Genomic DNA, 71,205 nt, shown 5'->3' with positions numbered 1-71,205 from the left:
GGCCCTCCTCTGGACCCCCCCCAACAGCTCCACATCCTTCCCAGGCCTGGACACAGTGCTGCAAATATGGCCTCACAAGAGCTGAGCAGGAGGGGACAATCACCTCCCTCTCCTGCTGGCCACCCCTTTTTCAGTGCAGCCCAGAACACACATGGATCTATCTTTTCCATACGGATATTCCCATCTGTGTACATATATATACCACACCTACACCCCCGCAATCTGCTACAACTCCATAGAATTTTCAAGGTTGGAAAAGACCTGGATGATCTTATGATCTTATGATCTCAGATCTTATGATCTGGATGATCTTATGATCATCCAGTCCAACCATCACCAATACTTCCCAGTTAAATCACATCCCTCAACACAACACCCAAACTTTTTGTCAACTTCCCAGGGTTGGTGACTCTACATGAGAGAAAAGGGCACTCAGATAAGGGATTCTGCATTTGCTATTAGCAGAGGTGGGATGAGACCGAGCACTGCCTCAGCTCCTGGGATAACGCAGAAGGGCTGAGACCTTCCAGCTGCTTCCACCCAGGGTCACACAGCAAAGCCGACCCTGCAGGAGTCTGCATCATTCTTTGCATGGCATTGCTAAGAGGAAGATCCCCCCCCTACCCTTGGCTCTACACTCCAGCTGCTGTCTGCCATCTGTAAAGCCACCACAGCTCTCCTACTGGAGTTCCCATCTGCACAGTGACAGCTTGGTTTCTTCTTACTGTCAAAGCAGCCACAGCCTCAGTGCTTCTCAAATCTCCCCTTTTCAGCTGATTTCCTCTTTCTAGTGGCTGGGCAATTCCTCCCTCTCACAGTCATCCCTCTGCCCCACTCTGTGCCCACAGACCCAGAGAGGGCACACAGAGCCAGCCCTGTCCCAGCTGCTGCTGCTGCTTCACATCTGACAGTCTCAGGAGCTGAGATCCAGGCCGAGACAGCAATGCCCAGACATGGTTTGTAGGACGTTTGTGATAGGAAATAGGGAGGTTTGTGATTAAACCTGCCCCCTAAGGAGGAAGGCAATGCTGCCTGCAGCCCCAGCAGGCATTACAAAACATCCCCATTTACAGGAGGGTTTTAAATAGCACAATTCAGGAACTACAACTGCACAAATTCCCGCATGCCCTGGAATAAGTTTGGGAATGGACAAGGTTCTACCACCTGTGCAGTGCCATAGAAATAACAACCATCCACCTGTAAACCTCCATCCTCTCCCCTGCTGCACAAAGGGAAGCTCAACAGCAGTGCACAAATGTCCCAGCAATGTCTGAGCACTGCTCTGTGCATCCCAACCTGCTCATCCCATCCACTCCTGGCTGGGCAGCAGGATTGGGGTGGCACACTGCAATGGGCACAGAGGAACATGGAAGCCCCACACATGTGAGGAAGGGGCTGGCTGTGCTCCACACTCACGTTATCAGACGTGATTTGCCCTTCTGTGGGGAGCCTCTGCTCTTTCCCAGCTCATCCTCCAGCGTCTGGGACTCCAGGATCTCATTCAGGCTGTTGTTGGCTGCGGGGCAGCTCCATGAAGAGCCGCCCCTCCACCGACCGGCACACAACAGCCGCTCCCGCGCACTGCGGCTCAGCCAATCGGAGCCGGCGGAGCTGCCGCTGCCCGATGGGACCCCCCCCCCCCACATATTGACCCCCCAGACGAGGAAGAGGAGGAGGAGAGCGACGAGGAGCTGCCGCAGGAGCTGACGTTGGGGCGGGGGGTCGGCAGTGGGGGGTGTTGGAGGGGGTGGGGCAGCATTACCCCCGGACCCCGTGGACCCCCCCCAGCCAAAGTGCTGCTCTCCGACCCCCGCAAGCTCTTTGTGCAGCCGCTGCCCTCCAGTTATAGGACCCCCCCCCCCTATATTGCGCTTTGCTCACCCCCACCCCCCAACTCCAGAACCCCCCCCCCCCACTCACCACATCGCCCCCTCCCCCCCTGGGTGGGGTTATGTGGGGTGAGGGTGGGGTCGACGATGTGCCGTAAGCCGCGCCGGGGTCATGTGACAAACCCCCCCCCCCCCATCAAGATGAATGGGGAGCTGTCGGGGGGGGGCTCAGCCGTAAGGATAAAGCGGGGGGGTTAATGACGGGGGGGGGGGGGCAGCGCTATAGGGAACGCAACTAATCTAAGCCCCCCCCCCCCACATTAACACCCCATTGTGTGTGGGGGTGGTGGGGGTGGGGCACACAATAACCCCCCCAAAGGCCAAACAGCCCCAACCCCCCCCCCTCAATGCCGCTGCCTTACGCTATGCCCCCCCTGCATGAAGGGCCCCCCCCCATCGATTGAGCCCCCCCCAATCCCATCTATAGTTGAGAGCTATGCTTTTTGTAACCCCCCCCTTTTAAAGCCCCCCCCCCAATGTTGTCCACGTTGTGCTGCCCCCCATGAGCCCCTGACCCCCCCCCTTAAAAGATGGGGTGTGGGGGGGTGGTCTCGGACCCCCCCTCCTTTAAACGATGGGGTGGGGGGGGGATTGTCACTGCCCCCCCCCCCCCCACCAAAATGGACACCCCCCTTTTAAAGGATGGGGTGGGGATGGGGGGGGGGTGAAGGTGGTCTCGCCCCCCCCCCCAATAAACGGAACCCCCCACCCCTTTAAAGAATGGGTGGGGGTCAGTTACGGGCCCCCCCGGCGCTGTGTGTGTATGTGGCCCCCTCCCCGTTTTGCCCCCCCCCCGTGTCGGAGTGTGCTGGGAAAGGATCTCTGTGTGGAGATTGCTTCTACTAGAGGTAGTTCTATAAGACTGTTATATAGAGCTGTGCAGGGGCTGTAAATCTGTCTGCAGAGGCTGATGATCAGTTCCAAGTGTCTGCAGTCAATGCGCATGGACAGAGCCCGTCTCTGGAATTCCCATGGAGCGTGCACCTTGGTAAGCACAAAAACCCCAATGGAAATGGGTCAGTGTGTGCTGAGCAGCTGTGTTAGTTCCCTTAAGATGTTTCCTTTGACTTTAAGGATAGTAGTGCATTAACACACCAAAGGCTTTCCTTTATTCCTAGTTCTCCTATCTCCTATCAACCTCCAGCTACCACTAAAGTGATACAAGTTCTGTTTCTGTGACAGAGACATGAATATCCTTATCTTTTGATATCTCACATGTGCAAGAGGCAGAACTTTCTGTAACAGATCTTAAGCATAGAAATGCTTTTTCCAGCACTCATGCAGAGGGAGAAGTAGAAATGTACCTATGATTTAATATTCCATTTCTAATTGAGTAGAATTAGAGTAGAATTGAGATACCAGACTTGCATCTCAAGAGCATTAAGACATCCATGTTGTTCTTCCTCAGACCCAGTCCTGGCTGTGAAATCCCCCTAAAACTGGTGAAGCTGTACCTAACTACTCACAGCCTAATCATAAAGAACGTCACCAAGAACAATGATGGAGCAGAAGTGAAATTTGTTGCCAAAAATGTTGATGTCAGCACCAAGATGAGAGTGAGAGGTATTTCCTCTTACAGTCAAGGCATAGTTGCTGTGATGTGATGATTAGAACTGGGGCTGCAGGCATTCACTGACTGTACCAAATACCTGAAATTGCATCCCATGGACTGACGTGAGTCCTGGTAATGACCTAAACATGATAGCACTGAGTGTAGGGTAAGCCAATCTACCCAGCTGCTTGGTATCTGAACCAGATTGCTTCATGCCAGCTGATGAATGTCTGCAGTTCACAGCTCTTGGCCAGTGCATTCAGTCACCAGGTTTACCACTGCATCACCATAGAGCAGAACTTTCAGCTCCAGGTTCAGACAGCCTTTCTGATTGCACTGGAATAGTTTAGAAGTAGGGGAGCAATAATTCCAATAATAACTCTTTCAATCAGATTTGTGTGACCAAATAGAACAATTAAACATTCATTATGGGAGGAGCTGTTTGTCATTGGGTGGAAACCTCTGCAGAAGCATGTTTAGAGCATTATTAATCAGTAGAAGGAGATGTTTGGTTGATTTTTACTTAGTAAATCGGGCAAGAAGACCAAATGAAATATCTTGAATTGCTCAGCACTGACACAATGATGAGTGCAGGAACAGAAGGTGATACTTTTTCAGAGATGTTGCAGCAAACATTGACCACGTTAGCCTGATATCAATTGAAATAACGAGGCCTTTGCTCCTGACAGGTGCTGCAGTGAGATTTACCAATAAGAGCAAAGATGTAGAAAAGATCTGCGCTCGGCTGCGTGAGGAAGCCAAACTGCAGGCTGAGCTTTCAGACACAGGCGCTACTGTGGAGTGGATGAAGGATGGGAAGGAGCTCAAGGCCAGTGAAAATTATGAACTGCAAATTGTGGGGAAGAAACACACCCTGAAAATTCACAACGTCTCAATGGATGATGCTGTAAGTTGTCAGTGCATCTGTGAGGGGGATAAAATGCTCTATCAGCTTTCAGTGAAAGGTATGTGACAGTCTGGGCTGTCCTCTTCCTGCCCAGGGCCAGCAGACTGCATTCACCTGACTCCCCGACAGTCCAGCTGTTGTCAGACAGCATCTGGGGTGTTTTCAGTGGCTGTTTTGACTTGAACTGGCCAATCTGCTTTGTAGAGCCATTTGATTTCTGTGTTCTGTCCTGTGATTCGTCCCTAAGATATAGAGGAAATCAAGGGAAAGATAGGAAAAAGAGCATCCCAGCCTTCCTGCTCTTCTGTCAGGGTGGCCACAAGAGATGATGTCAACAGCTCTTTTTGTAGAAGTGATCCAAAATGTAGAAAACACCTGTGAAGAGTCACAGGGACTAAATTGATGGAGAGCAGAACTTCCTGCCAAGGCTTGTCAGCTAGTCTTAATTTTGCTTTTCTTCTCTCTCTTTGTCATGTTAGCATAATATTTCATACTGGCAGGTCTGCCCACAGAATTAACTGGCACAGGCTGCCCAGGTAGGTGGTGGGATCCCTGGAGGTGTTCAGGAGCTGTCGAGATGTGGCCCTGATGGATGTTATCAGGGGGCATGGTGGGGTGGGTTGGGGTTGGAATCAAAGGAGGACCCCCATGTATTTCATCGGGAAGCACTACTGGTAATAAGACCTTTGGAGCAAATCCTGGTAGGGCCACGCTCAGCTGGTCCAGTCCGGAGGCTGTTTCTCCTTACTGCAGTATCTGCAGTGAAAACCAGCAGCTGCTTTTGTGTGGTTGGGCTCACATCCAGCAGTGGTGACGGGACTACAATGATAAGAGACAGTTCCTGAAAAAATGAATGAAATTTGACTGTATGATAGGACGGAGTTAAATGTATTGACAGGATCTCAGGCATCCCAGTGTCCATCAGCTGGCTCTCGAGCTCCTAAATACAGGCATTCTGTAGAACGTTGTTGAATTTGTATTATACATGCGTGTTCTTGGAACTGCAGAACAAATGCATGCATAATCCAGACTTTGATTTTAGCAGCTCTGACTGTGCTGTCTCAACAGACCCAACTCAGTTGTGTGTGCTGTTTTGAAATGATATGTTAACAAGAAGTTGGAAAACAAGCTCAATTACCCTCAGTAAAATAGGACCGTGGACTTAGGCTTAACCTTTTGGCTAAGACAGTGGTTAGATTTTGAATCTTTGAAGTCAATTATTCCACTGTGTGTTAATAGGGGCCAGTTTTATCATCTAACTTTTGCGCTCCAATTAATTTCCATAAAGGAATTCTGTTTTTCTTTTCAGTCCTAAGTGATATCTCTATCTTTTAGGCTCTATTTGTTTGCCAGGGGGTTACAGTGCAGTAATAGATACCCCCTCCATTGATTTCCTTCTAGTTTGCTTGTTCCAATTCTTTCCTCAGTTTTCCTATTTTAGACATTTTCTTGAAGCCTTGGGCTTCTTCCTTTGGCTCTGTCCCCTGTACAGTGTATGTCCTTAAACTTGTGGAGATAAGGTAATCTGGTACGTGGTTTATAAAAGCTGCCAATTTGCCAGCATCTGAATTAGAATCTAGCAATTAGAACTAGCAATAAACGTGTATGTTTGGTCTTATGATAAATGAATGCCTCATGGTCACCAATGTCCCTGCAGTTCTTTACCATCATACGTATTTTTTGTCTTCATATTTTGTTTCAGCACTGGCAAACTTCATAATCAAAGAGACAACTGGAGGAGTAATCAGGGCCGTTGCTGGAAAGCAAGCTGAATTTGTTTCTGAGACCTCTGAAGCCAGTGTCATGGTGAAGTGGTACAAAAATGGCAAAGAAATCACAACCAGTAAGAAATTCACAATGGAAGATAAAGGGAAACTGCATAAGCTTGTGGCTTCAGTTGTAACGAAAGAAGACGAGGGAACATCTGCAAAATTGGAGATGACACTCTGATTTTTGATTGGAAAGTCTCAGGTAAGTTTGTGAGGCAAACATAGGATCACAATCCATGTAAAGCACTTCAGACTTAATTCATTTTATTTGTCCAGCCCTGTGGGTTTCCAGTATTTAGGACAAAGATTGCATAGCTCTATTGAAGCAATTCTGATCTTACTGTTGTCCCTATGCAAATCCACAGCATGAGCAAATAATGTAACTGTGTTGTGATGAATTCAGGACAGCCTTAGCTCCAACTGACGCTGGAGTCACGACTTGAGCCCTCACATCTGGGCTTCATTCTTCTAGTTCATGAATTGCCTCAGCGCTTACATCATCTTTAAACCTCTGACTGAAATGGTCCTAAGTTATTAGCATTGGAATCCTGTCTCCTCTTTGGACAAAGTAAACTCCATATTTGGAGAGTTCAGTGTCTCCTGCTGTACCCGAAGGATGTTGTGATCTCTGAGGTGTCTCCCTGAGGTGCTGTAAGCACAGCCATTAGTTCATAGTACAAGTAAAGCACTGTCAGGTCAAGCCTGGAGGAGTAATGCTTGTCACTGACCTGTTCCTGTTCAGGGTGGAGCTGGAGGGTAAAATAACACAAGAAATTGTCATTGAAATTCAATATCTGTGAAATTCAGCTGGCTGCATTCACAGAACCTGGCGTTAAGATCTGTTTTCTGGTTTCTATCTTGAGCCTATTTTCCATAACCCAGTCCTCATTTATGAACTGAAGCTCTACTGAAAGCCTTTCGCTGTGTATGCTCATGCTGCAGTGCAGCCCTTGTGACCTTTAACAGCACATTCACGTTCCTCTGATCACAGGATCCTTAAGGTTGATTAAGACCCTCTAGTCCGACTGCTCACCCATCACCACCATGATGCTCACCATCAGCTAGCTACAAACTCAGCAGAGATGATAGATCAAGCACAACACTGGATTTGGGATGGCTAGAGATTCCTAAGATATTGAAGGATTGCTTGCAGGTGGTGTTGGCTCAGGTACTCACCCTGCATCCCACCTCCCGTTCTGTTTGGTTGAGAATCATGCATTCTGCAATTTCACTTTGTAATTCAAAGACCCTGGCTTTACCTGTTGACAAACTGATCTAAAACAAGCCAAGAAGACTCCGTTGGAACTGGTTGATGCAGAACAAAGGCATCCCCAAAGGACAAGTTGCACTGTTTGATGAACATTATTGGATGAGAGCTAAGCTAAGATTTAAAAGGTTCTGGGGCTGTCTCTGAGCATCAAATACAGAGGAAGCCTGCATGATTCCCTGAGAATGGATACCTCCTACTTTGGTGTAGGGTGAAGGGAACACTAGCAGTAACTCCTATCACAAAATGTCACATGGCTCAGACAAAAAAGCCATCAAGAGGGCTTAATTAGGAGCACCAAATGGTCACAAGATGGTCTTAGGGCAGGGAAGTAATCTATGTATGTGATATTGGTTGGTGCTATTAATTCTTAACAACTTGACTCTAGAGGGACTGTTCTTCTTTGGTCACCTAGTTTTAAAAGCATAGATGTCTCCTGTCTATTACAATTTTTAAGGCATTATTTGTTCACTGATGCCATAAATGTGCCTGGCATAGCAATTGGCCTTGGTATATTCAGTGACTGAAAGCGACAGTTGTTGCTCTAAGAAATGCAATACTAAGCTAGGTCTGCCTGTAGCTGACAGTCATCAGCTTGCTCCTCAGGCAGGTTCTGTGTGGATGGAATGAAGGGCATGAAATACTAATGTGCTCATCAAACGCTGCTTGTTAGCTTAGAGACAAGTTGTTAAATAGGTTTGTTCATGTATTGCAAACATGTTACTTATCTGCCTTCATTTTAGGTTCAGAAGAACATGTGCAGAATACAGAATTGATTAAAAGAAATAAGAACTGTCTGCATAGAACTTACTCTTTCCTTACACAGGAGAATCAAGCAGATGTTTGTATGTGAGTACCTCCAGAGGTGAAACTCGATCACCCAATTGTAATGAGCAGAGACATTACAATCAGTTCTAACTGTATCTTAATGCTGTGCTGAATAAGCCTGAGTCAGGATGTAAACCACTTTCTCTTTTTTTCTTCAGATGAAGCCATTAATTCTGTCAACAAGCCCAAAATGACTCCAGAAATATCAGTCAGTTCTTCTGAAGACCTGGAGCTGGTGTGTGAGGTGTCAGCTGCAAGCGGAGCTGTCGTATGGAAGAAAGATCAAACAGAGGTGAAGCAGGACCAGAGGACAACTATCATCTCCCAGGGGACTCACCGCAAGCTCATGGTCAAAAATGTGACCCTGAAAGACCAAGGGAGCTACAGCTGTGAAACAAAAGATGACAAAGCAACATTCCAAGTGAAAGTCAGAGGTGAGAAAATGCTTGAAATCCCAGAGATAAAGGAATGCTTCATTTTATGTTTCTTGCATTTGGAGGATCAACTGACAGCCTCTCTGGTGCAAAACACTTTGGCTATAGGACTTTCTTTGTCATCTAGTGTCATAACAACACTTTTCTACATGTGCTTTTCCATCCAGGAATGAATTACTGCAACAAACCATAGTCAAGGAGGGTAACTTGTGCAGCTCTTGTAGTCAGCTGGTGTCTGCAGGGTACAGTGCAAGAGCACACCAGGCATGCAAGGAGTGAGAAAAGGGGAGGTGTTTGAAGGGAACTGGTTACAAAATTTGAATGACACAATTAGGTGGAAAATGCCACTAAGCAGACTCATAAATGGCCTGGGTTGCAAAGGCCCACAGTGCTCATCCAGTTCCAACCCCCTTCTTCCTATGTGCAGGGTTGCCAAGCAGCAGCCCAGGCTGCCCAGAACCACATCCAGCCTGGCCTTGAATGCCTGCAGGGATGGAGCATTCACAGTCTCCTTGGGCAGCCTGTTCTAGAGGACCGTTCCCTTCTGATTTACTGGAAATGTAGAGAGACATCAGAAGAAAAAAAGATAAGGGAGGAGGTTCAGCAGTGCATGCAGGTGTTCTAAATCTCATGTCCAAATCTGCTATCAGACTGTGAAATGTTTAGCTTTGTGATATGATGTGATATGATATGATATGAAATGATATGCTTATCATTTCCCAAGGCAAAATAGAGGGGAAAGTATTTTCCTGTCTTAATGAGGCATCACGATGCTCCCTGTGAAGGGTAAGTATAGTGAAAACGGGGAACTGGAGTAATCTCTGCAGCAGACTACAGCAAAACGGTGTGACTGTTGTGATGTCCCTGCAGAGAAAGAAGATGTGTTTACAAACAAGGACAAGGTACAAAAAGAGGTGAAGGCTGTACTGACTCAAAATGCCACGCTGAGCTGCGAGGTGGCCCAGGAGAAGACGGAGGTGAAGTGGTACAAGGAGGGGAAACTGATTACCTCGAGCAAGAAGTTCAAGGTGGAGTCAGAGGGCAAACAGCGTCGGCTGGTGGTGAGCCAGGTGGAGAAGAAAGATGCAGGGGAGTACAGCTGCGAGGCTGCTGGCCAGAAACTCACCTTCAAGATTCATGTAACTGGTAGGAAACACATTTTGGTTGATATTCTTTGATTATTCCATAGTCTGGCTGTGGAAACGTCTGTGTGAACGTGTCCTCTTGATTCTTCCATGAAACTGTTTTGGGGAGGATGAAAAGAAATGCTTACAAACGTGCAGCTAAAATGATTATTTGTTTTTAACAGTGTTTCATCCAGCTCTTCCCCTACGACTACTTTTATCATCAGCTGTCCATGGATGTCCAACTGTGATTTGTACAATGTGCAACACTGCTCTAGCAGTTGATATTTCAACAGTAGTAGTTACAGATCTCTACTGTGGCTGCACTGAGAAGGTTTGGTTGTCGGTGTCCTAAGAACTTTTAGTCAGAGCCATTGCACTTGCCTTTGGCTTGTTGAATCCCATGTTGACGACCATTCGTTCCATGTTCTGTAAATGTAATGACCAGTCATGAATCCATTGATACCTTTCTAATTGTACATTTCTCATTAGTCTGAGGGTTTAGAACAGAGGCAGATCTCTCACTCCAGCTGCAGTAGAGATTGCTCTGGTGTCAGTATATTTTGCACAAGATCCGGTAAATTTTAACTTAGACTCCAGATAGCCATGGGCACATCAGCTGCATTCTGAGTGACCATTAGTGAGCTGGCTGATGACGAGGGTTTGTCTTCTGTTTTATTTGAAGCTGCACTCTGCTGGTTTTTGCTCGTAAGTCAGCTTGTTCTCTGTTAACTTTACAGTTCTTGTCTTGTATTCTGAGCTGATCAGGACAGGGAATCTGTTTTCTCCTCTTCTTTCTTATGCAAGTGAACACATTGGAGCTTAATCCTGGTCAAGGTTTGGCATTTGATCAGCTATGTGGAGGAGCAACTGTACTGGGAGTCTACTGCCTTTCTGCTCACACAGACCTGGTGTCCTTGCCGGGCATAGCTTGCGTTCTGTTCCCTTGTAAAGGTTGCAGTCTTTGCTCTCTCCATCTTGGGGCATTCTGCTCCTTCAGTCCCTGGTGTGCAATGTATCTCTGCTCCTGTAGTAGACAGTTTTGCTGCTGCCTGTGGTGTAGACTCTAAACCATCAGCTCTTACTATTCCCACACCACGTGGATGTGATTCTGGGGCCTTTGGATCTGTTCCGTGAGTTGTGTCGCTCATGCTTTTGGCTCAGGAAATTGGCAGTTTCAGCAAAGAGTGGATTACAGAAAGGGTAGATTTGGGAGATATCTGTCAGAGAAAATGAAATATGAACAATGACAGAAAGACTATGGCAACAGCTGGAATCTACCAAGTTAATCCTCAGCAGCCAAAGCCAGCCCACGTCTTATTGCAGAGGTGTAGGGAGAAAACCCAGAAATGTAGTGCTTTTACACTTGAATTTTGCTAGCTGAGGGCTATTATTAGCTGTTTGCCTCAGAAACCAAAGGTTTTCTGTTCTCTTTCAGACCGGATGAGCTCATGGCTGCACAGGGTAATGTAATACCTCCTCCTCTGCCATACGTGGGGAGTGCTTGCCTAGCTACCGTTGCTGTATTTCTCATGTGTACCACTGTAACATGACGTGCAAGTCCAGCCCTCACTGCAGAATGATGTGGTGTGAAAGTCAGGAGGGATTATGAGTACTCTTGGAGTGGTTGGCTCTTTCACTACAGAAATCCTCATCTTACTAGCTTCTCCCAAAGTGCAATGGCTTCCTGAGTCTTAATTTCTCCTCTTACCATTGCACTCAGAAAGATTTTCAGGGTTCCTCTACCCCAGGGTTCCACTGGTAGCACAGAACAATCCCATTTTAAGGACATGTTGAATGTTAGGTGCTGAGTGTTGAGCATTACGGGATGCAGATTAGACCTTCTTGCTTAAAAGAAACAAGTGCTGCACACCTTGGAAACCTATAGAAAACTAGAGTAAAAAGGGCTGATTCTGCCATCTCATTATCTCAGTATTTGTGGTGCACGCTGAAATCCTTATTTGAAGTGGGCCAAAGCTCCATTGCATTTGTGAGAAGTTTTGTATCACCTGGTTGGTCTAGGCCACGTTTGTTGTCTTGCTAATAAGCAAGCCTTCTGATCTTCATCAAATCATTGCGTTTGGAAAAGACCACAAAGATCCCCACATCCAGCCTCACCCCATCCCACCATGCACACTGCCCACGTCCCTCAGTGCCACATCTCCATGTTTATTGAACACTTCCAGGGATGGTGACCCCACCACCTCCCTGCAAAGCTGTGCCACCACATCACCATTCCTCTTCAGAAGAAGTTTTTCTTAACATCCAACTTGAACCTCCCCTGAAAATCATCAGTCAAAACAGGGGCTGTTGAAGATGGGCAGAGAGAATGATGCTTCTGCAGTCAATACAAGCAGGGAGATCAAATGTAGAGTGTATCAACTGCATTCTTGCATTGGCTTGCTGCCCTGCTCCCTCGCCTTCAGTGGACTGCAGTGCTGGTGGTAGAGCTGTGGTGTGAATCCTGGGATTGCACGTACTGCAACGGTCAGCAGCACAGGAACTTGAGCTGAACTTACCCTCCTGGGCAGCTGCTGCCACTCAGAATTCAGACAGCATGCAGAGGAGAAAGTCATGAAGGAAGGGAAAGGGATGGCAGCAGAAGGCTTCACAGAGTGACAGCGGGGAGGAAGGAGATAGGGGACAGGTCATGGAAGGGTTTGCCATGACTGCTGGGGAGCAGGAGCCTTCCCGGTCACCTGAGCTGTGTATGCCTGAAGATGCTTGCATGAATGATCTGAATGAGTGGTCTTCCATGTCTCCACTGCAAATAAAAGGCAATGTCAATCCCCCTCACACCTGCTAGTCCTGCATTCATGCATGGAGCCTCTGTCTTGGTATCAACATCAGGACCCTGGGATCTTTCCTGGGACCCAAACAAGCATAGGAAGCTTATTCAAAATTGCTCTGCTGTTAGAAGCTGGCTAGCACTAGAGAAGTCCATGATGTAAGTGCGTCAGAAATATTCTGCACTTCTACAGCCTTTTGTAGGGCAAACCATGGAATAGAAATGGAAGCCCATTTATTTAGGGTTTATCTGTTCTCCCACGCCTCAAATAGGAACTAGCATGAACACTCTCAGCAACCAGTTGTTGGTAAAAGGAGAACCAGATAAAACAGTCATTAAAGTAATCAATAAAAGATTCAATTGATCCCACTTAGCAAAGTGATTAACTGAATCCCCTTAACTGAAGTGTGTATGCCTAACTAATTACACTTGATATCTTTCTGATGCTAACTCCATTTGTTGACACAAAGGGTAAGGTGGGCTTTAAACACTTTCTTCTATATGTGTTAGGTATTAAGAGGAGATTACCTCAGCCAGTTCTCTGAAGAATCAGGGGTTGCTGAGAGTACAAAACCATGCTTTATGCATAAAACCGAGCTACAAAATCTAATGTAGGCCAAGTATTCACCATATTAAGGGCTATATAATTACCATAGGGTAGAGTCAAAAGATGGTTTTCTGCTCTTAAATTTCTATGGTTTCCTGATTTTGAGGTCTTCACTTCATAATTGAGCTGTATTTGGCTGATCTCCAGTGTAGAGTGGAGCAATATCAAAAAGACAGACAGATCTGTCATTGTCTTCATTAGAAGAAATCGGAAAATTAGGAGTCCAAGCTGATAGTAAAGACTACCCAGAGGGATGGGATGACCATAGGGACTGTGCTGAGGATGCATTATAATGTGTGATAAACACTGTGAAGCAGTGTTGCTCCAGGAAATGGTCCAATACAACATAGAAGCAACTTTTAATGTCTTCCAGTCACAAGTTGTTCATATCTAATGTATATTTTACCAATGTTTTCCAGTTCCAGAAGCAGAGGATGACTTTATCAACAAGCAGAAGGTGCAGAAGGAGATGAAGGATGCACCAACAGAAAATGCCACGCTGAGCTACAAGGTGGCCCAGGAGAAGACGGAGGTGAAGTGGTACAAGGAGGGGAAACTGATCACCTCGAGCAAGAAGTTCAGGGTGGAGTCAGAGGGCAAACAGTGTCGGCTGGTGGTGAGCCAGGTGGAGAAGAAAGATGCAGGGGAGTACAGCTGCGAGGCTGCTGGCCAGAAACTCACCTTCAAGATTGATGTCACAGGTGAGAGAAATTGTTTCGACTGTATTGAACCCCCCAACAAAGAAGGAGGGGAAATTTAAGTGGTTTGACACATTCAACCCCAGCATTCAGTGATGTAGACGGTGCTTAAATTCTGTTTAATTCATGTGCTTTTCTGTTTGCCTTCTGAAGCTATGAACACTTGGGTAGCCTCAGCTTAAGACAGGCTGGAAATAATTTGGGAATTTCCCTGGGGATCTCAAGTAGATGCAATGATAGCAAAATGTAAAGTCAATAATTACAGGGGAAATTAAAGGTTATTAAAGATATCTTCAGGGCACAAGCACACCCCTGCAAATGCTTCTTCCTAAATAGTCTCAGAGACAGCATTTGGTCACAATGCTAGAAGGTGGCATTGGTGGTTTCTATTAAATTAAAGAAACCTGCAACTAAAAAGGTTTTCCCGTATTTTCTTTTGTTTTCTTCTCTATAGCAGGTGCAAAAGAAATGCTTAAAAATAGAAAGGCTTCAAGCTGGTGCTTTTCTTTCCAGAAATGGAGGAAGACAGGCATTCTATTTATTAGGAGAGTCTGATAAGAAAGTGGAAAAAGGCTTTTTACCAGGGTCTATAGCAACATAAGAAGGGGCAATGGTTTCAAAAGTGAAGAGGGTAGACTCAGTTTGGACATGAGAAAAGTTCTTTATGATGAGGGTGGTGATACACTGGAACAGATTGTCCAGTGAAGGTTGTGGGTGACTCATCATTGGGAGTGTCCAAGGCCAGGCTGGATGGGGACCCCGGGCAGCCTCATTTAGTGAATGATGTCCCTGACCACGGCAAGAGGTTGGACTGGATGATCTTTAAAGCTTCCTTCTATACCCAAATCGTTCTATGATTCCATAGGGGAAACCATTTTATTACTGCAGCAAACAGCATCGGCTGGTGGTGAGCCAGGTGGAGAAGAAAGATGCAGGGGAGTACAGCCGCGAGGCTGCTGGCCAGAAACTCACTTTCAAAATTCATGTCACAGGTGAGAGAGAACACATTTCGGCCTTTCATTCTAGAATGTTTTAGAAAACGGTCATTAGTTTGTAAGTTTTCCCTGCTATGCTTAAAATTTTTGGAGCTGAACTTTGGGGTGGTTAATTTCTGATGAGGAAATTGAACAAATTATTCTAAATACAGTTGTGAGGCAGCTCCACCCTTTAAAATCTTCAGGAATTTCCTTTTCCTGTGGGAATGAGGCCATAGACAAGAAAGTTCTGATTGCACTTCTCCATTCCCACGTGCCTGTACCACTAGAACAACTCTGCAATGCAGCTGCGTCTCAGTAAGTTTCAGAACAGGGGCTTTGTGTCAAGCACTAGGGGGTGTGCTCTATGTAACATGTTTTTGTCTTGGAAGGGCTCATTTAGCATGAAAGAGAATACTACAGGAATGTTTTGTATAAGTTGATGTTTTGAAGACATAAGTAAATGGCAGCTAGGGGACGAAAGAGTCATGAGAGTCATACAAGAAGCCTCACAGAATGCCTTTTGTTGGAAGGGACCTTGAGGATCATCCAGTTCCAATCTCTGTCCTGGAGAGGAACACATTCCTTGAGACTAGGTTGCTCTAACACCCATCCAGCCTGGACTTGAACATTTTCAGGGATGGGGCATCCATAAATTGCACAACTTCTCTCCACATCATTCTCTTGGGGCATCAGACTGGGAGAACTGATTCATTTTTCTGACTCCTTCCCCAAAACCTGCTCTTCTTTCAAGAGGCCAAACTAATGTATCTCTCTCTTTTCAGAGCCAGAATTTGTATTTACAAACAAGGAGAAGGTACAGAAGGTGGTGAAGGCTGCAACAACAGAAAATGCCACGCTGAGCTGCGAGGTGGCCCAGGAGAAGATGGAGGTCAAGTGATAAAAGGAGGGGAAACTGATCACCTCGAGCAAGAAGTTCAAGGCTGAGTCAGAGGGCAAACAGCGTCGGCTGGTGGTGAGCCAGGTGGAGAAGAAAGATGCAGGGGAGTACAGCTGTGAGGCTGCTGGCCAGAAACTCACCTTCAAGATTCATGTCACAGGTAAGACAGGTGTTGTCTGAAATACAGCAGAGAACAGTAAAGTAAAATCTAGTTTCTATTATACAGTGATCCAGGTGCAGTAGTCTGTGCTGAGGTTTTTCCCCTATACTTGATTGCCTGGGTTTGTAGCAAGTATTTGGTTTTAGTATGGCACAAAGACCTGTTTCAGTCTGTCTGTAGAACAATAATTAGTAATATATGTACAGTGGAAGCAATATTCAAGATATTATTCAAATCTCTCCTGTGCCTGAGATCTCAAACTGTAATTCTTGTTCACCGAAACATTTGACTAAGAGAAGTATGTGCAGTGAGGCTGGAGTGCATGTTCTACGTGCAGCCTTTCGTGGCAGGAGAAGCAGGAACTTCTCCTAGTAGTACACTGCCTTTTTACTATGCCTTTATGTTGGAGGCTGCATCTGGATAGGTGAGTCTGCTACTCACAGTAAGAGACCTGGTAGAGCTGACTATTCCCAGAGCTCAAAGTAAGATAGATATCTGCAAATCACACACAAAGAATAAAGGACTGCGTTGGTGAGCATATTTCCTTTGTGCCTTTGACAGTCACAGTTGTGGCAATGGTAGAGGCCATGAGGAGTCTGTTCAGGAAGCCAGGAGTACTGTTCTGGGTCATGAAAAGGCAGCCAGTGGTTTGACTATCACACGTTTATGTGTTTTGATGTTTCACAGTGGGTCTTAAGTAAAAGGAACTCAGGTTTTGGTTGCCTGCAGGACAGATGTTCTTTTGGGTTCAATATGTTTGCATAGTGACTTGCAACCATGGGACTGGTGTTCAAGGACCCTCTTGGTTCCTTCAGTTCCTAGGTTCTTTCTTGCCTAGATTTGACACTTTGTTTCAACAGAAGAGCTGATATTCTCTAGTGAAGGCTATTAGTTTGGGCACAAGTGGTAACCTAAACCTGTTCCAACCTGTACATACAAACCTGCAAGATGGTCTCATTTCAGTCCTTCTGTTTTTCTTTTCTTCCCTCAGAGCCAAAACCTGTGTTTATAAACCAGGAGCAGGTGCAGAAAGAGGTGAGTGCTGCCCTTGCAGCAAGTGCCGCCCTCAGCTGTGAAGTAGCACAGGATACAACCGAAGTAAAATGGTACAAGGATGGAAGACTGCTTGCCTCCTCCAGAAAGTTCAGAATGGAATCTGTGGGCAAAACACGGCGTCTGGTTGTGGAGCAGCTGGAGAAGAAAGATGCTGGAGAATACATCTGCGAGGCTGCTGGCCAGAAGATGACCTTCGAGCTGGAAACAACTGGTGAGCATTCAGAAATTCTCAGCCAGGATTTTGTAGCCTTGTTGTGAACTGGGTTTTAGGGTGAAATCTCAGTTTTCTTTGCACCTGACAGTGTGAGAATTTGCTCTGGCCCTTTGTGTACCTCCCCGGTGCTCAGCTGTTCCTTCCCTTACTTGGGGATAACGTCATTTATTCAAGGTGATGTCCAAACAGGCTTGTTAACAGTCCTCTGCAGTGCTTTAAGCTGTCATATGTCAGCCAGAATTTATGCATGTTCTATAGCCATTCCTACATGTTGAAAACACTGCACTGTGCTTAAGCTTCAGCATATGTTCCAGTAAGTACAGTTCCATTAATTCTAGGGAATTGGGTGAATTAAGCATAGATCTGAAGGCTGCCTTTGCCCAGTGCAGAGATGGAAGGACTAATGTAGATTTGACTTGATATTTTCCCTTCTAGGATGGGAAGGAGCTCCGTCAAAGTAAAAAAGTGGGCATTACTTCCCAGGGAAATAAGAGAAGTCTCATTATTCACAGGTGGTGAACTCTCATTTTCTCTCTCAGTCTGCAACCAGGCTGGGTTGCTGTTTCAGTACAGGCTGTTTTATGCAGGAACTCTGCTCCTGAGGTTAATCCAAGTTGTATCCAGGCCCTTCAGAAGGAAAGGGAAATAGCAGCACAGAAATATGGTCTGATTCTGACATAAAGAAGTGCAGACCTGGAGAGTTAAAAGGGATTGTGTGATGTTCAAGGGATTTTGAAGCAAAGATGTCCCCTAGGTAAGATTTGTGGCTGACATTCCCCATACACTGTGGGCACACAAGCTAAGGAGAGACTAGTGATGAGCATGCAGAGAAGCCAATGATTCAGACAGGTTTGTAGTGACACGACATTGTAGAGTTCTGTCTATTTCTCCTTGGCATAGTTTGGAAAATAAAGATGAGGTGATGGTGGTAACCAATATGGCTTCCTCAAATTCAAGCCATGCCTGACAAACTTGGTGGCCTTTCATGATGGAGTAACAGCATCAGTGGATAATGGGAGAGCAACTGACATCATCTACATGGACCTGTGCAGAGCATTTGATCCCATCCTGCATGACATCCTGGTCACCAAACTGGAGAAAAATGGTTTTGATGGATGGACCAGTTGCAGGATAGGGAACTGTCTGGATGGTCACACTCAGAGAGCTGCAGTCAATAGCTCAGTGTCCAGGTGGAGGGTGGTGTTGGGACTGGTGTTATTTAACATTTTTGTAGGCAACATGGACAGTGGAATCAAATGCAGCCTCAGCAAGTTTGCAGATGACACCAAGCTGAGCGGTGCTGTTGATGTGCTAGAGGGAAGGGATGCTACCCAGAGGGACCTGGACAGGCTGGAGAGGTGGGCCCTTGGCAGCCTCATGAACTTGAGTGTGGCCAAGTACAAGGCCCTGCACCTGGGTCAGGGCAATCCCAAGCACAGGCACAGGCTTAGAGGAGAATGATATGAGAGAAGCCTTGACCCTGAGGAGAAGAGTTGGTCTGGAGGGAGGTGTCCCTGCCTATAGCAGGGGGACTTGAACTAAATGACCTTAAAGATTCATTCAGTTCTATTGTTTTTCTACCCTTAATTTTGCTTGAAATGTTTTAGAATAAATGAGATTCTGGTTTCCATGAAAACTGTTTGCAGGTAGCTCCATTGTAGCTAGTAAGTCTATCTTTAAATTCAAGGGCAATAATGCATTGAGTGTGTTGAAAAGGGAAATGACTCAGGAATGGATGATGGTTTAGAATAAAACATAATCCTACTTATTTTCTATGCAAATATGTGTAAGGAAAAGATGCTGCACTCAGTTCTGGAAATATCCTGACAAATATATCTCTACTGTTTCACAGCTGGAGATATCAAGATTGTTAAACCACTGGAAGATGTGGAAGTGAATGAATATGGGAGTGCATCTTTTGTCTGAGATTTCACACGATGAGGTTCAGAGCCAGTGGTACAAAGATGACAACAAGCTGAAGGCTGATGATAACATCAGAATGCGGCAAGATGGTAGGGTGTAAGAGGGGGATCTTTCTCCTGAGTGGGAGGTGGGTTGGAGATCAAGCATATAAGACATCTGAAATGAAGTGAAGAGGGTTCAGAAGGGAGTTCCCCTTTTGTTTTGGGACTGAGGTTAGGGTGGAACAAGTGACATGGTGGGATGCTTAGTGTGGGAAGTGTGATGCTATCCCACCATCCCACACTGCCAGGAGCAGGTAGGAAATAAGTGCAGTTATTTCCAAAGTGGGGGTGAACAGGGCAGTCAGTTCACCTCTCCAAAGAGGTTTTGTCTGACAGTGAGTGTGATCCTTCTGTATCAGGTACTTTGAAGGTGACGACGGCCACATTTGGTCAGTCCTTTTAGAAGCCATGTTTAGATTCTGCTTTGGTGGGGATGTGGACGTGGGGGAATGGGTGGTTTCATTGACATGAGAGAACAGGCAGTGATGCTGTGAAACCAGATGGATGATGCTCAGCCTGGCCATGTGCCTCAGAGCTCTTTGCTCAAGGAAGCCAAGTGTAGTTGTGGGTTTGCTCTCAAGAGCACAGTTTGGTAGGGATGAGCTGGCGGTTGGACTAGATGACTTTAGTGGTCTTTTCCAGCCTTAGTGACTCTGTGGTTCTCTGCTTCAGGAAAGAGCTACTCGCTGACTTACACACGTGTCCAAGTCAAGGATGCAGCAGAAATCAAATCTTTAGCAGAAAAGGCAGAATCTCGTGCCCATCTTACAGTTAAAGGTAATTATGCTTCTGATGACGATTTTGATTAAATTATCTTATGTTATAAACGAGCTAACATCCTTTGCTTTAATGTCAAGGAAGTTAAACACCACCAGGACCTTTCACAGAAATAAACAACTCCTACCTACCTACCTTTCTGCCCACAAAATATCCAGCTTCTCTTTTGGAATTTACTTTTGCTAAGTAAAACAGATTATTTTCTTAGGAGGTTGATTTTCTACGTTTAGACTTCAGATTTGTGTTTGAACGTTGAGGGATAAAAAACATAGCTTGACTTTTTCTTCATTTTCTCTTGCTGTTTGAAAAGAACACAGGGTTTTGTTTTTTTTTTTAATATATACAGTGTTAGAATATATATATGATGTTAAGTGTGATAAAGAAAAGGGAGACATTTGAGTTAGCACACTACTCCAGAGTTCAGTCCCCAGCTTTGCCACTGTTACCATTATAAGGGCAAGAACTTCCTGGAAAATGAATTTCTCCTAAGTAGAGTCATTACATTTGAGCTACAGAGACCTTTAATAGGTGAAAACTTGTTGTTCAGAGCTAAGTTGCTGTATTTAACCAAAGTAATTATCAATGTCCGTGTTTCATTGAACCTCTATTCCATTTCGTAATGCGAGGAGTTTGATATTGGGATGGGAAGGTCATGGTTTGATTTAGATGTTGGACTGGGAATCAGAAGATCTGGGCTCTCTTCAGATTGTCAATCTTATTGTCTGACTTCTTAAAAACATTCCTTTCTTTATATTATTTTTTAATGATGTTTCAAGGCATTTTGAGCTGATAGGTGTAGTGTTCATGTGCAGTAATGCTGATGTGAGTAAGTGGGGTGATAATGTAAGGGTTTTTTACATTCCTTCTAAATCTCTGCTTTCTCTTGTTCCATCCTTCTTAAAGAGCAATCCATTAGTCTAGTAAAGGAGCTGTGTGATGAGGATGTGACTGAGCCTGAAAAAGCCAAGTTTGAATGCGAGATATCCATTCCTTCTGTGAAACCTCCCAAGTGGTATCTACGTGGGGAAGTCTTACAGGCTGGCAGAAACTTGATTATGCAGCAAGAAGGCACCATCCACCAGCTTGCCATAGCGAAAACCACCACTGATATGACAAGCACCATTCAGTTCTCAATTGGCAAATCAAAATCCACAGCCAATCTGCTTGTCAGAGGTAACATATCCAGGCTTGGTTTACATCATGAAGATGAAGAATAAATTAACGTACAGTCTTCCTTCACTGGGGTCTTTGAAATATTGTGTGTGTGTCTGGAGGGTCTGCTCCATTTCCAGATCAAAGTCGTTGGACACTAAATGAGACAGCTGCATCTCAGTAAAAGATCTGTTTGAATAGCTGTGATGTGCTTACTATTCAGATCTACAGAGCTGAGGTTTTGTCCTTGGCTATACCAAAGAAGTCAAATCAGGTGAAATTAATTGTATTTCTGAACTAGACAAGTTTAAGTTTGGTAGCACCTAAATTTGATGCAGTTTGTCATTGATTTCATCTGAAAGAAACTTGCAGGCTTTTTATCTGCTGTTGTCCCCAGCATAAGAGTCTCCATTCACATCCTAAAGTACTTGTTATACTTTCAACTCACTCTTATTTGAATAAAAGCCTCAACAATTGGGAGCAATTTAATTAGCACAGAACAAGAGCTGGACCTTGCATTTGGTAGATAATATACAGTATTACTTTATAGAAATGTAGTCAATGGCATTCCCTATAGACAATCGTTTGTTTTATCTTTAGAGTCGTTCAAAGAACCATTGTGAACTTGACATTAATTGAAATGGAATACACACAAGAGACTTTCCTCTTCTTCCAATTGTCCTCATCCTTTCTTCTCTTCCACCCCTGCTTTGCAGATTACCATATAGAAATCACCAGGAAGTTGGAGGACAAGACAGCTTTGGAACATCATTCTGTCATCCTGTCCTGTGACTTCAGGCCTTCTCCAAAGGTTGTGAAATGGTTCAAGGGCCGCACACCCATCGAGCCCTCTGAGAAGTACAAGATCAAGAGGGATAAGCATTCAGCAGAGCTCAAGATTCTGAAGCTGAAGCCCGATGATGCTGGTGTGTACAAGTGCAAGGCAGGAATTGCAGAGACTGAGGCCACGCTGACAGCTGAAGGTATGAGCAGGGAGGGTGGCCTCTTCCATGTCCTATTTCACCTCAGATTTCTCTTCTTGAGGTTGATTTCTGCCGTTCTCTCCTGCTAACTTTATAAATGTATAATCTTCACTGAGAAGATTACACAAAGATCATCTAGTCCAACCATTCTACCACATCCCAGTATGATTTATAGTAACAGTGGTAACAGTTCACCTTGTTTCCCCACAGCCCGCAATGTAGAAGTAACGAAGCACTTGCAGGATGTAGAAATTGAAGAAGAGAGCTCTGCTGTCTTCTCCTGCGAGCTGTCCCATGATGACAGGACGTGGAATGGTTCCTGAATGGCAACCTCCTTTACACCAACAATTACAATGACATCAAGAACGTTGGCAATTGCTGCACACTGACAATGAAGCAGGTTAAGCCTGAGGATGTTGGCACAGTGACAGTGAAGTCAGACAAGGTGTCAGAAAGCGCACCTGAAGGTGATAGGTGGGTCTGATCACACCCCTCCTGGATGTAAGAGATCATAAGGAGCTCCAGTTCATTCTATTGTGCAGCAGTCCTGCTTCTAAAGCTGACCTCTCTGGGGTGACAAGTCATCAGAGGCTTTCTTCCAGTTGAAGGTTCCATTGCAGCAGATATCAACGAAGGAGGATGGTTTTGGTGTCCTGCCAAAGCATTCCATTGCTTTTTATCATCATTTTATTTAGCACAAGGAGAGTTACAAGAGCAGTTTCTTTACTGCTTCAGTAACATGCAGTGTCAATGCTGTTGTCTCCAAGGATTTATGACTGCAGGGAGAGATCATTCAGTGTGTGTTTTGCCTCTGGGATGACTAATGACCAGGCTGTGAGCAACCTGATCTAGCTGTGAATGTCCCTTTTTATTGCAGGGGAGCTGGGCTAGATGGCCTTTAAGGGTCTCTTCCAATTCTAAGGGTACTGTGATTCTAATCTGCTCTCCCCAGCAATTAAGCTCTTTTACTCTATGCGCTCAGAGTTTGAAGGATTTCCTCTTTCTCATTTCTTTTGCATTTGGTGGAAGTTTTTCATACAGTATAAGCATCTGATGTGTGAAATAGAAGAGAGATAAAAGGAGTCAATAAAACAGGAAAATCAAAAGTGTTCAGCAGCTTATCCTCTTAATCCTGTGGCCTGCTGTATGAGCTCTGCTCCATGTGAGGGCAATGCCAGCTCTCCAGCTTTAGAAGAGCTGCATCCCAATTACTTCATATGATATCAGTCCCACCCAAGGCAATGCAGGCTGTCCCTCCTGTTCCCTGTATTCTCCTACTGATTAGTTCAGAATTCCATAAAGTGCATTCAGTCAACACACATGAAACCGCTTTAGGTTCTATATTGGTGTCGTCAGTGCTGGTAAAGATTTATTTATCCCTCTTTAAAAATCTGAAAGCAACTGGAAATGTCTCAACTTCTGTATCACATTGTTCTGTTTTGCCCTTTTAATTGCAGAGAAGCCTGCTGTCTTCGTGAAGTCCTTGGATGATGTTTTTGTTGAGGAGCGGGGTGTGATTAAATTGGAATGCGAAGTCTCTAAAGAGAAGGTCAAACCAGTGTGGAAGAAGGACGGTGTTCTGCTCACTTCTGGCAACAAGTATGAGCTGGTACAGTCTGGGAAGACCCTATATCCCCTTATCCATGACTTCGAGAAGTCAGATGCAGGTTTCTATACCTGTGATATTGGCAGTGATGTTGCCAAATCAAAGGTCGGCATTCAGGGTAAGTACTGTGGAAAGTAAAGGAGTGCTGAAAGCACATTCAGTGTGGTCACTATGTCTTACACCTATTCCCCCACGAGCCTTAATAGTTTCTACAATAGAAGTGTATTACTGCAATTTAGCACAGTGATGTCTGGAAAATTCCCATTGCTTTTGATGTAAATGTATCTCATTTTGCCATGAAAATCACCAAACACATCAAGAATGTCCTGGAAATATTTCCTTTCTAAACATCCCTAAAATGGAGAAATGGTTTGAACACCAGTAGGGGTAGGATGGTAACAAATTAGCTAATAGAAACATTTAATTTCTTGTCATAGGCAAAACCCTTTTTCTCACGCAGCATCCTAGAGTTGTCCTCTCTGTTAGGTTGTTCCCTCTGTAGCTCATTGAATCTTCATTCTGCTCCATGGACTGAGCTGCTCTAATTGTAGTTCTTCCAGAGCAAAGCCAAGAGATTTACGTCTCTTTTTTTTCATAGCTTTCTGGTAATTCTGAGTGGAGAATGTCTTAGAGAATACATCAGTAAGGAATGCAGCCATGTTCTGCAAATCCTGAGTTAAAACACCAGTACTGCTACTCATGTCAGTCACAAATGCCTTTTCTCCATATAAACCTCATACTAACCTATCTCTTACCTTCCAGAGCTGAATAGTGGCATTACCAAACGGCTGAAAACCACTGAAATCCAGGAGGGAGAAGATTGTACTTTTGAATGCATTCTGTCCCATGAAAGCATTGATGAGTTCAAGTGGACACTGAATGGAAGCAGAATGGAAAATGGTGGGCGATTTAAAGCTTCTAACGTGAGTCGGAAATATACTCTCATTATCAAAAGTGTGACTCCTACTGACGCTGGGGAAGTCGTTTTTACTGCCCATGGTCTAACCTCCAAAGCCTCTCTGTCTGTGAAAGGTAATGAGATGGGAGAGATTCTGGGGTCTGATTCCTTCAACTGTCTTCTGATAAGATTGTCGTGAGAGCTAACTCATAATATGGTTAAAGTGAATAGCAACCTTCTACTTGAACCTCGAAGCACTGAGAATTTCTCTTAAAAATAAGTAAAAGGAGGAAACATTTTACACAAATGTGAGAACTACCCAAAGCACTGGAGTAGTGTTGGAAATGGGCATCTCACTACAGCTTGTTCCATTAACAGTAAATCAGGAATGATCTGTTGAGGGAACTGTGGGAGCAAATATCCTCTAAGTATAAGCTGAAGGGATGGCCTTCACACCATCTAGCTGTACAACAAATTCCTATCTAGAACATGTGCATCTGAGAGCATCATCCGAGGCTCCCAGTGTGATGAGTGGAGAGAAGAAAGAGGCAGTTTTCAGACATGGTTCATCATCCTCATTTGGGTAGATTTAAGAGAGAATAAATGCTGCCTGGAATTCTATTGTCTGTACTTTGCAGATTGCTGCTGGCTGTAGGATGGCATCTGTTGCAAGTGCCTCTCTAACTTATCTCCAGCATGTAGATGCATGTATTTTGAGAGAGGCATCCTACCCTAAGTGTATGTTACTCAAAAAGCAATGTTTTCTTCCAGGAAAACCTACTGAGGTTTCAAAAGAGCTGGAGGATAAGACAGCAGCAGCAGGGCAGGACATCAGCCTGATCTGTGAGCTGTCAAAACCGGATTTGAACATCAGGTGGTACAAGGATGGCAAAGCAATCAGAAAAAGCCAGAAGTACGACTTGCAGCAGGAGGGAAGTGGGGCCATTCTGATCATCCATGACTCTACTGCCAAGGACAGTGGGGAGTACCCCTGTGAGACAGAGGACTCCATAACAAAAGCCAGGGTCACTGTGCAAGGTGAGTTGAAAAGCACACTGGGGATGGCATGTAGAGAAGTCGAGGTAAATATCTGCAGCCTGTGGGTGATGTTTTTCTCTTCTGTTTCCTTGAGCAGGATCAATTCTTAGTTTTCAGAAAATATGATGGATTAAAATCTTTTCCTTAAAATAATCTGGAAACTGAATGATTCTCCAGTGTGATGTGGATCTGGGCAGCCTGGTCTGGTGGTTGGTGACCCCTTGGAGGGGGTTTGAAACTAGATGATCTTTGAGGTCCTTTTCTACTCAGGCCACTCTATGATTCTGTGATCATTCTATGATTCTATGATCTTGGTTGTTAGTGAGCCAAGAAAAGATGGCAATCTGAATTAGTCTATATTGAATATGTGTAATCCAAACTATATGCAGTTTATCAGATGAGATCCTACCAGCGCATGTATAATGGTATTGAACTTTCCAGATATCTACTGGAATTATCAAACCTATGTAAATGGGTGGACTCTGTGGTCTTCTTAGACTCTTTGCATCTCTATGTGATATTCTGAAATGAGGGCAAAGGAGATTCAGGACACCTCTGTATGCTTGGGACTTGTTGGGGTAACAAATCCCTTTGTCCTACACCCTCATCCTTTTTTTTTCCTTCCAGAAAAACCTAATTACTTTATCAAGGAACTTTCAGATGTGAAAATTGAAGAAAGTGGAAGTGCACTTTTTACATGTCAGAGCGAGAAAGCCGCATCCTTCGTCATATGGAGGAAAGGCATTGCTGTGCTCAGGCCTGGCAGGAAATACAAGAGGGCACAGAAAGGACGAGACCTGCAGCTGTGCATAAAAAATCTGGAGAAAAGTGACAGTGACGTGTACACCTGTGACATTGGTGATGCCCAGTCCAGAGCCAAGCTGGTTGTACAAGGTATGTGTGAGAGCCATATGACTGCGCATCCTGTTTCTCCACTACCAAGACATTATCCTGGTAGAATTTGTACATTTATGGCAGGTCTTTGGGGCTGCAGCTGTCTGGCCTGAATAGCAGTTCACAAGCCATGCACAGAGCAAGCTGCATGGAAAGAACTACCGACTAGAGCAGTGCTATTGAGAACTTTATGTATCATTTAAAAACCAAAAATGCTGATGTACGGTGAGGCTAGTGACCCAGAAATCAGTGTGAACTTTCTATCTCTGACCTTTCTGAGTTAAAAATAGTCCTCCAGAGTTCTAGGCAAAAATTCCCTTATGCTGCATTCTGGGTAGTTGTCACGGTTTAAACAAAAATCTACCTGTGTCCGTGACAGGGGGGCCACAGGCAAGCGAGGTGCTAGAAGGAGCTGAACCTCTGTCCCAACTACTTCAGAAGCAGCCCAAACCCCCTCATATATGGCTAAGATCTCCTTCTCAGTTGGAGTGTAGCACTCCTCAGACCCTCTATATGCTCGACTCCAAAGTTCCGGGGGTTGGCCTTGGGTGTTGATGAGGCTGCCCCATCTATAAGTTTGGACTCGAGAAATTCTCGTAAAGAAAATCTAGCTTTTGGCTCCTCTTCAGACTCTGACCCCGACCCTTGTGTTATTTCCTCCAGGTAACCCTCCTTCTTTTTCCTCTCTCCTAACTTCTACTGCTCCTCTAAATTCTTCTGCTCCTCTAACATCTTCTTATTCCCCTCAGACATCCTCTGCTCCTCCAACTTCATCTGCTCCTGAAACTTCTTCTGCTCCTCTAACGTCTTCTTATACTGCTCTAACATCCTCTGCTCCTCTAACTTCTTCTGGTCCTCTGACTCCCCCTGCTCTCCTGAGTCCCCCTGCTCTCCTGAGTCCCCTTGCTCTCCTGAGTCCTGCTCTCCTAACTCCCTCCACTCTTCTAACTCCTTCTGCATTTTCTCTAACTGAGTTGAAACTTGTTTTGTCTTTCGCCCTCTTACAGGGGCAACCAACATTGTATCTGGTGTCCCCGATGGTTGGTCTAATTGAACTACATGTGCCCCCGGTGGCTAGTCAAATTGGACTACATGCGCCCCCAGTGGCTGGTCAAATTGGACTACATGTGACCCTGGTAGTTGGTTAAATACATTCAGCTCACCCTGGAGGGCACATAGCTGGTCTCGGAGAGCGTTCCGCTCGAACTGGACAGCACCCAACTCAGTCTGGAGGCTGTTGTAGTTGGACTGAAGAGTGTTGTACCCGAACCGGAGGACGTTATGCTCGGACTGGAGAGTGTCGAGTTTGGATTGGATACTCTCATTCTCGGCCCTGAGACTCTCTCTCTCAACCTCAAAATCTTCCCTCTCAGGAATGGTATTGAATAAGGCCTGATAAGCATTAGCTAGGCCCCAAGTCATTTGTGCCTCCTTAGATCTGCCTGAGTCACAACATTCCTGTCTCAAATATGCAGTCAAACTCTCAGGATTCTTTTAAGTGTTCAGGAGTAAAGCTCCATGACACTAAAGATGTCTGTCCTCTAAAAGTCTCTCCAAAGTTTCTCCACACTCCCTGCCACTCAGTATTCTCTGACTCTAGGGAAGACTTCCTCCTGAGGTTATAAATCCAGATACCGAGTGAGATCACTACAATAACCAACAGCAAATTGAGGGAGATTAATATGATTGACAGTGTGGTCCACTGGGACAACTGGTCAGTCGAAGACTGCTTAAAAGATGCAAAGAAAAAAGGAAAAGCACGCTCAAAAACCACCATATCCGTACTATTGGTTGCATTAGTTGCATTAGTTGCTCCCTCTGGAGCTGCATGCAAATACCAAATAAGCATTGCTAACCATGCTTTCAATCTATTATACATTCCTATAACTTCATAAGAAAAATAGGCTAGCTGAAACATGGTCCAATATGTTTGGAGCATCGTAAAAGAGGAACTAATGAAATGCAGTACCTTATAAAGCACACTTAGTAGAGGGAACTTTTTTTTTTTTTTTTTTAAATAGAGAGGGAAAAAAACTAAAAAAAAAAACAAAACCAAAGCTCAGCAGTGTTTATAAAATAAACCGGAGTATTGGCAGTCCACCTGGACTTTCAAGGTCAAGCTCACAGGTGCAGAATTGCAAACCTAAGATAGCTCCTTAACAGGAAAAAAAACTTGTAGCTCTGTTAAAAGCTAAAAGAGCAACAGAAGAAAACACAGAAAAACAGCAACTCAATTTGCCCGCATTCTCCACCAAAATCTGTCACGGTTTGAATGAAAAGTCCACCTGCGTCCGTGACAGGGGCCGTGGGCCCCGCAGGGGCCCTAGGCCGAAAAGGAAAAAGTTAATTAGGAAAAGAAAACAGCGGCAACGATCTAAGGAGGCACACTTATTTACTAAATACTATATCGAAATACCGGATAACACAATATAATACAATATAATTGAAAATTGAAAATTGAGCTAACGAATCAAGCAAAATAGGAGAGAGAATGAGTCCCGTAACCGAGAGGCCTACTATAAATCTAGGCGAACGGCTGAAGGCTCCCACACACTCCCCTGAACGCCAGAACTCGAAAGACAGTCTGTTCTGCGACAGAGTTAATATAGAGTCCAGGTCCCGTGACCTATCGTGTTGTTCTCTGGGAGATGTAGTCTTCTTCTGTAAGTTGCAGATTCAGTAAAATTATTCATGCTTTATATGATGTTATGATGTGGAATACTGATAGCAAAAATTACAAAATTATTAAACCATGACACCCTGGTATTTTTCCTTTTTTTTTCTTCAATATTTTCCTTTTTTTTTTTCTTAAATATTTTCCTTTTTACTATTTAAATGTTATGGGCACATCTTATAGAAACACAAGGCTGTTTACAAAGAAGTGCATGCTGTGTTGCTGTATGATGAGCAAGATACATCTATTCTTCATCTAGCAGGAATAGTTGCTGAGCCTTAGGAACAGTTTCAGAAAGCTTTGGGAATTTGGGCATTTTCCTTGTTTCTGCAACACAAAATGAAAATTTACACTGTATACAAAGAAAAGGGGAGTCCGAACTTGTACGTTAAATTTGAAGGAGATCAATCTGGGGTAATATTCAAAAAAAAAAAAAAAAAAAAAAAAAAAGGGAGTGTGGTCATCAAATACTATAAAATATATTAGCTGTTACTAGAATGCCACTTATCTTCCCCCCATACGAATCACTGTCATGTTGTATGTGAAGTTGTGAGGTGGGTTTTGAAGCTGAAATTAAAAACTTCTTGTATGGCTGTCTTCATAGTGGCTATCCAGACTATCTGTAGAAATAACAGCTATTATGTAGTCAGCTATTCACCAGTTTTAACTGATTATAAATTACGTTTCAGGGTGGAGAACATAGCATAGTGCCTGACACCTGTGTTGATCCTGAGGGCATTCTTGATTCTGTGCATTATGATGTCATGGATATTAAAGAGCAAGCTGAGGCAGCACATAGTTCCATTGTATCCCTGGAGGACCCGAAGGAAGATACTGGCTGGTTTGAAAAGCAGCTGGAGAAAACTAACTTTGAACTGATGGAGACCAAAGAAGAGCTAACAGAGAAAAACACCAAACTACTTAAAACTGAAGAAGAGCTGATGCAGAAGAACAAAGGTGAGTTATGCGATGTGAAAAGTAGAAGACAGAAATAGTTCATTAATCTAAAAGAGAAATAACCAGTTTGAGTAGGAATTAGAGGAGATGTTCTACCTTTGGAACCATAGCCTGTAGATAAGTGATAGTTTGTTCCTTGTGTATATTCAGGTTCAGCAATTCCACGGGTTTTGGTTATTTCTTTTCTTTTTTTCCCCCCTCTCCTTTAAACTGCAACTAGCAGCTTTACGCTTTCGTAAGTATGGGGTTAAATGTCTATATCTTGATTTTTACTTTTATATTGTAATCTCTACTCTTCTTTATGTCTTGTTGATGCAATGTTTTCGTTCCAAGAAATATAGAAAACTTTTGAATCACTCCCAATAAGTGAAGACCACATGCAAATTAATTAATCTGTTCAAAAGCTACCTAAACGTTAGAATATCTGGAAAAATTGATTACTTAATAAACTATCTATTGGCTACTTATGTAATACAACCTTTTCTGTGTGTCACAGACTTTGAAAAGCAGGTGATTAAATTGGATGAGTCTGATGAGCAACTTAAAGAAGCAACTGAGGTAACTTTATCAAGAAGATGTTGTGCAAAATTGTTTTAATACCAACTTGTGGTAGCTTAAAATGCTATTCCAGTAGGCTCCATTAATAGATTTCTTACCGAGCTTAGCTTAACTGAATTTGCCTTTAATGCATTGTGTAATTCAGCTACTTAACACTACATTAGAAACTGATGACTGAATTTTTTTTATTTTTTATTTCCAAGAAAATGAATGCACAAAATGAAAGGATTCGAGAGCTAATGGACATTGTGGTGCAGAAAGATGACATTATTACAGAGCTACAAGACTTAAAATCTCATTTAGAAGAAAAAGTAAAAGATTATGTGAGTTTTACACATCTCCGTATCCTTATACAAAAAAAGGAAAAAACTAATTCTATGCTTGTAATCAACACATTTTTGGAAAACTGATTTTCTGTATGTAGCTGGTACTCGCTTGAAATTGTAAACAATTCAAATTTATCTGAAGGTAGTTGTTGTTAACACAAACAACAAAAATATCAGTGTGTTCCACTATCTCCTGCCTCACACTCCTACATCAGAGGAAGAGCAACAGTAAAAGTATATTGAGTAGAGTTTGAAGTACGAGTATGAATGGTCAGGATATCTCCACGTTCTATGCAGTCCATAAAACTTTATCCTGACTAATGTACCGCGAGCTACTGAATATGTGAAGACTAGCTTGATTAAGTATGTGTGCATACCACTTCTGGTGGTTTTTGTTCATTTTTTGATGTTTGGTAGCCTGAAGTAGCTCTGAAAACATTTATAGTTAATTCTGTCACTCAGATCTCTAGCCTTGTAAGCTTAGCAACTTGACCCTTCTTAGTCTTTGACTGTCTGTATCACTGCAACTTAGTATTTCCATGGTATTAAAGCTGACTGTGATGAGTAGTCATGTCCTCACCTATTACTTCTTCCAAGAACAAGGCTCCAACTCTATCTGTGAGATTGTGTCGCCTGAACACTTCTGAAGCTTTTCTTTTCATAAGCTACTAAAGATGAATAATCAGTCCTTGGCAGTGCCAGCATGGCTTAACAATCGTCATCTTGTAAGTAAGGAAGCTTCACTTGTGGTCAAGGACACAATCTAAAATATGCGTGACAGAGCTGACTAAGCTTTAGGGTTGGATTATATCTGTCACGATGAAAGTGATTTTAGCAGCTTAGCAGAAGTGTGATGTGATGAACTTGTATGAGAGCTGACCATTTGCTCTTTGACCATGTTTGACTTCTTGGAAACAGGAAATTCTTTGATAAACTGGTAAACTCTTGATTGTGTGCAAGTCTTTTACTTTGTAACCTGCTAGGCTCTTGCTTTCCCTTGTATACTCTACCAAGTATTGCACTTGTCATTATCTTATGGTGTACTTGTTCTGTCTGCTATTGAGATTTGTAACTGATGTCTATAGAGTCACCGGGTAAATATTTTAGCTGTATGGTTTTGTGTAAATATTTGCCTACAGAAGATTACTGAGACTTAAGTGCTCCTTTTGTTAAGCTTCAATGTAACTGATCTTATATCAATACAGGAAAAGACTACCTACCATTTAACTACCATTAAAGCAGAGCCGGCAGAAGAGAACACTAATAAAGGAACTGAAAGCAGCCAATTTTCAGTGCTTTCAGTTAAAGCACTGAAACAAGAGAAAACTGAGTTGGAAGTGGGAAGAAAGCGCAGTACTGATGAAGATAAGCCTACTGTGGAAGAGCCACCTCCAAAGAAAGGTACAGTTTCTTCCATCGTTGAACAGGGTGTCTTCCAAAACAGTAAATTACTTCCTATTCCGGATAGGAAGCAAAAGGCTGTGAAGCACGTACCTTATGGTATAAGGAGAAAAGCCACTGTGTTAAACTGTAAATAGAAGTAACTGTTATGTAACTATCCCTTTTTCAGAAGGTCCTATGCTGTTCATTTTTGAATGCTTAATAATAAAAGTTTTTTGCACTATTTTTTTTCCTTTTTGCTGCTTTTTCCTCATCTGTTGATGCACTTGCAGATTTGGTAATAGTTTTAAAGCAGTTTCTTTAGGATCGTTTAACTGCTGTTGCTGATCTTCTGAGTAGCATCAGCTGTTCAAGTGCTTTTTTTTGTTTGTTTGTTTTGTTTTTTCTGAAGCAACTATCAAAATTGTTGACGACCTGCTAATTGCTCGCTCATGGGCAATATTTGAGCAAAATGGTTTGGATAAGCTCTGATGCATTTAACTTCACTTCTGGGCACAACTGAGCATCAGTGTTCCTAGAATTACGGAAGGCATATACAATGTAGAAGGGAAAATCTAAAACTTAGCTGTAGTCCCTTCCTTTCTTGTATTCCTCTTGCAAAATATGTGCAAGGGAGAAAGTCAAGGCCTTCTTTGGATGAGATGCTGTTCTTGGATGATTTGTCCCTGCTGCCTTTATTTGGCATAAATATTGAATCCTAATGTGACCACTGAATGGCATCACGTATATGCATCTTACCAGAGACTGAGGGAGGGATGTGGACTCCTCCATACTCCAAATAGTAGTGGGTTTGTTATAATCATATGACCAAAGCTCTCATTTAAAAATTGCAGACAAAAAGGTTGAAGAGTTAAGTAGCAAATAACCAAATCTGATTCAAGAAGTTATGCAGCTGAAAAACAGCTTGGAGCAGATGAAACGCTCTCTTCGGGAAAAGGAAAAGAGTGAAATGGAGAAAGTGCAACATATAGAATCGTAAGTAACAACTGAGTTAACTTAGAGCCCCTGAGAATGAACTAGAGTTAAAAATAGTTAATGGGAACATCCCTTCGACTTAATGCATCTGCATGCTTATCAATGGCCAAACTACTACTTTAGGATGCTTTGGTATGCTACTTGAGTTCCAAGGGAAAACAGGAGTGTGCAAGGAAATAAAGAATAATATGGGGATTGCTGGTGGTTTTGTTGTACATCCCTCAGAATAGCATCTGAATAATTTATTGCTTCAGCATCTGATTATGAGAAGCAAGCTGAAATTCAAAAGTAATTGTTTAAATCTTGTCACTGGTCTAGATAGATTTAAGAGTCTATTTACAAATAGAAACCAACAGGCAGGGCATGGATTAAGCTGTAATTGCTGTTTCCATGAGATGTGTAACAGTAATGTTCTTTGTCTCTTTATTTTTAACATAAGGCTAGAAAATATTCTTTCTGAGAGTTCTGCCCTTGTACTGAATTTGAAAAAAGATTTGCAGAGGAAAGAAGAAGAGTATGCAGATCTAAAAGACAAACATTCTGATGCCGAGAAACAAATTCAGCAAGTACAAAGCGAGGTTTGTAGTCAACTGAGCTATTTTTTTCTGTAAGATTATGCTTGGCTTTCTGCTGTTAAAACTTCTCAAACTTTAACTATGAAGCTGGAAATTTCACACTAGTGTGGCTAGCAGCAAATCTTAGGTAAAGTTGCCATTGAAGCTCTAGAGGGGACCAGAAGTTAAAACATGGTTTCACATAGATAATGAACAGAGGAAAGTAAAGTTGGTTGGTAGTCTGGAATAAGGTTTGTGAAGAGAATAGCTAATCTGCCTCTGGAGGGGACTTGTTATTATCTCTACGTTACTGGTGACTTGCCATTGGTATCCGTGGTAACTCCAAAGCCTAAAACCTAAGTCTTGTGAAAAAACGCTGATAACTGGGAAGAAGAATGCTATTTACTTGAAGAGAAATAGACTAATTTCCAGAGGCTCTTTAATATAAGCATGTATATTTTTTTTCTTCAATTTCAGCTTCAGTGATGTTAATAGTTAAAATTTAATTATTAAACAAGAAGATATCTTAAAACCCATTTTGCAGGATCTTAGTCTGAAAGGGTGTGCTTGGGGTGGAAAATTGAAGCTTAAAAATGAATTCATGTCTTCCTTGGTAACCTTGCACTTGCTGTCGTTTTCCTACTCAGCACTTGTTTGTGAATTCCTCTTTATTTAACAAAGAAGTATTTGGCCAGGTTGGATTACAGAAGTCTTTTAATGAACCGTGAGCTGTGCTTACATTACAGGTGTCCACGATGCGTTCTGTGGAGGAATCCCTCAGGAACAGGATGGATGAACTTGAAAGGATTAATAACCAGTTTAAGGATGAGCTGGATTATAAAGACCATACTATCCAACAACTTAAACAGGTATTTTACTTGCTCTTAATTTTTATTACATGAATGATGCAGGTTTTCCAAGCAACAGGAAAATGTCCAAAAAAAAAATTAAAAAAAAAAATTGGAGCAAAATGAAAGTGGCCAACTGAAATTAGCGGTAGACCATGAAAGATATTCAAATAATTAGTCACTACAGAGCACTGGCAGATTGCTTTAAATACAATAATCTGCATAGTAAATACATATGTAATACATGCATATAACCTGATCTTGTTGAGTGACATCACGATATGTTAATTGAAATGTCTTACCATAAACTCTTTCTATCAGCTTGAGTCCTTATTTATGCTATATGAAAAACTTATTAATTCTAGGCTGTCTAAAAGATTCTGCTTGTTTCTACTGTGTATGCCTTTCTTTCAACATGAAATATAGGAGCTGTTGGAAACTGAGAGGATGGAAGATGTCTCCAAAGACTATGACCAACTATGTGACGGTCAGCCATTATTTGTGTGTGTGTGTGTGTGGAATATCCGTGTAAATGTTGTCACATTGCTAATGACTTTGAGTCTTCTATGTTTCGATTTCAAAACATGTCTGCATATATTTGTATGTAAATATTTCAATGGAGATGCTCTATTTCTTTTAAAAGAGCTTTTGGTCATGGGAGAATCTTGATTTGAGAATAATGGGAGCTAGTAGGGAGTTCATCTGTAAATTTTCAAACCTTCAGATCTGTGTGCAAGGGATAGAACAATTGAAGTTATGCGGATGATATTAGAAGAACAAGCGGAAATGCATCTTGAACAAGAAGACATGCTTGAAGCTCAGTTAGAAGAGAACGAAAAATTAGCTTCAGGTAATCTTTCCAGGGAAAGGGAGCAGGGATGCAAAAGGGGTTTAGACGTACTGTGATAGCCACTTCCATTTTCATGTGACTGTTACTTAGGCATTAACGTTCCATAGTAAACAACAAATCTCTTGTAGTTAAAGGCTTCTGTTATTTCTTTATGTCTATAGCAGATAAAACCAAAGCGGCTTTAGTAAAAAGTCATTGGTGTGGTATTTCAAATATATATTTGAAATGATATGCTATCTAACCTCATTTTGTGTATTGAGTAGAACTGATTGCATGGAAACACAAATACAGTGAACTGGAATACCAGAGCAATAGTGACTGGCAGCAAAAGAACAACGAAAGTGATGAGGCAAATTTGAATGAAAACAGTACAGAATTAATAAAGCTGCAAAAAGAGCTGGAGGTAACTTAACTTCAAAGTTGTAACTTGATAAAGTAAACTGTTATATTGATTACAGAAACTTCCTGTAAAAGCTGCAGTGCAACATGCAATAGGGACCAGGTGCAGCTTTTTTGTGGTACGTTAAGAATGGCATCACTGATGCCCCCATAGTATAGGAAGTGTAGCCTTCCCTACATTATGCTGCCATGAGCAGTGCTTCTTTTGCTGGCCTCTGAACAGTTAGTTGTCTTATCCCATCTGATGTTATTTTTGTTGTTGTTGTTTGTTTGTTTTTTTAAATAAAAGTAGTGGGCTGGCAGTGGGAGTTTTCTAAGTGAGTATACAATAGGTTACATCCACTCTGTTAGTGGAATGGTTCTGAACTTCTTTCCTCCTTCACCTTGAGTAAGCTTATTCATGATTTTTTTTTTTAATGCGCAGAGCCAATTCCCTTTTTCAAGACGAGGGGAAAGTTGAACATTCATTGCTTCATTCTATACCACGTCAATGTGCTATAAGCAGAGTATACTTATACAATTGTTGTTTGCAAGAAAGGAATACTAACTCAAAGCAAATTGTAACTTACGGTGTATTTGTCAAAACTGTTTTCTGTTAGTAGCTTGGGCAACTAATATAAGCTATCGAAATCATCATCTAACTTTATCACCAGGAAGCCTTTTTTGTTGGGCTGCGGGTCTACTAATTTTCCTTGGTTAAAAGACTTTTATTTTTTCCAAGCAGTTTCTCAGGTGCTCTGTCCTATATATGAGAATGTCTGCCAGTAGGTTTGATAGGAAAGGAGACTACTCCTACAGTGTAAACTATGTTGCTTTTCTTTGTCTTTCAACCCTGAAGGAGCTGCAAGTTTTTCTACAACTGCTGCAAGGCAGCGTAAAGTGTTAGAAGTTTTTAAGTTAAAAGAGTTTTTCTTATACTGACTTTTGGTGTAAGTTCTGTAAAGCTTGTGTGAACATTTATAAAGAAAAAGAGATGTTTTATGGGGGCTCTCCAGTCTGAATAAGAAATACTGGAAATGATTATTTTTTAATGGAAAAGAACTAATGATTATCCAATACCTGCCTTTGGGAATATTCTGTTGTAAAAACTGCTAATGTTTCTGTTATCTTGCAGAAACAAGTCTATTTAATGATGACCTGGCTTTTAAGTCTTTTATTCCTTAATGACTCACTATTTCATTTTTGGTTTCTTTGAAATAGGAAAGTGAGACTAAGTATCAAACTGATAGAAAAAAGTGGCTGGAGGAGAAAGAAGAGCTCCTAAATCAGTTAAAAGAAGCTGAGAATCTTCGCAACAAAGAAATGAAACAATTTGCTGAGGACCGACAACATTATGGAAAGCAACAAGCAGAAATCGTAAGTGATGAGGTCCTGGCAGAGTTGTCTGGTGCCTGTAGTTTGGAGACAACTACATACCAAGTATTAACAGTAAGGGTGCATAAGAGCAGCTTGTCCAAGTCCTCTTGCTTTCTTATGTGGCAAAGCCCATATGAGAACTGCTTGATTTGGAAAAGGAAGGAATGGGGGGGCCACAAAAAGAAAGATCTTTCATAAGTGCATAATGAAATGTCACGTATGTGGGACATCAATAAGAAAATTACAGTTGAAAAATAGATCACTGTTTAATGAGGCTAAGAAAGTATTTTGTACAATAGCTTTTGTTTGTTCTCTTTTCTGCAAAGCAGAAGGCCTTTAAGCCTTTATAAGGAAGAAAAGGCAATTGAGTTTCTAAAGAAACCCCACAAACTTCTCTCCAGATACTGAATAAAAATACTTGGTCAAACAGCCACAGTTTTGCTCCTTTATCACTTTCCAAATAGTGACTGATAACAAAGTCACTTGAGTTACTTGAGCTGTTTGCTGGGCTCTTGTCATGTAACTTCTTAAACATGTGAATCTGTACATTCTGCAAAGCTTTTTTTACATCTGGAAGTAGTTAGTCCCGACTTTCTGGACCTGCAAGCAGCATAGAAGGATGTGAGGAGCTTAGTATTATTATCACTTTGTGACTTTATTTTCCTAAAGCTCATTAGTAATCATTAAATGAGCAAATTGAAGTTCTTAAATATTACTAATATTTTTTCACAAGGAGGGTAATGTAGGTTGTCTAATAGAAGCATGGTTTTGCTTCTGTAGGTTTGTAGTGCAACTAGTTCTAGAGCTCCTGTGGATCTTGAAGAGATCATACATTTACTAAGACTGTAAAACGGTGCTAACTACCGAAGTGTTAGAACAGTTCAGTGTGTAGTAGGTGATGTTCACTGTTCATCTGTTCTTCATTTAGGAAAGACTTGTTGCCCAGCTGAAGGAAAAGGACCGTAATCTTCAAAACTGGTGTGAGGAGAGAGATCAGTTAGTAGAAGCTTTGGAAGAGCAGCTTAAAAGTTTGGCTTTAAATGAAAGCTTGGAGCAGATGAAACGCTCTCTTCGGGAAAAGGAAAAGAGTGAAATGGAGAAAGTGCAACATATAGAATCGTAAGTAACCACTGAGTTAACTTAGAGCCCTTTGAGAATGAACTAGAGTTAAAAATAGTTAATGGGAACATCCCTTCGACATAATGCATCTGCATGCTTATCAATGGCCAAACTACTACTTTAGGATGCTTTGGTATGCTACTTGAGTTCCAAGGGAAAACAGGAGTGTGCAAGGAAATGAAGAATAATATGGGGATTGCTGGTGGTTTTGTTGTATATCCCTCAGAATAGCATCTGAATAATTTATTGCTTCAGCATCTGATTATGAGAAGCAAGCTGAAATTCAAAAGTAATTGTTTAAATCTTGTCACTGGTCTGGATAGATTTAAGAGTCAATTTACAAATAGAAACCAACAGGCAGGGCATGGATTAAGCTGTAATTGCTGTTTCCATGAGATGTGTAACAGTAATGTTCTTTGTCTCTTTATTTTTAACATAAGGCTAGAAAATATTCTTTCTGAGAGTTCTGCCCTTGTACTGAATTTGAAAAAAGATTTGCAGAGGAAAGAAGAAGAGTATGCAGATCTAAAAGTCAAACATTCTGATGCCGAGAAACAAATTCAGCAAGTACAAAGCGAGGTTTGTAGTCAACTGAGCTATCTTTTTCTGTAAGATTATGCTTGGCTTTCTGCTGTTAAAACTTCTCAAACTTTAACTATGAAGCTGGAAATTTCACACTAGTGTGGCTAGCAGCAAATCTTAGGTAAAGTTGCGATTGAAGCTCTAGAGGGGACCAGAAGTTAAAACATGGTTTCACATAGATAATGAACAGAGGAAAGTAAAGTTGGTTAGTGGTCTGGAATAAGGTTTGTGAAGAGAATAGCTAATCTGCCTCTGGAGGGGACTTGTTATTATCTCTAAGTTACTGGTGACTTGCCATTGGTATCCATGGTAACTCCAAAGCTTAAAACCTGTCTTGTGAAAAAACGCTGATAACTGGGAAGAAGAATGCTATTTACTTGAAGAGAAATAGACTAATTTCCAGAGGCTCTTTAATATAAGCATGTATATTTTTTTTCTTCAGTTTCAGCTTCAGTGATGTTAATAGTTAAAATTTAATTATTAAACAAGTAGATATTTTAAAACCCATTTTGCAGGATCTTAGTCTGAAAGTTTATTGGGTGTGCTTGGGGTGGAAAATTGAAGCTTAAAAATGAATTCATGTCTTCCTTGGTAACCTTGCACTCGCTGTCATTTTCCTACTCAGCACTTGTTTGTGAATTCCTCTTTATTTAACAAAGAAGTATTTGGCCAGGTTGGATTACAGAAGTCTTTTAATGAACTGTGAGCTGTGCTTACATTACAGGTGTCCACGATGCGTTCTGTGGAGGAATCCCTCAGGAACAGGATGGATGAACTTGAAAGGATTAATAACCAGTTTAAGGATGAGCTGGATTATAAAGACTATACTATCCAACAACTTAAACAGGTATTTTTCTTGCTCTTATTTTTTATTAAATGAATGATGCAGGTTTTCCAAGCAACAGGAAAAAGGTCAAAAAAAAAAAAAATTGGAGCAAAATGAAAGTGGCCAACTGAAATTAGCGGTAGACCATGAAAGATATGCAAATAATTAGTCACTACAGAGCACTGGCAGATTGCTTTAAATACAATAATCTGCATAGTAAATACATATGTAATACATGCATGTTACCTGATCTTGTTGAGTGACATCACAATATGTTAATTGAAATGTCTTACCATAAACTCTTTCTATCAGCTTGAGTCCTTATTTATGCTATATGAAAAACTTATTAATTCTAGGCTGTCTTAAAGATTCTGCTTGTTTCTACTGTGTATGCTTTTCTTTCAACATGAAATATAGGAGCTGGAGGAAAGGGACCATAATATTCAAAAGTGGCGTGAGGAGAGAGATCAGTTAGTAGATGCTTTGGAAGAACAGCTCAAAACTTTGGCTTCTAATGTCATACAAAAAGAGACAGAAATAGCAGAACTGAGACAATCTGCCTTAAAGGATTCAAGCAAGGTCAGCTCTCCTTTCCTCCTACCTGATTAGCTACCCATAAATTCTGTAAAACTCCTGTACCTGCTCTTTGTATTCTGGGTGTGGTTCTGTTCTTGAACACTGTCGTATTGACATCATGTGCAACTAACCAAAAAAAGCACCAGCTTTTATTTTTGTTCTTCAGGAACAGAATTTCTGTTAATTACTAAAATTTCAATTTTTTCAGTAGTTCAGATAAGCAGATGTCAGTTTGATGCTTATGATTCTACAATTAGACTGGACATCTGTAGCTTTTTCCGATAATTCACAGCATTTCCGGATCCCAAGCTAGGCTCAATACTCAGACAGTAGTTCTGTCTCAGGTTTCTTACTTTCTTTGCTTTCTCTGAGGTAGTATCTACAATGGCATGAAAAGACAGAAGAGGACGTGGAGAGAGATTAAGGGAAGCATCAAAAAGCAGAGGGGGGATGATCTCTGGAAGTTGCATTTCTTATTTCAACATCCAGCTTTTAGTCAGGATAGCCGTAGCATAGAATTTCGGAAGCTAAACAGAAGACTAAATGAGTTGTGCTCTTTTGAGAATGTTTGGATTCACTTTCTCTGAGAAGAAAGATGTTCTCATAGCAAAACTTCCCCTACAACTGCCGACTTTCTCACAGTACCGAGGATTTGGGAACAAATAAAAGCTCAGGTTATTATATCTTAAGAGAGATGAAGGCTGAAGCACATAAGTAAAATAGAAGAATCAAAATATATTGTATTACAACTTCCCAGGCAATTCTGTGACTACTGCACTTGTAACAGTGACCGTACAAATCCGTGAAATGTTACTGTTCTTGAATAGTTAAGTGTTCTAGCCTGCAATTCTAAAACTGATGCTACTAAGTAATTGCAATACTGCTTGTGTGTGTTAATTCCTTTTGCAATCCCACAACTCAGCAGTTTTTACTGTTTATTAGGATAATGCAACTGTGATAGAAGAGTTAAGAAAAGAACTGGCTGACAAAGATGACTTTATAAAGGAATTAAAACAATGCATTAACCACAGTAGCCCTCAGTGTTTGCCAGAAATACCTTTACTTGAAGAAAGACAAAGTAGAAGGAATGACTCTGTAAAAGAAAAGGTACGATTATATTTATAGAAAGTCAGTACTTAACATCTTGTTAACCCCTTTTTGTTCTTCTGTTTTCCTAGGAGATACTGGAGCTAGAATCATTTTTCTTAGCATATAGTCCTTTAACTACATATTCAGTGATGAGTACTTGTTGGTTCTTTTTCTCTTCCACTCAAACATGAGCTCTCATCTTCTCAAAAATATTTTATTTACTAGAACACCATCTCTCTGTGTACATTATGGAACTTTTCCATGCAGTGTTCCATGTATTTGTATGTGGATGCTGAAGATTAGGCAGAGGTTTAGCCTTTGGTGTTCTAACATAGCAGCTGTGAGCGTGCAGAGTATGGGGGGAATGGATGACAAAACGACCAGCGTTACAGATTTTGTCCCTAAATAATGTCTCGCTTTCTCTCTTTTGGAGGCAGAATATTGCCTGAGACTGTTAGTGAGACCCAGTAGGGTGTATCTGAAGATCACACAATGAATAGATGTTACTACCTTCCCACACTTGTGCTGTGTTTCAGCTTACGTGTTCATGTGGCGTCTGAGCTTGAGGTTTTACACTGTAACTTTAGAAAACTCGAGATATTTTGGAGGTCTAATGCATAGCCTAATCTTTACTCCTTTTAAATATTTACAGCCTAGGAAACAACAAAGCAAAACTAAAACTGGAGAAAGTATTCCATTAAGATGCAAAGCTGAAGACAATTATTTGTCACATCCATGTACTAGGAGCCTCACTTCATTAAATGAATCTGAGGTTAGTATGAAACTTCAGATCTGAAAATGTTGTGATTGTATTGCTTTTGATAAGGAATGAGTAGGAAAAGATCTCATGTTCTCTAAACAATTCCCAAGTTTTAATTTATTTATCCCTTTCAAGGTGATCAGATCACCTGTTTTTATAGCCTTTGATAGGAATAAAAGCTGTTGAAACAATTGTGTGATGAATTTTTGTCAGGTGCTGTTGAAAACTCTCCTCATGTTAATGCTTATGAAGTGGCTCATGATTAGATAAGTTACTTGGAAAAAATTCATGGAGCCACTGAAACGGGCACAGCAAATTGAACTTATTTTCTTCCTCTGCAGGATTTCTGGATATTGTTTTGTTAGCAGATGATGTTAATCATTCCTATATAAGTTTTTAATTGCTAACTTTCATAAAATAGCAGTTACATATATTTTAAAAACAAAGTATTTATTAACCAACTTAATTCTTGGAAATACAGTGGGTGGTGATACTCCATTCAGATTCTTAGCAGAGCCTGATAAAGTGGCTCTGACTACTTTTTGTCTTTCTACAATCTTTGGTAACTTTTTGAGAGGAAGAAGACTCCCCTCAGGGGGTTGGAACAGTGTAAGTAGTAAAAGCTGCTACTCTGTGTTTGGGACACTGGAGTTTGCTAGTTACTAGCAGCAGTAGAAGCAGCCATCTACCATTTTCTGATGTCCCCAGCAGCCTGTCTTCCATGTGTTCAACCAGCATCTGAACTCATTTTTGATATGCTAGCTGAATTCCTGCCATAGAGAAGGAGGAGTCCAGGTGATCTCAGTTCTGACTTTGTTGTTCCTGTTGAGAAAAACAGGATTGGGTGGATTGTGGACAGTAAGTGCTGCTGGGGAAATGCATACTGACATTTCCCTGTCACTTAGCTGTGCATTTGCTGCCATTTGACCATGAGCAGGTACATGATAGCCTTCAGCTTAAGTACGGTGTCATTGCTTGAATGTCTGTATTCTCTCCAGGGAAAAGATAGCAATGGAGTTCTTTAATGACTTGTACTGGGCTTGCACCTTGCCAGCTGGACCTTACTTATGTAAATAACATCTCTAGTGTAGAAGAGGAAGGGCAAATTCCCTAAGATTAAGCTGGAAGTTAATTGAACACTTGAATCAAATGCTCCTGTTCCTGCCCAGTTCTGACGCAGCAGAGTTGAGATGAAGAAAATCGTGTCAGTTCTACCACCATTCTCTATTAAAAAAAAGTGTAGTTGTCTGTGCCCTTGAGAAAAAATGACTTGTAAAGTATCAGGCTCAGTTTAACATGGAGAACTTTTTTTGTGATCATAGATTGGAAATAATTTTAAATGTAACAAGTTCTAGGAAAGAGGGGTAAAATTCTGCTGTAACTGAAATAGACTCCTTCTGTTACAAGTGTTCTTACAGCAGGAAAATCGAATGCTTACATATCCTTTTCCAGATGCTTTATAGCTTTTTAATCTCACGGCTACCTTAACACTTGCACTTAAAATTCTTCTGTGCTATCAGGAGCATTTGGAAACTGTCCTCGACTCTTCTGGAGTGTCCGCAGAAAATGGCAAAACTAGTCGGTTCCCAAAACCGGAGCTGGAAATCCCACTGACACCTCTGCAACCTGATAAGACGGAGATAAAGCAGCATGGCAGCATGATACCTTTAGGAGTGAAAATGCCTAAGGCAAAAAAGAAAAGAAGTGATGACATGGATGATGTATGACCTAGACCCAACAGAAAACAAAATATCTGATGCCTTTTTACCATTCTCATTTAAGCATTAAAAAAATGCTATTTCTACCTCAGTAAAGTAGTTGAAGAATTTAATCAATGAACTGCTTTAATGAACAAAACTAATAGCCAAGCTCAGTGATAATGGTTTAAGAGAAGGGAATTTCTCTTAACTCCATTGTGTATTTTCTTTGAAACCTGTAGACATAAATCAGCTTTTTAGACATCATGAGATGTCTAATACTGATATCTTCATGTCCTGTTTTTATAATTGAATGCTTATTTATTATTTGATTTACAGTGGAATAGTTACCACTAGCAAATACTTCCCTACTATTAGCAAAAGTGTTTAAAGTGTTCACTTTTGTGACATCAGTTGTTCTTTCCAAAAGAATCATGGCTGAAACTTGTCTTATTTTCCCAGGATTTTGTGAAAAGTGAGAACACGAAAAATACAAAATCTGTCATGGCTTTTAATTCACCCTCTGCAAGTGATGAGAAAATGGTTGGTTTTTGTTCTAGTTCTGAAGCTAGCTTGGGACTTCCTGTAATTGTGTGGTCACACGAAAGAAGCAGTGTCTTATCCTTATGTGTATACCTGAATGGGAATCTTACATGCTTATGAGCTCTTCCTATTAAATTCCATAAGCTAACCAAAGGGCAAGTCAGTCTGTCCCCAGAGCGTGTAATGGCTGTACTGTGTAATGATTTGGAGGGAAGGATATTGCACACTGAATAGTTGGGAAGAGAAGCTTTAGTGTATTATCGTGTGCTTTTGTAAGTGAAGCCCTTGTATTAAACTAAGGTTCATATCATTAATATGCATGGCAGTTATTAAAAACAGATGTTCACATGTGATAGCAGTATCCTTGGCATGGTCAGAGTATGAGTAGTAGATTTTTCCCATCTGTTGTCTTCTGTTTTGTATGTTTGTTTATTTTATGTAATTAGAACAGCTTATGTAAGAAACAACTCCACAGCTTGGGAGCTACTTTTAAAGAAACTACTGCCTTATTTAGAAACTTTAAGAAACGTATGCCTTGAAATAGCTGAGATTTTGACAACTCCCTAAAGGGTATAAAATTGTCTACATTACTTGCCGTTGTGGTATCATCAGCATAATGAACAGAGGTGTCAGTAGTAACGCTCAAAATGTCAACTTAAAATAACGTTGAACTAAAATGAAGTTTAAACAATGCTCTTGTTTCACATGTTCACATCTCTGTTGAACAGAAATCCGGAAAAGACTACTTCCTGAGAAAGCGAGTACGTGCTTCAAGACTGACTAAAAAGAAGGATGAAACACTGCAAAAAGTTGGAGATTTTATTCAAAGCTCTCCTTCTATTATACACTCTAAAGGTTGGTGTAGAATAAGTTTTATTCCATGTTTTCTAGACATTGTAGAATGGCTTGTTTCTGCTGTAGGCTATTAATGTATGTGTTCTTAGACTTGTCTGCCATGTTAAGTTGTCCTTTGATTTATGAAGTAAATGCATTTATTCGTCTCTTCAGAGATTCATTATTACATTTGTGAAAACCTACAAGTATACAGAGAAAGTTGGTTCTGTCTTGTGCTTCTGTCAGCACGAAAGTTAGGCCTGTTGTTTAACTCCTGCTGAAGTTTCTGACTTCCAGCGACTTCTGAGCCATGATCGTCTTTCATACTCCATTTTAATGCGTGCTTTAAGCTGCCGTAACTGAACCTATAAACTGTTTCAGCTATAGAAGCAATAAAGAGCCTCGATGAACAAATACAATTTCTGAGTATTTTCACTTAAATTTTACGTGTCATTTATAAACCAGGTTTGTTACGAAGCTTTTTTTGCATTCATTGATTTAAAGACTCACAAAACCAGTAAGTTGATTGGTTTATGTATCAAAACAAATTTCTTCTAGCCAAGAAGCTGATGTCAGCAGTAAGTTCTCCTAAATCAAACGAACCTGAAAGTGTCGAAGAAGGAGAGACCAAGCCAAAACGATCCAAAAAGAAGCTGTATTCAACTGTCGTTTCTGGCCCTCTAGAAATACCTGCTTCTTCGGTAAGCGATTATACTGTAGTCTTGGCTTAAAATAAACTACTAAGGAGTCCAAACAGACTGGAGGTTTCATCTATTTGCAGGAGGAGGTTGAAAGTACTGAGGTATTTCTTTATTCTACCAAGTCATTCTTGTTGGTCTTCCTGCTGTTCTGTTTTATTTTGTCCTCAAAGATCTCTGTGTTTGGCTGGCTTACAGTTTACTAAGTAGGTGATGTAGCAATCATGGAGATGTCTTCTAATTTGGAATCATAGATAATTTCAGTGTGTTGGAGTGGGATTATTCTACTACACGCTTTTCTAGAGCACAACTTAGACAGCTTTTTAGGTGTGCTTAAACTATGATCTCCTGTCTAAGACAACTTGCAAAGGATCTGATGTGCCAGTTTCATGACTCTGTCGGCAGCTATTGTGCTAAGAACATTCTTGCTCTGTTGGAACTGCATCTTTTAATTATATTAGAGTCCTTTTTGTGTTCAGCATAGTGATCATTTGCCCATACTGTAATATCCCTCTGAATTTTTTGATGATTTGACGAATGATATGGGCAGAAACCAAAATGTTATTTTTTTTGTTAGAGGATGAAGAAGATGAGACAATTTCTTCTCTCACTGTAGTTCTGAGAACATGGAACTGAACCGAGAACTGAAATTCTGGGCAAGTCATAGCTACAGGGATTGAGGCTAAAAATGTTTTCTGAACGCTTCATGTTTCACAAAACAAGTATTATAATACTCTTTTGAAAACAAGTATTTCAAAATGAAAGCTGCCTTCAGGCTTTCCTCAGACGTGTGTGCTTTTTTAAGATAAACAGGATTTTGTACATTCTCCATATTTGTTCCTTGTGATTAAGCTGCATTAAAATGATCTCGGTATCCCATAGTTTTCTGAATAAAATATAATAAGCAAATTCCATTCTGAAATCCATTTAGGGGAAGAAATATGTTTGCGTGGGTCAAGAAGAGCTTGTCAGTCTTGTGTGAAAAGATGAGTAACTTTTGAAATGTTTTCTTCAGGAATCTGAGGAACAAAAGAAGGAAAGTGATCATCTGATCATCAAGCGACGGCTGAGATCCAGAACAGCTAAAAAACCTTGAAGAAGCGTGTTAGATGCAGTCATGCTCCTCTGTATTTGGTGTGTTAAATCCATGCTGCGTGGCAGCAGTCAGTGCAATACAAAGGTGTTCTGTGTGCCACAGCATTTCTCCAGGGGCTGCCAAAGGTAGAAGCACAACACAGCACCATCCTTCTGACAGTAATGTCTGTGAGTGTTAGACATGTGAGCACTGCATCATCCCCAGCGTGTCAGTGCTTTTCCACACCAACCTGACTCTCACACTCTCTGCACTGAATGTAACTCTGCTCTTGTGGAGACAAATGCTTTCTGTCACATCCTCCATCCCTGCAACCATTTGCCGGTAGGCAGCTCTTGCAGAAGAATCAAGCAGCAGAACCTTTTGCTGACCCTACAGCATGCAAATGCTATGAAAGCAGAAATAACCTGGCGTGCTCTGGGTCTGCAAGGCTGCACAGATGGGAGAGGTAGATTGTGTTTTTGCAGTGGAAGTTTCCAGTATTTTCGGTACATAGTGTAGGCCCTAACTGAATGTATAACCCTCTTGTAAAACAGCTGTATAAGTAGTTTTTCCACCAAGAAAGTTGCTGAACAGAGTTAAGTTCAGACTGGGGGCATTCTGACATGGGGAGAATTGAGACAAGCACAAGATAAATACGCAGGGTGGGTAGAGCCCAGCACAGGACAGAATGAATGTACTGACTTTTGGAAACATTGCCCTTCTCTCTCCACAGAAAAGTACAAGGCAGACCTAAAAACAAGAGGTTGGTAATTGACCTTATATGGAAATGAATCCTAGCAACAGTCTCGAGGAGTCTGTGAGCCTGAGATGCTCAACCAATGAGAGCCATGAGAGCATCACCTGCATTGGGTTTAGGGCATAGAACAGAATTGATTTCACTGACTGGTGTGCAATTTCTCCCTTGCCAATAGGGGATGTGCGCGCAGTATTGCAATAATGAATAAGCACTGCTGCTATCGCTGCCATCTTTGCCTAACTAGAAATCTTTGACTTTGAGAGTTTCTCACACAAGGGGAGAGGGTAAGAAAGTAAAGAGGCACAGAAAACAAAGGAAAACTGCTCTTCTTATCTATAAAAATTGATACAATTGATGCTGTCGTGCATTTTTTAATTTATTTTTAATTTTTTGCCAATGTCAGTTAGATTGTTTTAAAATATCCACACACCAAAATCTGACTACCAAGCAAATGTAATGAAAATGAAATGAAGGTGAGTTAGCGGGAAGCACAAGGCCATATTATATTAGGCTCCAGCAAATTTACAGGCAGTCACTGCACGAAGAGGTAGGTCTGATTTGCACATTATATGATTTCCACAAAGATTAAGGAAATCTGAAGCTTTCAATATATTTTTTTAATGCTTTTTTCATTTCATTTTTTAAACACCTGACCCAGACCCCAACCCTCACAGGAGCTGTAAAGACAACAGCATTAACCCGCAATGTAACTCTAATCCTAACCCTTACCCTGATTCTAAAATCGTCCCTAACTCCAAATGTAACAACAAAAATGATGCTAGAAGTTTGTAGCAAAAGGAACCTTAACCCTGATCATAATCCAAAAAAAAAATCATTATGGTAACAATAATCTTTACCTTAAGAGTAATATTAATCAGAGCCCAGATGATGCCTGTATCCAATCAGAAGCATGCTTTGCATTATTTAAGAGTTGTATTTTTTCCAATGAACTCTCTCTATTATCACGTTTATAAAGTAACAGAGTCTGTTCTTTTTCTCCTGACACTATGCCTTACTCCAGACATCCCCTGGAAATGACCCAGATAGGGCACCATCAAAGTAATGCTAATAGTAATGTCAATCCTAAGGGTATCTATAGCCTCAGTGTTAATGGGACGCTAACAACAATCCCAACAGCCTTAAACATTCTGGTGGTGTGAAAGAGGTGCTGCCTTGCACATGCTGGGCTGTCCCATTGCCTGTTAAATGCAGGCGGCAGCGTAGAAACATGATGCCCGTGGTCAGAATGCCCTGTGGCAGATCCTGGCACCGGAGAACTGACCGGAGAACCATGAGAGAACTGACAACAAATCACTCGACATCAGAACCGACCCAGTGGTTATTTACAAGCCTTGGGTGACCCAGACAGGATCTCAGAGTGGTGAATGTAGGTACAGAAGTTGTTACTACTCTGTTTTCTTCTAAAAGCTGCTCAGCTGCTTTGCGTTTCAGACCATCCCTGGCTTCACTGTGTGCATCTGTCCAATTGATACCAGGTGTTTTTTTTTCATCTCAGAAGTTGGGGGGCGGGGAGGAGGGGGAAACGGACATCAATTCAATTACTCATTTATTTATTGACAGACATTCAAGTTTGCTACGTTTGGAGAAGTTTTTATTTGTTTGCTGTGGTTTGTTTTTTTCTTTTTTTTTTTTTTTTTTTCCCCCTTCCCTCCTCTTCCATCTTTGTGTTCTTCCCCCATAATCAAAAGAGAACGGATCCCCAGGGTCTGTCCCGCAGACGTTCTTTCCGTGGTCTCTGCTGCCACCTGCTGGCCAATACACGGAACTGCCACTGTTGGGCGTTTGGTGCCGCAAGAAGCACAACGCAGATCTGAGTTCTGACCGGTCTACGCAGCAAATCCGCCAATCTTTATTGTGATAAGCCCTCAACATGGCATTGCGCATGCACTCGAACACACAACAGGCACAGATTTCTCCTAACTCCTTGAGGAGTTATCACCATTCAGAGCCTGCATCTGGCCACAGGCACTCTTGTCTCCCCATCAATTGGGCAGCCTGTTGTATTACAGCATCTGAGGGCCACTGGGGGGTTCAGTATGGATAACATAGACCCATCCTGATGTAAAGGTGATGGCTGTAGGATGAGATCCCTCGTTCCTGATGAAAAATTTATTGACTGGGCTCTCAAAATCATCTTCATAGATTGCCTCTTTCATGCCTAATTCTCTAATATAATTTTGTTAGTCCTCCATAGAGGACCACAGGCTGATATTTAATGGTATGTCATTCTTATTTGGCCATGTTATATGACACACAATTATCCTCATTATGTTGGACAGAGCATACAGTCTTTGCCTGAAGGCAGGGTGAGTAGTAATGGATGTCAGTTTTGAAATTTCCAGTCCATTAACCACAGCGCTTTCTGCCTCCATGTCCCATAACCAGAGCAGCTTTGCTGGCATGCTCTCTTGGTTTCTGTCTAAACCACTGTACTATATCCATCAGTTCAGCTGCTGTATTATGGGCAGCAGGGTTTGGGGGGTTGGACACTGGTCAGGGCACTCCCACCAACCTATCCTGCATTTTTTTTTTTTCATTTTAGGGTTACAATCAGTCAGATCTCAAATAGATCTAGTCCAAATGGAACCTCAAAATCTGACCTTTTAGTGCCTTCATTTACAGAGTCCATTTTATACAGATTCCCTTGTACAGGGTCCCCATGGTCTTCCAGAGAGATGTTCCTGATCTTCCATAGAAGAATGATTGAATTAGGTTTTTTCCCCATCAAAACTGCCACCTGTCTTTCCAGTTTTTCAACACTGTCATTCAATAGCTGATTTGCATCAGCCTGAGCCTCTTCAGTTATGTTCAGACAGTTCAAGGCCATCAGCAGTGGCCATGCCACCATGAACACAGCTAACTGTCATTCTCAAGTTGTAAGTATGTCTTTGCTAAGACCATGGAAATACTCAGTCAGGTGGGCCAGGGACTCATGGACCCTCCCTCCGTCCCACACAGGGCCCCATTTTTCAGTGACAGAAGCAGTGCTGCATTTTGAGGATCCTAGGAATCCCAGGACATGCCCTGACAAAAGGTCATTCAAAGGGGTAGTCTTTCCCCATCCAAACCACCCCATGATATTCACAGAATCACAGAATTGTAGGGGTTGGAAGGGACCTCCAGAGACCATTGAGTCCAACCCCCCTGCTAAAGCAGGTTCCCTACACCACGTCGCACAGCTCGGCATCCAGGCAGGTCTTGAATATCTCCAGAGAAGGAGATTCCACAGCCACCCTGGGCAGCCTGTTCCAGTGCTCTGTCAACCTCACTGTAAAGAAGTTCTTGCACACATTAATGCGGAACTTCCTATGCTGAAGTTTCAGCCCGTTACTCTTAGTCCTGTCCCCACGCACTACTGAAAAGAGACCAGACTCACCACTATGGCTCCCACACTTCAGGTATTTATAAACCTGGATCAAGCCCCCTCTCAGCCTTCTTTTTTCAAGGCTAAACAGACCCAGTTCCCTCAGTCTCTCCTCATAGGGGAGATGCTCCAGGCCCTTCACCATCTTTGTGACCCTCCGCTGGACTCTTTCCAAGAGATCCCTGTCTTTTTTGTACTGGGGAGCCCAGAACTGGACACAATATTCCAGATGAGGCCTCACCAGGGCAGAGTAGAGGGGGAGGATCACCTCTTTCGACCTGCTGGACACGCTCTTTTTAATACACCCCAGGATGCCATTGGCTTTTTTGGCTACAAGGGCACACTGCTGGCTCATGGTCAATCTGTCGTCCACCAGGAAGCCCAGGTCCCTCTCAGCAGAGCTCCTCTCCAGCAGCTCTTCCCCCAGCCTGTACTGGTGCATGCAATTATTTCTACCCAGGTGCAAGACTCTACACTTGCTTTTGTTAAACCTCATCTGGTTTCTTACTGCCCAGCTCTCCAGCCTGTCCAGGTCTTGCTGAATGGCAGCACAGCCTTCAGGTGTGTCAGCCAATCCTCCCAACTTCGTGTCTTCAGCAAACTTGCTGAGGGTGGTCATTGATGAAGATGTTGATCAAGACCGGACCCAGCACAGACCCCTGGGGGACGCTGCTAGTTACAGCCCTGCAGCCAGACACTGCACCGCCAACGACAACCCTCTGCACTCTGCCAGTCAGCTAATTCTCGACCCACTTCACTGTCCACTCACCTATCCCATACTTCCTCAACTCTGGTATAAGTATGTCATGGGAGACTGTATCAGTTATAGAGGTTATAGAGTTCAATTCCTGTAGTCAATTTGGCGGCCCAGGTGGGACCAGCTCTGTTCGCTGCAGGACCAGCTGAGAGGGAGACACTTTTGGCGCACCCTGAGATTTCTCTGGAGGACTCCCTTCCTCACCTGATCACTGCAGGGACAGACAAGGACCACCCACAGGTGGACCAGGTATGTGTATGGTAAGTGGAGCCCATATGTCTTGAGGAGACATCCTACACAGTTTACAGCCATACGTGCTGCTCCCAGGGAGGTGAGCTCATGGCTTTGGTTGCCAGCTGGGGTAGGAAGACTCCTTGAGTGAGTTCCTATGATTGGGAACTGTATGTCATATGAATGGAAACAAGAACAAATACTCTCTCCTAGGTGGTTGGCAATAGGAGGGACCTAGGTTGGTCTCTCCTACGGGTATGGGATATAGTGGATAGCCTGTCAAATGGTAGCCTGGGTTCTCCAAGGTGTAATCATGGGGCTTATAGGTTGTATGTTCAATATTATCATCTGCTTTAAGTGTTTGGTACCGTGTGTCAAGCCGACTCTGGGAAAAACATTAACGTTTGCAACTGGTCGACCAGAGTATGAGTGTTATTAAGATTCCAGCTAGAAAACGTTGTCAGCATTGTGTAGTATGAATAAACCATGGTTTTTGATCTAAATGTCAGAGTGAGTGTGGTGTGAGTGAGACACAGAACAGCTGCAGGGTGAGTGCCGAGTCCCGATCCATGTTTCCTTCCTCCTGTGAGGGAAATGGCCAGACACGGACAAAGTGAAAGACTGTGTTGTGTGTCCACTCATAAGTACTTTCTGCTTGTATGTAAGAAGACGGGAGTTTGTACTCTGTAGATTAGTAAGATTGTCCTGAGGAGAGGTGTACATTCCACCCGACCAATGAATGTCAACCCATTTATGTAATACTGTGTACTGCTTGTAAGGAAGTGTGTGAGGGAGGTGGTTCAGTCAGTGCTGGTTCTGTGGCACAGTGTTTATAGCTGAAGAATACAGACTGTATTAAGGGAGTTTTTGTGAACTAAAGAACTGTACTGTTTGACAAACTGTTTTGATGGTATAAGAAAGTGTAATTGTTAATGATATATGGAAGTGTACTTGAGGGAATGTAAAAGTGTATCTGAGCATAGAAATAGAGGAAGCATTTACAGAGGAAAAAGGATTAAAGTGAGTTTACCTGCACTGACATGAGAGCAACACCCTGCACCGCTGCCCTGTGAGCTGAGCAGAGCAGAGCAGAGACACAGTCCCCATGTATCAGGTAGTGTTAATTCTGCTTACCAAATGAATGAGTTCACTACAGAAGAGGCAAATCTTCCCCTCTGCTCCATTTGTGGCATACTCTGGAGTTCAAGGCATTGCAAAGCTATGGCACATCTACTTTCTTTCAATGATGACACCTTAGTGTGCTCTGGGCTCTCATTTCAATTGCATCTAAAGAAGTCTAGGGTCATGCCAGCTGACAGGAAGCTGGAAAATGTTGTCTCATTGTAAGGAAGAGCAAGAAAGATGACATGGGCAATTATGGACCTGTCAGTCCAGAGCCTGGTAAAATTATGGAGAAAATGATGGTGGGAGTTATGGAAAAACAGCTGAAGGACAATTCTGTCATTGGTCGCAGCCAACACAAGTTTGTGAGGCGAAGGTCCTGTTTAATTTAAGCTCATTCTGTGACACAGTTATCCGTTTAGTTGACCAAGGGAAGCCAGTTGATGTAATCCTTGAGGATTTCAGTGGAGATTTTGACACTGTTTCTCACAACAACCTTCTGGACAGAATGTTCTGCATATGGCTAGACAGAAACACAATGTGGTGGGTGAGCAGTTGGCCAGTAGGTCAGTCCCAATGGATTATAGTCAGTGGGTTCCATCAGGCTGGTAGATGGTCACTGTTGGGGTCCCCAGGGTTCCATTTTGGGGCGACTTTCCTTTCATGTTTATGCAGATGACTTGAATGCAGGACTAGAAGATGTTCTGAGCAAGTTTGCTGATGAGACCAGATGAGGAGGTGCTGTTGCCTCCACTGAGGGTGGAGAGGACTTGCAGAGAGATGTGGACAAGTCAGAGAAGTGGGTACCAGTTGGTACTAAGCACCAAGTGCATAAAGTATAACAAGAACAAGTGCCTGATTGTGCACCTGGGTAGGGGCAACCCTGGACATACACACTGACTGGATGTGGGACACTGGAGAGGAGTCTGACTGGAAAGGATTGGGGTGCTGGTCAGCATCACAATGAATGTGAGTCAGCAGTGTGACAAGGCAGCCAGGAAAGCCAACAGTCCCCTGGAGTGCATGAAGCAACTTATTGCCAGCTGGGTGAGGGAAAGGATCGTCCCTCTCTGCTCTGCATTGCTACTGCCTCACTAGCAGCACTAGGTGCACTTCTGGGCACCGCAGAACATAAAGGACTTCAAACTCTGGGAGAATGTGCAAAGGAGGGCACTGGAACTGAGAGATCTGAAGTTCAAGTTTCACAGGGATTGACTGCTTGTTCACACTGAGCCCTTCTCACATCCCTTCTCACATCCTGCAATGAAACATAGGTCTCATATGGGACATGAACCTCACAGCGTCCTTGCACCACATGTAGAGCCTGGGATCTTCTGTCCCCATGTCTTTCATTTAACATCATACAAAATTCCAACCCATTGCCCCAGGAAATGCCCGGAGCCAACATGAGAGACAGGATCTCTCTACCACTGGTCTTGCAATCAGACCTGTCTGCTTCGTAAGGCAAAGGAGAGGTTTCTTAGCATGCCAGTGCCTTTGCCTGCCTTTAGTCATGGCTTCCAGTTATCTTCTCTAACAAGTCCCTTGGGAAGCTTACTTGGTAATGTTCCTCAGTGGGCCCATTAATACTCCAAGAAACTTCACTGTTACTTCTGACTTTGTCTTGTTGAGCACTTTGTGCAAACTTCTCTCTGCACTGGAGGCTGATGAACTCAGCATCAAATGCACCCTGGGACCATTATAACCTAAAGAATCTCCTGTGCCTTATGCCATCTTGTTATCTTCTTCAGGTTATCAGAACTTGTTCAGCAAAAAGGAGGGATATCTGGAGAGAGCTTAAAGAGAAATAATCCATTATAAATTTATTTTCTCTTTATTTATAGCTGGGTTTAAAGCAGCACTGTGCAACTGATACCAATCCAGGATGTCCCAATGAGTTCTGTACTGTTACTGTGTTGACAAAGGTCCTTCTCAACCTCCCCACCCAATTTCTGCTCACACTGGACCTATGGGACTTGCATCACTTTTCTTCACATCACTCTTCTCCTCTGCATTCATCCGCTCAGTGTTAAAACTGCTTTGCACCAACTCCCACTGGCTTTCCTCAGAGAACCAGCTACACATGGAAAATTAAAGATTTCTCTTTTTTATCTGGCCAGCAAACGGAAGGAAAGGTGATGCAATTGAATGAACAGTAAAACACATTGATCAACTGCATGCCATGTTCAAGCTGCATCTATTGAAGTTTGTCTTTCATATGGAATATTTTTAAAAGAAATGATTTAGACTGAGGTAGCATAGGATAGATTGAATCACAGTGAAGGAGTTGACAACAGAGGCCATCAGACTCTGGGAGATGGAGCAAATTCCAGTAATCTCCCTGGGGTAGATCAGCCAGGTAGTTGAGAGGTATCAACTTAAAACTGAACAGGACTTGTGAGTATTTCACACATTGAGAATGCTTAACACATTCTCATTTATTTATATCTTTGTCTTCAACTCATATTTTTAACTTTTACTGACATTAATAAACATCTTTTAGACATTGTGCTTTAAAAAAATTAAAAAGAAAGACAATGAGAAAAAGAAGTAAAAGAAGGAAAAGAAAAAAGAAGATAAAGAAAAATAAAAAAAGTAAAAGAAACAGAAAAAAAGAAAAAGAGAAAGGAAGAGGAAAAGGAAAAAGAAAGAGAAAGAGAAAAAGAAAAGGAAAAAGAAAAAGAAAGGGAAAAATAGAGAAAGAGAGAAAGAAAGAGAAAAAGAAAAGATAGGAAGGGATAGATAGAATTATGGTGAAGGATTTGACAACACAGTCAATCAGACTTTGGAGAGACAGAGCAAATTCAAGTAATCTCCTTGAAAGTCAGAAATCAGACAGATAATTGGGAGGTATCTGACTGAACAAGGATGGGGAAATATGGCAGGCAGTGGGAGGAGCGTGAGTCCAAATGGTCTGCTGAAAACATGCCCTTAACCACGGCCATTTATTCAGGACAGCTCCAGACACCTGAAAAATGAGGGACATCAAATAGGCAGCAGGGAAGAGCAGCGGCAGACACCAGGCTTTAGTCGCAGGGCAATGGCAATGGCACCACTGTCTGTGTCTCTGTACCCGAAGGCATTTGAATTATAGGAAAAAAAAAAAAAAAAAAACAAAGAAAAAAAAAGACACAAAATCCCTACAAATTCTCATATTTACAACTAAAAATGGATCAAGACTCATGAGAATTTCTGATGATAAAAAGGCTTAACACATTTTCATTGATTTCTTTGTCTTCGATTCTTTGTTTCAGTTTTATTGACATATATGTTCATCTTTAAAGCTTACAGCCTCAAAACAAACAAACAAACAAACAAACAAATAAATAAAATTAGATCAATTTGTCTTTTGCACGTGGCCTGATGCCCCTCTCACCTTCACAATTTTCACTAGACCTTCATTGCCAGAGAGTATGAGATCCAGCAGAGCACCTCTCCTCTTTGGTTCCTCCATGGCTTGGTCAAGAAGCTGCCATCTGTGCTCTCCATGGATCTGCTGGACGGCACATGCCCTGCTGTGCTGTCCCTGCTGCAGATAATGGAGTGAAAAAGGCTCCCAAATAGGACAATGGCCTGACAACATGAGTACTCCCATGTGTTTGCAGAGGGCACTTTCTACTTGCTCTCCCTGATCAGGAAGACAGGAACAGACACTGTTGGTCTCCTCTGTTGGCCATTTCCATTAGCTCTGACATGGCTGCTCTTCCATCCCCAGGCAGAGCTCTGTGCACTCTCACAGAGGACAGTCGCCCTTCCTTGTCTCCTCGCCAACCCATCATAAAGAATCTGTATACCCCTTGTGCTACAGTGCAGTTGTAGAAGCCATTCAACTGTGCCACTGTGGTCCAAACAAGAGCTCAGGAGGCATGTAACTCTACAAAGATTTCTAGCTCCTCAAGTCTTGTTGTTCTCATTAGTGCAAAAATATAGAAGTAAACATACTCATTGGAAAGCATCACTGGACAGAGCCTGACTGGATAGCTCATCTATGGTATTACTGTGAAGAAGGTGGCACACAGACATTAGATCCATTGTGGGTCTTGGAGTTGACACAGCAGCACAGATACACCATGGGCATGGCTTTCCTGAAGGCCCTGTGCTGCATTTACAGTTGCATGTGAATGTGTGGGAGAGCCCAGAGACACTAGGCTGCTTCTGAAGCCATTCACTTGAGAGCCTACTGAAAACTGAGGTTATATCTGTTGAAGAATAAAGATGTATGTTATCTTTGTATTCCCTTGAGCTCCAGAATATGCCGCAGATGGAGAACAGAGAAAGATCTGGCTCTTCTTTTGTGAGCTCATCCATTTAGTCAGCTGTGTAACTCTGCATTCTCAGTGGAGTTGGAGACAAAGGCACCATGAAGTTCCCTAAACGCTGGGGTCTGTTGTCATTCAGGATGGTCAATAATACCTCTGTTCCCTCTCTGCCCCGCAGCTGATGCCCAGGAAGGAGGTGTCTGTCTCAGGGATTTCCCACACAGTTTATAAGCACTGGAACACATCCAGGAGCAGCCCAGGCACCTTGGGCATCACCCAGTGTCTGTGTGTGAGCAACTGCCTCCCTGCTGAAGGACCGAGGACTCAGAGCAGGAGCTCACATGCAGGCAACTCCTTGTGTACATCGGAGCTGAACCAGAGGAATCCTAATGATACTGTGTGTCCATGGGGAGTTGAATCCCATTTCAGCCCCAGGGTTTCCCATTAGGGATGAGACTCCTGCACTGCCTCAGTTAAATCACTGCCCTGCACAGGGGAAGTCCACCTCTCTCTGTCCTTGCCTGTATGCCCATTTTGTTTCATCACAGGATCTCAGTTATCAGGTCTGGAATCAGTCACTGACCACTGTACATCTGGTGTTTAATTCATCAGATTTCAAAGTACAATCGTGATGCTGTTGTTTTTCAGGATCTGTTGGCCAAGAGGACACAGGGACATCTCAGGGGAGACGAGTGGAAAGGATAAAGTATGACATCCTCTGCTGCTGAGCTGGGCCAGGCTCCTGGGACACAGGGAGCTCATACAAGTGGGCAGTGCTGCAGACAGACAGTTGTGCCCAGGAGCAGCTCTGGTGCACAGCACAGCCTGCAGCTGACAGAAGGAGAGGAGAGAAAGGGGAGAGAGCTTACAGGATGTGTACGGTGTGAGCAGGCTGTGAGCACACAGCAGGAACATTGCTCACAGACCATGAAAAGGTAAGTCTCACTGCTGACCATGCAGCTGCTTTTCATAGAGGGTTAACCAAACCAGGGACATCCCATAGAAGATCTTGCTGCAGGCACTGCATGTTTCTTTACTGTGGAAAAAGCCTTCTGCTCCACCCGAGGGCTTCCATGCTGCAGTGTCAGAGCACAGCCCTGAGTGTCTGCACTCAGCCTGCCCGGGGAGCTGCCCAGGGCGCTGTGGGGAGATGTGTGGGGGGAAGGAGCCCCCCGGCAGGGCTTGTGCTGCCACAGCTGCTGCCTGGGGCAGGGGATCACAGCTCCACTGCACAACTGAATGTTTGTGAAGGCCCTTTGCAAGAGGAGAGCCAAGGAAGGGATTTTCCATATCTTGGTCTGAGCTAAGGCAGAAAGGACTGGAGGTGGAAATCTAATAGAGGCTGTAAAATTTAAAACACAGCTATGTTACTCCCAAATATTTCTTTAATCAATTGCTTGTTTTGTGAACAGCCACACAGGTTGTGCTTTCAGCCTCTCGTTTCTAAAAGGAAAGAATCAGTTCATGTTTTTCTTGTTTTCTGCAGACTTGAATAGTGCACTTATCCTGCAAACAGGCATATTTGACTAAAACATATTGAAGTGCAAAGAGGCTGGGGTTGGGGGCACTAAGAACAGTTGGAGTGAAGATATGAGACATGTAAAGAGTTACCAAGAGGAAAATATTCAGGAGTCTGGGATATGATTATGAAATGAGAAAAAGTAAGAGCTCCTTAATCTTCTATTTCTTTAGGGATGGTGAAGCTCATGAATATAAATTCAAGTTATGGAGTTAAATGAAAATTACCCAAAGGTAAATGAAAACATTTCACAGTACAGTAGGAGGAGTGTGTCTGAGAATTGTCTGGACTTGTCATTACCTTCTGCACTCTGAGCAGGACTCAAAGCCCAACAACAACAGATGTCCAACAGCAGCTCCATCAGCGACTTCCTCCTGCTGCCGTTGGCAGACACACGGCAGCTGCAGCTCCTGCACTTCTGGCTCTTCCTGGGCATCTACCTGGCTGCCCTCCTGGGCAACGGCCTCATCAGCACAGCCGTAGCCTGCGACCGCCGCCTGCACACCCCCATGTACTTCTTCCTCCTCAACCTGGCCCTCCTCGACCTGGGCTGCATCTCCACCACTCTCCCCAAAGCCATGGCCAACACCCTCTGGGACACCAGAGCCATCTCCTACACAGGATGTGCTGCACAGCTATTTTTCTTCTCCTTCTTCCTCTAAGCAGAGTATTCCCTTCTCACCATCATGTCCTATGACCGCTACGTTGCCATATGCAAGCCCCTGCACTACGGGACCTTGATGGACAGCAGAGCTTGTGCCACCGTGGCAGCAGCTGCATGGGGCACTGGGGTTCTCTTTTCCCTGCTGCACACTGCCAGTACATTTTCACTGCCTCTCTGCCATGGGAATGTTGTGAATCAGTTTTTCTGTGAAATCCCCCAGATCCTCAAGCTCTCCTGCTCAGAATCAAATCTCAGGGAAGTTGTGTTCCTCAATTTTAGTATCGGTTTAGTTTTTGGGTGCTTTGTTTTCATATTTGTGTCCTATGTGCAAATCTTCATGGCCGTGCTGCGGATGCCCTCTGAGCAGGGAAGGCACAAAGCCTTCTCCACGTGCCTCCCTCACCTGGCTGTGGTCTCCCTACTTACCATCACTGGGTTTTATGCCTACCTGAAGCCACCCTCTGTCTCCTCTCCATCCATGGACCTGATGGTGGCAGTTCTGTACTCATCTGTGCCACCAGCAGTAAACCCCCTCATCTACAGCATGAGGAACAGGGAGGTCAAGGATGCTGTGAGGAAAGTGATTACCAGATGTTTTTCATATGCAGTGAATTGCCTGTCTTTTGGAATTTATGACTTGTAATGCAGCTTTTTACAGAATCGCTCTCTCTCTCATTGTTTGTTTGTTTCATGCCACTTAGTATGTGTAATTTATTCTGCTTATTATGATGTTTTTAAATACTGTAATGTTTTTCACTAAAACCTCATTATTAAAACCAATTCTTATTCAGCCTTTACCTTTGTATTGTAGCCCAAATACACTGTGCATAATGAACCAGGCTCTCTGTGAACCTTAAAAGAATAAAGGACGTGCAGTTACTCTGTCTGTCCTCCTTCTTGTGAGACATTTCTGGAGCTGTTGGGGTCGGATGTTCTCAGAAACCCACAATCCAGCAGGAAGCGCACAGCTATTCATCAAATTGTGTGGTGACTTCAGCCTGCAACAGTTTCCAGCTGGTCCCTTGCCCAGTGTTCCCCATAACGCTGACAATGGAGTTTCAAAATATTCTTTTCTTATCTGATCTGACATCCTGCTTACCCAAGCCCCTCTGCAATAGTTGAACCTTAGATTGTCCCCTTGTTCAAACTCAATCCCCCTTTTCTTAGACTTTGCAAATACTTTTGCTAGATTGCTACATTCTGGGAAAGGGAAGATTTCAAATAACTTCCGCTCTCCACTTTCTGTCTTAGCTTGTGCTTTTTCTATTCTTCACAGCTATTCCCACTGGTTTTACACTGCCGTAATGCACACCTCATTTCAACGTACATTAAAACAAGCAAGATGACTGCAGTAATACAAAGCAACAAAGAGCTGCTTCAGCCATGCAAACTGTGGTAGCCAAGCAGTGAGTTTTTCACACAATTTGGTAAATCCAAATAAAGTATCATCTATCGATACTTGATGAAGTAGTTTAGTATGTTCCCATATTGCCTGTAGACCAGATTCTCTCTTCTGTTGTTTTAAGAGATGTAGTTAATCCAGTCCACATTGTTGTTAATTGTCACCCACCAGAACAGTGATTCAAACCCTGCAGCAATTGGATTTCTTGCCTTAAATTTATCAGAGAAACCTCTGAGCATTCCCATCAAATCTATATCTATATACAGCATTATCAAATGAGAACCCTAAGCTCCTTTTGTTCCTTCTGGGGGTGTGTGACATCCCCTTCGTGAATGCCAGGGTGAATGGTAGAGCTCGTTGAGCAAGCACACAGGTACCTCCCCAGTAAGATGGGAGAGTGGACTGTAAGATCTTCCCACATGCCGCAACAGCACCAGAGATCTGCTCTACAGATTCCCAATCTCAAATAGTTTCCTGCTGAATCTTCCATGACATTCAAGGTCTCACTGCATAGGGAGAAATTCCCTGTATGCCTGGTAGCTCTTACACCCTGTCTTGAGAGGCAAACTGTATGGTTACCCGAGGCCATGGGGAATGCAGGAGGGGTTTTGGCATCCACCTCAGGCATTGGAGAGAGCAGTAAAGATAGCGATTTACAGGCTCTGTTTCCCTAAGCGGCTTTCTCCTGATACAGGAGACAAATGCTGGCAGATGAGCAGAAGGTGGATTGCCAAATGGTTTAAGACCCCATCACTTGTGCATGGAACCCACTCTATATTGTACTGGTCAGGACAACAGGGGGAGATGTCTGGGGGAGATGAGCTGTGCAAAAGGAGGTGAGCTTGAACATAGAGCTGCATCTCCGATGGGAATGGTTCCATGGCAGGCTGGGAGCAGGGTGTGGTGGGCGGCACATTGCTGAGTGGCTGCTGACAGAGTACTGCGCTGAGATGGGGGCACCTGATGTCTCCTTTCTTGTCAGGAAGAACTAAAAACTCATTGAGGAATGCATTCTGTCCATCTGGCGTAATAGGAAAGTGCAGCATTGTCACATCCACAGGCGGCAGGACACCAGCATCCAGTTTCTTTCTGACTGACAGCTGAGAATTTGACAGCCTCTACGACCTCATCACCCACCACCGGGAGACGCTGCTGTCATACAACAAACTTGAGATGAGGCTGACAGAGCTGGTGCCTCAGTCCAACCCTTGCAGCAACACAGTCTGGGTGCCATGGGATGGTACAAGAGGGACCATGCCAATCCCCCTGATGATTTAGTAAGCGGTGTATAGGGATATGCTACCAATGGATATAAATCCTCCACAATTCTGTTGATAACCCTTGAATCTTGTAGTATCTGGTAGTTCCTGTACATTTTTCTAATCATGAGGATGGGTGAGTTGTATTTTTGACTCACTCCACAAACATCCAGAGTTTCTGAAAATGATCAATTATTGACTGGATTTCTTTCCTGTCTTTGAATATGAGGAAGAACTGTTTAATCCAAACTGGCTGAGCTCCCTGCTTTATTCTGAATGCCATTGGTGCTGCAGCCTTAGCCCTTCCTTGAGTTTGCACAACAAACACCCCAGGGTGAACATGATCACTTACTTCATCTGAAATCCCAGTCCCTGCAGGGGTAGTGATCAGTGCAAAACTAAGCAGTTCTATTAACTGTTCTTCTTTTACTTCAGACTCCAGTTTTCCTTTAGACTTTATTTCAACTTCCATTTTTTCTAGTAATTCTTGCCCTAGCAAAGGCTTTGGTGAATGTGGCATCTACAAACCTTTGTGTATTCCTACCTGTCTACCTAGAATAAATTGTAAATTCTTAAGAAAGCAAGACTTTTCACTTCGGGGCAATAGTTTCTGCTGCTGTTAAAAAGCCATTTATGCATAGTAAGAAGCACCCATATCCACCAGGAAATAAACCACCTTATCCTGCTTCCCTAGCTACAATTTCACCAGTGGATCTGCTAGGGTAAACTTTGAAATCAGAGAAGGTTCCCTCTCACTTAGCTTGGTAGGATTTCTCCACCAGTGTCCCACTGCAGTTTGCACACTGCTTTCGTTCCAGTTGGGCAGAGAAATCTTGGGGTGAGCTGAAAGTGTTCTCCCTCTCAGCTGGTCCAGCAGCCGAACAGAGCAGGTCCCATCTGGGTCACCAAACTGACTTGTGGAATCAAACTCTGAAACCCAGAGTTAGGTTATAAAGCAGGGATGTGTTTATTCAGAGCAGGGTACAAAGGGGAATCACTCCTCCTGTCTTGCACACAAGCATGCAGAATCATTATATATTTCAAAACCAAGCTCATACATATTCAACAAATCTACAGGAACTCATCTACATATTCATAGGCAGTAGATGCATGTTTTTGCTACATGTTCTGCAGTTGCTCCATGCTCTGGACAGCTCCCGCTGTCACTCCACCCCTCATAATGAGCTCTGCAGTCACTCCTGCTACAGGTCCTGTAGCTGTTCCAAGTATTGTGATAAGGAAATGAAACAAATTCCTCCAAAGGGAGGTGAACTGTGCCAGGAGGTTCAGCCCTGTGGTCACTCCAACCCCTCCAAAGAGCCCAATGGCTGCTCCAATTCAGTCACAGGTCCTGTGGTGATTGCAGCTTTGGCAATGAGCTCTGCACTTGTTCCAGTTCCTGCAATACCCCGACAGCTGCCTAAGCTCCTACAGTGAACCTTGTGGCTGTTAAAACCCCTGCAACAAGTCCTGGACTTGCAAACAGCTTTGCATACGTATTATTATCTGTGCATATATGTTTGCTAATTCATATGTTGTATATATGAGAAAATATTCTAAATATATTATGTATATATAAATACATTTGTCATAATTATTATCATTTTCTCTTTATCTCAACCCATAAACTTTAAACCACAGCACTGCCCTGAGTCCCTTACAGATCTCCTTGGGACTCTTCAATCTGACCTAGTCACGCAGTAAAGAGCACCAAAACATCTCGAAGCATTCTCAGGGAGCAGCTCCTGAAATATATTCCTTACACCAGCATTGGAAGAGGCCTCCAGTTCTCTGGTCCTTCTCTGAAGGGGCCCTGTTGTTATGGCAGTACCAGCAAGGAGACCAGCTCTGACACAGTCGTTCATATTGCTGGCTACTGACTGCAGCCCCGGAGTGCTGCTGTAGAGACAACTGGACTGTTTTGAGATACATAGGACCTTCAGGCCTGCACAAATGAGAGGACTTCAGAGCATTGTGGTAGTGTAAATAGAGCAGGATTTAAAAGAGCACTATGTTCTGCTGTCTGCGGCTGTACCTCCCTAAGACCCAAACAAGGTAGCAAGAGAGAAGGGCTAAGGAATAGTAAATTTTGAAAGCTTTTTAGGTATCTTTTTACCTATTCAGGAGATCTGTTTACATGAGCTCTTGGAGTGAGAAAAAAGAAAGTGGGTAGGAAAGAAGTGAAATAATTTGCAAATTTTTTTTCCTACAGATTGCTGTACCATTCACAATCAAACAATGATGTATCAATAAAACATAAAGAACCATCACTGGGAACTATGTGAGGAAGATGTGCACATTATTGAAGCTGGAATAGTGCTTATTGCAACACCTTCCAGAGAGCCTGCTTGATCTCTCTGTTCCTCATACTGTAGATAATAGGGTTCAGTGATGAAGGCACTACTGAGTACAAAAGTGCCACCACCAGGTCCATGGATGGAGAGGAGATGGAGGGGGGCTTCAGGTAGGAAAAAATGCCAGTGCTGACAAATAAGGAGACCACAGCCAGGTGAGGGAGGCACGTGGAGAAGGCTTTGTGCCGTCCCTGCTCAGAGGGCATCCGCAGCACAGCCATGAAGATCTGCACATAGGACACCACTATGAAAACAAAGCATCCAAAGACTAAACTGTCACTAAAAATGAGAAACACAACTTCCATGAGATTTGATCCTGAGCAGGAGAGCTTGAGGATCTGGGGGATTTCACAGAAAAACTGATTCACAACATTCCCATGGCAGAGAGGCAGTGAAAATGTACTGGCAGTGTGCAGCAGGGAATAGAGAACCCCAGTGCCCCAGGCAGCTGCTGCCATGGTGGCACAAGCTCTGCTGTCAATCAAGGTCCCGTAGTGCAGGGGCTTGCAGATGGCAACGTAGCGGTCATAGGACATGATGGTGAGAAGGGAATACTCTGCTGAGAGGAAGAAGACAAAGAAAAAGAGCTGTGCAGCACATCCTGTGTAGGAGATGGCCCTGGTGTCCCAGAGGGCGTTGGCCATGGCTTTGGGGAGAGTGGTGGAGATGCAGCCCAGGTCAAGGAGAGCCAGGTTGAGGAGGAAGAAGTACATGGGGGTGTGCAGGCGGCGGTCGCAGGCTACGGCTGTGCTGATGAGTCCATTGCCCAGGAGGGCAGCCAGGTAGATGCCCAGGAAGAGCCAGAAGTGCAGGAGCTGCAGCTGCCGCGTGTCTGCCAACGGCAGCAGGAGGAACTCACTGATGGAGCTGCTGTTGGGCATCTGCTGTTGTTGGGCTTGGAGTCCTGTTCAGAGTGCAGAAGATAATGACAAGTCCAGACCATTCTCAGACACACTCTTCCTGCTATACTATGAAATGTTTTTATTCTCTTACAACTGTGTACATTTAGCACCATTACTTGCATTTAATTTCATGTATTTCAGCATTCCTTAAGCAGAAGCAGCATATGGAGCTCTAACCTTCCTTTTATTTTCTAATGCCTTCTCCCTGGATATTTTCATCTGCTTCATGTCTCATATCTTTACCCCAAGTGCTCTTAGAGCCCTTTACCCCAGCTTCCGTGGCATTCAGTTTCAGTTAGAAAATGCTACCTGTTTTTATGATAAGTGAATTATTCATGCCTGCAGAAAATGAAGATAATTACAATTGGTTCCATCCTTAGGGAAGGGGTAGACTGAGAGCACATCATGTGTGACTGTTCACAAAACAAGCAATTGATTGATGAAAAATTCTCAGATATCTGACAGCCCCTTTTAGATTTCTGACTCCAATCCTTTTTGCCTCAGAACAGGAAATGGAAACCTCCTGCCTTCGCTCTCCTCTTGCCAAGGGCCTTCGTAAAAATACTATTGTGCAGTGGAGATGCAGTCTCCCTGCCCCAGGAAGCAGCTGTGGCAGCACAAGACATGCTGGGGGCTCCTTCCCCCCACACATCTCCCCGCAGCGCCCTGGGCAGCTCCCCGGGCAGGCTGAGTGCTGAGCCTGGCAGGCGGCAGAGTCCCATACCCGGCACACAGCCCCTGGGGCACAGCAGGGACCCTGCTCTGCAGGACAGCCCTGGGCACCCGCCTGCAGCCCCGGCTGCACAGCCTGCAGCCGTGCTGGGACACGCAGCCCTCAGGGCTGTGCTCTGACACTGCAGCATGGTAACCCTGAGCTGGAGCGAAAGGCTTTTTCCACAGTAAAGGAGCATGCAGTACCTGCAGATGGATGTGCTATGGAATGACCAAGATTAAGTTAACCCTCTATGAAAAGCAGCTGCATGGTCTTCATTGAGACTTACCCTGTCATGGTCTGTGAGCAAACCTCCTGCAGTGAGCCCGAAGCCCTCTCACACCACACACATCCTGTAAGCTCTCTCCAGTTTCTCTCCTCTTCTTCTGTCACCTGCAGGCTGTGCTGTGCACAAGAGCTGCTCCTGGGCACAGCTGTCTCTCTGCAGCACTGCTCAGTTTTATGAGCTCCCTTTTTCCCAGGTGCCAGGACAAGCAAGCAGCAGATTATGTCATTTTTATCCTTCCCACTCATCTCCCCTGACATGTCCCTGGGTCCTCATGGCCAACAGCTCCTGAAAGACAACAGCGTCATAACTGTGCTTTGAAATCCGCTCAATTAACCTCCACATGTCCAGTGGTCAGTGACTGATTGGAGACATATAGCGAGTACTATCAGAGTTCGTTTGATGAAGCACAAAGAGCACCTAGACAAAGACGGGGAGGTTTGGACTTTCCCTGTGCAGGGCAGTGATCCAGCTGAGGCAGTGCAGGAGTTTCATCCCTTGACAGAAATCCTGGAGCTGAAATGGGATTCAGCTCCGTACACACCCACAGGAGCTGGGATTCCTCTGGTTCAGTTCAGAAGTGCACAAGGAGTTGCCTGCATGTGAGCTCCTGCTCTGAGTCCTTGGTCCTTCAGCGGGGAGGCAGCTGCTCACACACAGACACTGGGTGATGCCCAAGGTGCCTGGGCTGCTCCTGATGTGTGCCAGTGCTTGTAAACTGTGTGGGAAGTCCCTGTTCTCTGCTGGATCTCATACTCTCCGGCAATGACAGTCTGGTGGGAACTGTGAAGGTCAATGAGGCATCAGGCCAAGTGCAAGACGCAAATGGATCTCTTTTTATTTATCTATCTATCTATCTATCTATTTATCTATCTATCTATCTATCTATCTATCTATCTATCTATCTATCTATCTATCTATCTATCTATCTATTTATTTGTTTGTATTTAGGCCGTAAGCTTAAAAGATGTTCATTAATGTCAGTCAAACTGAGACAAAAAATTGAAAACAGATATCAAAATCAATGAATATGTGTTAACCCTTCTCAACATGAGAAATTCTCATGAGTCTTGTTTAATTTTAAGTTGTACATATGAATCTTTGGCGTGATATGATGACTTTTTTTTTTTATTTTTTAGTTCTTTTTCTGAAACTACGATGTTTTCCACAACTGTGTTTGTTGGACACAAATGCCTTCAGGTTCAGGGACACAGACAGTGGTGCCAGTGCCAATGCCCTGTTATGAAGTCCTGGCGTGGCCATTGCTCTTCCCTGCAGCCTATTTGATGTCCCTCATCCTCCAGATGTCTTCAGCTCTCCTAAATAAATGGCCGTGGTTAAGGGCATGTTTTCAGCAGGCCACTTAGACACATGCTCCTGCCACAGCCTGCCAGATTTCCCCATCCCTTGCTCTTTGTTCAGTCAGATACCTCCCAATTATCTGTCTGATTTCAGATTTTTAGGGGGATGACTCAAATTTGCTCCATCTCGCCAAGATCTGATGGACTGTGTTGTCAACTCCTTCACTGTGATTCTATCTAGCCCTTCCTATCTTTTCTTTTTCTCTTTCTTTTTTTTTCTATGTCATTTCCTTTTCCTTTTCCTTTTTCACTTTCTTTTTTTTCCCTTTTTCTCTTTCTCTTTCTCTTTCTCTTTCTCTTTCTCTTTCTCTTTCTCTTTCTCTTTCTCTTTCTCTTTCTCTTTCTCTTTCTCTTTCTCTTTCTCTTTCTCTTTCTCTTTCTCTTCTCTTTTTTTTTTTATTTTTCATGCTTTTAAAAAAAGCATGAATTCTGAAAGATGTTCATTAATGTCAGTAAATGTGAAAAAAAGTTGAAGATAAATAGAAATCAAGAAGAATGTGTTAGCCCGTCTCAATTTCTGAAATACTCACGAGTCCTGTTCAGTTTTAAGTTGATACCTCCCAACTCCCTGGCTGATCTATCCAGGGTGATTACTGGAATTTGCTCCATTCCTCAAAAGTCTGCTTTCAACTCCTTCACCGTGATTCTATCTATCCCATCCTATCTGTGTCTAACTCATTTCTTGTGCAGATATTCCCTATGAAAGATAAACCTCAATAGAAGCACCTTGGACATGGCATGCAGTTGATCACTGTGTCTGACCGTTCATTCAATTACATCACCTTTCCTTCTCTTTGTTGGCCATAAATAAAGATAATTCTTTCTTCTTCCATGTGCAGCTGATTCTCTGTGGAAAGCCAGTGGGAGCTGGTACAAAGGAGGTTTAATACTGAGCGGGTGACTGCAGAGGAGAAGAGTGATGTGAGGAAAAGTGATGCAAGTCCCATGAAGCCAGTGTGAGTAGAAGTGGGGTGGGGAGGTTGAGGAGGAACTTTGTCCACACAGAAACGGAATAGAACTCATTGGGGACATCCTGGATTGACATCAGTTGCAAAGTGCTTCTTTTACTTCCTGTATAGAACAAACAATAAATAAATAGACAATAAATGCATTTTGGATTCTTGCTCTTTAAGCTGTCTCCATTTTGCTGAACAAGTTCTGAAAACCTGGAGAATAGGAAGGCACAAGGCACAGGAGGCTCTTTAGGTTATAATGGGCCCCAGTGAGCATTTGGTGCTGCATCCATCAACTTCCAGTGCAGAGAGAAGTTTGCACAAAGAACTCAGCAAGACGAAGTCAGAAGCAACAGTGAAGTTTCTTGGAGTATGAATGGGCCCACTGAGGGCCATTAGCAAGCAACCTTCCTTAGTCGCTAGTTAGGGCAGATAATTGGAAGCCATGACTCCAGTGAGGCAAAGGCACTGGCATGGTGGCTCTGATGCTAAGAAAATCCTTCTTTATCTTAAGAAGCAAACAGGACAAGCCCTGCTTCCCAGACCCTTGGCAGGGAGATCCTGTCTCTCATGTTGGCTCAGGGCCCTTCCTGGGGCAGTGGGATGGAGGTCTGTATGAAGTTAAATGAAAGACATGGGGACAGAAGATCCCAGGCTCTACATGCGGTGCACGGATACTGTGAAGTTCGTATCCCACTTGTGTCCTGTGTCTTATCGCAGGATGTCGGATGTGAGAAGGGCACAGTCTGAAGAAGCAATCAGTTCCAATGAAACTCTGAACTTCAGATCTCTCAGTTCCAGTGCCCTCCTGTGCAAACCCTCCCATAGTGTGATGTTTTCTATGTTCCGCTTTGCCCAGAAGTGAACCCAGTGCTCCATGTGAAGCTGCAGCAGTGCAGAGAAGAGAGGGACAATCCTTTCCCTTACCCAGCTTGCAAGAAATTGCTTTATGCACTCCAGGGGACCGTTGGCTATCCTGGCTGACTGGGCACACTGCTGACTCACTTCCAAATTGATGTTGAGCAGGACCCCCAATCCTTCTCATTCAGACCACTCTCCAGTGTCCCATATCCAGTCAGTGTTTATGTCCAGTGTTGCCCATACCCAGGTGTACAATCAGGCACTTGTTCTTGTTATGCTTTATGCACTTGGTGCTTAGTACCAACTGGTACCCACTTCTCTGACTTGTCAACATCTCTTTGCAAGTTTTGTCCACCCTCAGTGGAGGAAACTGCACCTCCTCATCTGGTCTCATCAGCAAACTTGCTCAGAACATCTTCTAGTCCTGCATGCAAGTCATCTGCATAAACATGGAAGAGAAGTGGCCCTACAATGGAGCCCTGGGGAACCCTGATAGTGACCGTCTACCAGGCTGATGGAACCCACTGACTATAATCCATTGGGACTGACCTACTGGCCAACTGCTCACCCACCACATTCTGTTTCTGTCTAGCCATATGCAGGACATTCTGCCCAGAAGGTTGTTGTGAGAAACAGTATCAAAGGCTCTACTGTAATCCTCAAGGTTAACATCATCTGGCTTCCCTGGTACAACTAAATGGACAACTGTGTCATAAAGGGACCTGAAGTTAAACAGGACCTTCCCCTCGGGAACTTGCGTTGGCTGCAACCAATGACAGAATTGTCCTTCAGCTGTTTTTCCATAACTCCCACCATCACTTTCTCCATAATTTTATCAGGTGCTGGAGTGAGACTGACAGGTCCATAATTGCCCCTGTCATCTTTCTTGCTCTTCCTTACAATGAGACAACATTTGCCAGATTCCCGTCAACTGGTATGACCCTAGACTTAATTAGATGCCATTGAAATGAGAGCCCAGAGAATACTAAGGTGTCATCATTGCAAGAACATAGATATGCCATAGCTTTGCAGTGCCTTGAACTCTGGAGTATGCCACAGATGGAGCATAGAGAAAGACTGGCCTCTTCTGTTGGTAAGCAGAATAACACTGCGTGATACATGGGGACTGTGTCTCTTCTGCTATGCTCTGCTCGCAGGGGAAAGGTGGAGAGGGTTGCTCTCATGTCAGTGCTCATATGTGAGGTGTGGGTTCAAAGTGGAGAGACCAGGCTCTTTTCAGCAGT

General features: G+C 43.1%; 2 protein-coding genes across 8 annotated transcripts; both read left to right on the top strand.

Moving 5' to 3' along the window:
• The first annotated feature begins 20,817 nt into the window (after positions 1 to 20,817).
• LOC146758095 (obscurin-like) lies at positions 20,818 to 24,747 on the top strand. Its single transcript, XM_085518670.1, has 4 exons — positions 20,818 to 21,082; positions 21,778 to 22,044; positions 23,502 to 23,768; positions 24,413 to 24,747. Exons 1-4 carry the CDS (start codon positions 20,965 to 20,967, stop codon positions 24,745 to 24,747), a joined length of 987 nt encoding a protein of 328 aa, XP_085374796.1. The 5' UTR covers positions 20,818 to 20,964.
• Positions 24,748 to 33,269: 8,522 nt separating this feature from the next.
• LOC146758094 (kinesin-like protein KIF20B) lies at positions 33,270 to 47,328 on the top strand. 7 transcript variants are annotated; one of them, XM_085518683.1, is made up of 15 exons: positions 34,680 to 34,794; positions 35,200 to 35,260; positions 35,498 to 35,623; positions 35,887 to 36,026; positions 37,223 to 37,378; positions 38,307 to 38,497; positions 38,938 to 39,076; positions 39,804 to 39,926; positions 40,323 to 40,484; positions 42,223 to 42,342; positions 43,851 to 44,051; positions 44,490 to 44,570; positions 45,299 to 45,425; positions 45,963 to 46,105; positions 47,118 to 47,324. In XM_085518683.1, exons 1-15 carry the CDS (start codon positions 34,681 to 34,683, stop codon positions 47,196 to 47,198), a joined length of 1,965 nt encoding a protein of 654 aa, XP_085374809.1. In that variant the 5' UTR covers position 34,680; the 3' UTR covers positions 47,199 to 47,324. The 7 variants fall into 7 exon arrangements, with proteins under 7 accessions (XP_085374812.1, XP_085374807.1, XP_085374808.1 ...); XM_085518686.1 differs by lacking the exons at positions 34,680 to 34,794; positions 35,200 to 35,260 and adding an exon at positions 33,270 to 33,371 and having other exon boundaries at positions 47,118 to 47,322; XM_085518685.1 differs by lacking the exon at positions 43,851 to 44,051 and having other exon boundaries at positions 47,118 to 47,325.
• Positions 47,329 to 71,205: the final 23,877 nt, after the last annotated feature.

This window comes from Coturnix japonica, chromosome 17, assembly GCF_054131305.1.
Source record: "Coturnix japonica strain WE chromosome 17, WE-NBRP24, whole genome shotgun sequence".
Lineage (NCBI taxonomy): Eukaryota > Metazoa > Chordata > Aves > Galliformes > Phasianidae > Coturnix > Coturnix japonica.
Note: the sequence above shows the minus strand (reverse complement) of the source record. Positions and strands in the feature narration are given on the sequence as shown.

Coding starts and splice junctions, on each gene's coding strand:
- LOC146758094 (XM_085518683.1), top strand. CDS start 34,681: ATGCGTTCTGTGGAGGAATCCCTCAGGAACAGGATGGATGAACTTGAA. Junction 34,795..35,199: donor CTATCCAACAACTTAAACAG/GTATTTTACTTG, acceptor CATGAAATATAG/GAGCTGTTGGAAACTGAGAG. Junction 37,379..38,306: donor GAAAGCAACAAGCAGAAATC/GTAAGTGATGAG, acceptor TTCTTCATTTAG/GAAAGACTTGTTGCCCAGCT.
- LOC146758095 (XM_085518670.1), top strand. CDS start 20,965: ATGCAGCAAGAAGGCACCATCCACCAGCTTGCCATAGCGAAAACCACC. Junction 22,045..23,501: donor GGCCACGCTGACAGCTGAAG/GTATGAGCAGGG, acceptor TTTTAATTGCAG/AGAAGCCTGCTGTCTTCGTG. Junction 23,769..24,412: donor ATCAAAGGTCGGCATTCAGG/GTAAGTACTGTG, acceptor CTTACCTTCCAG/AGCTGAATAGTGGCATTACC.